Raw genomic sequence first — 72089 nt, forward strand, 5'->3', positions numbered from 1 at the left:
GGCTTCTTGGTGAGGCATTAACACAAACAGTTAGAGAGCATAGAAAATAAAGAACTAAAGCAATTACATGAATAAAGCAAAACAAAAGAAAATGTCTAATCTAGGTAATCAACCAACCGGTAGTTTGTTAATCACAATTAATCCCCGGCAACGGCGCCATAAACTTGATACGCACGGAAACTTGTCTCGAAACAAATTTTCTTTGGCAAGTATACCGAATTCGTCGTCAAGTAAAAACTCACAATAGAGTGAGGTCGAATCCCACAGAGATTGATTGATCAAGCAACTTTAATTAGAGGAATGTTCTAGTTGAGCGAACCAGAATTTGAGTTGAGAATTGCAGAAAATTAAATGGCGGGAAAGTAAATAGCAGAAACAGTAAATACTAAAATTAAAGAGCTGAATGTAAATGGCGGAAAGTAAATTGCAGAATCTTAAATGGGAATGGGGTAATTGCTCATAAAAGTAAATGGCAGAAATTAAAGAGAATGGGTAAGATCAGAAATGGGGAGTTCATTGGGCTCAGGAGATGTTGCATTCTCCGGATCAAGTTCATTTTCATCTCTTCCTCAATCAATGCATTCATTGATCTCCTTGGCAATCTTAAGTGATCGAATTACAATTCCTTGTAATTCAATCTCTCAAATCTTGATCAATATCCAATTTCTTGGTCAATTGCTCATGAGAAGAGATGAAGTATGGTCACTGATTATACCACATGCATTTCCCAAATCAAGTGTTGGAAGGATTATAGTCACATATCCATCCAAATCTAATTTTGTCCAGCATGAGAAAGCATTTCTAGCATGATCCCTTCATTCCTCTTTCAAGGTTCAGAAGAGATCCAAGTATGAATAGCTTCTTTTCCAAGATAACTACCCAATTGAATGAAGATCGAAAGTTTTCTAGTAAAATCAAGAGAAAAGATAGAAGAAGGAGAATGAAAACTAAAATTGATCCATCAAATTACAACAGAGCTCCCTAACCCAATGAAAGGGGTTTAGTTATTCATAGCTCTGGAAAATGAAAACAAAGATGGAGAATACATCATGAAAGTAAAACTAGAAGTGCAGAAAAAGTAAAATACAGAGAGTAGTTCTATGCCCAAAGGCTCCCTAAAGTTTCCAGCTCCCCAACTAATTCAAAGCTACTCCTATATATACTACTCTTTTGATCTTCTAGTTGGCTCTTCAAGTCTTGGGTATGGGCCTTTATATAGGCTCTTCTAAATTACAAAATAAAATGAAAAGCAAATTACAATTAAATGAAAATTCCTATTCTAGATGCTTCTTGTGGCCTTGATTGGTTGACAATTGTGGGCTTGCTTGCTTGAGCTTTGAAGTGGACTTGAGAGAGAAGTGAGTTAAGTTGAGGTCCAGGTGCTAAAGTTAGTGCTAAAGTTAGCCACACTAACGCTACAAGTGTGGCGTTAGTGCTAAAGTTATTGTGGCTAACGTTGCACTTGCTGCCCAGTTGGTGTTTTTGGGACTTAAAAGATGCCTCTTGTTTGTGCTCTAATTTTATTTCCACTATGGAGTATTATATATCGTTGGAAAGCTCTGAATGTCAGCTTTCTAACGCAACTGGAATCACCTCAATTGGATCTCTATAACTCAAGTTATGCTCCTTTGAAGTGGACATGGTCGCTGGCATAGTTGCTAGCGTTAATGGAAAATGTGAGTCCCGATAATGCTAGCGACCAGGGGCTTAATATTTCCAGGTTCTGGAGCTCAAAATCAATTTCCACCCTATACTATTATATATTTCTGGAAAGATTTGGATGTCTACTTTCCAACCCCTTTGGAAGCGCATTATTTGGAGCTCTACAACTCGAGTTACACTTCTTGGAAGGTGAAGAGGTCAGTTGGCCTTACTACAGGCTGATACCATGTTCATCTTTGCACTTTCGGGGCCGGTTTTCTCCCTCCAATTTAGTGTCAATCATGTAGTGCCATATATGCTTGGAAAGCTCTGGAATCCTACTTTCCAATGCCACTGGAATCACCTCATTTGGAGCTTTGTGGCTCAAGTTATGCGTGTTTGAAGAAGGCATGGTCAGGCTGCCAGGTGGGACTTTTGCCCACGTTAACTACCACGTTAATCTAGTTAACGTGGAAGCTAACGTGGGTCTTTTTGTTTTGCAAACGTTAGTGGAGATCACCTTTTCCACTAACGTTGGCATCTCCCTTTCCTTCCACGTTAGTTCCCACGTTAATCTAACTAACATGGAGACTAACGTGGGTCTTCTAGCCTTCGCAAACATTAGTGGCACTCTCTTTTTCCACTAACGTTGGCATATACCCCTTTCGCAAGCGTTATTGGGGCTCACCTTCCCCATTAACGTTGCTTGGTACCTTTTGTCCCTACGTTAGAGTTCACGCTAGTGTAGCTAACGTGACTCTTAACGTGGGTCTTCCTTGCCATCGTTCCATGCTCTCTTTCTTCAAAGTTAATGCCACTAACTTTTCTCACTAACGTTGGGGCTTTCCTTCCTTCCACGTTAGTGCCCACGTTAGTGTAACTAACGTAGCAACTGACGTGGCTCTTCTCTTCTTCTTTTGGCCTAAAATCAATCAAACAAAGTGCATCAAAGTTTTGCTCTTAATCATGGGATCATGCATCATCAAATTTATCATATAATTCATGCAAAATTCTCATGAAATCATGTAAAGTGCACAATGTATGCTTGAATCAAGATGTAAGTGAATATCTACCCAAAACTCGCTTATTTTCTAAGAAAATGCATGAAACTACCTTAAAAACAGTAAAGAAAAGGTCAGTGAAACTGGCCAAAATGCCCTGGCATCAGTGTGGTCTGGGTTGAGGGTGGTGATGCACCAGTATTTTGTGGTACATTTTAGGCTGAATTGAGTGAATTTTATCCATTATTCTCACACTTATGCATATAAATCGCATGTTTTACATTTTTCTTCCTGATTTTGTACTATCATTACAAACATACTTCTTTGGCCTTAAATTTGCTAATTTTTAATCCTCTCTTATTACCATTCGATGCTGTGATATGTGTGTTCAGTTTTTTCAGATTTTATAGGGCATGAATGGCTTAGAGAATGGAAAGGAAGCATGCAATAGTGGAAGGAACACAGAAAATTGATGTTTTGAGAAGCTGGCAGCGATGCGCACACATGGGCGACGCCTACACGCAACCAGTGCAACAGACAACCGACGCGCACGCGTGGATGATGCATACGCATGACTAGGAATTCTTTCATCAACGCGTACACATGGCTAACGCGTACGCGTGACAGAGCGTCACGTGCTGCAATTATCAGAAAATGCTGCGGGTGAATTCTGGGCTGCTTTTGGCCCTGTTTCAAGCCCGAAAGTGAAGATTAGAGGCTGCAGAGTGGAGCTGGATGGGGGGAATCATTCATTCACTTTTCATTCACAATTATTAGGTTTAGATGTAGTTTTCTAGATAGAGAGGTTCTCTCCTCTCTCTAGGTCTTAGGGTTTTTAGGTTTAGCTTTTCTCAAATTTAGATTTCTACCTTGCTTTTATTTAGCTTTCTTCTACTTTTATTTGTTCTAGTACTTTGGTTTGTCTACTTCTATTATTGATTCCTTTATGTTGCCAATTTAGTTTATGAACTCTTCTATTTCCTTTAATCCATATTAATGCAATTTATGTTTTTATGTTTATGATTGCTTCCTTTACTTTGTTGTTATTGTTTCCTCTTGCAATTGTTAGTCTTAGATTTTGCTATGTCTTGTTAGTTTTCTAAGTTTTTATTTTATGCCTTCCAAGTGTTTGATAAAATGCTTGGTTGGATTTCAAATTAGATTTTTATGTTCTTAACTTGGATTGATTAATTAGAGACTCTTGAGTTATCAAAATTCTTTTGTTGATGGTAATTGAGACTTGCTGGTTGGCTTAGGCTTTGCTAAATCTAGTCTTTGATTAGGACTTGTGAACTTAAGTTGATTTTTCTCACTTGACTTTTCTTCATTGTTAGAGGTTAACTAAGTGAAAGCAAAAGACAATTACCATCACAATTGATGATGATAATGAGGATAGGAATTCAAATTCTCTATCCTTGCTAGGACTTTTTCTTAGTTGTTATTTTATTTCCTTGTTATTTACATTACTTGCCTCTTATCACAAAACCCCCAAAAATACTTTTCTATAACCAATTAAAAGTACACTTCCCTGTAATTTCTTGAGAGACGACCCGAGGTTTGAATACTTCGGTTAATTTTATTGGGTTTGTATTCGTGACAAACAATTTAAACATTGATTGAGGTTTAATTGTTGGTTTAGAACTATACTTGCAACGCAATAATTTGTGTGAAAATCTTTACCGACATTTTTCCTCCATCAAGATTTTGGCGCCGTTGCCGGAGAATTGCAAATGTGTGCCTTATTATTAGTTATTGTGAATATTGTGAATATGTTTGCTTTTTGTTTTTTTGTTAGTTTTTGCTAGTTTTAGGAGTTTATTTTCATTAGTTTTTGTTAGTATTTGTTTTTATTTTCTCTCGCTATCATGAATTCTCACCCCTTTGGCTATGAGCTTGATTCAAATTATGTTGTAGGGAATGGAAGCTACAATGAGAAAAAGCATCAAGGATGGAATAACCAAAGGTGGGAGGAGCCTCAAGCTTACGGACAACCATCTTGGCAACAACCTCCCCCGAGGCACTATGAGCAAGAACCACCCTTTGATGCATACCCATCTAATGGCTATGGTGGACCTCTTCGTGACAATCAACAACCACCACCATATACCTATGAACCCCTTCCTCAATATAGCCCTCAACCATACTCACAAGCCCCGTTTTACCAAACACCTTCATATGATCCTAATCCTTACCCACCACACCAACCACCCTATGAGCCTGGTGCACGAAATTGTGATCTCAGGCAACGGTGCCAGAAACTCTGTACGCGCATCTTAATAAATCGTTTTTCATTCACAACTTCGATACAACTAACCAGCAAGTGCACTAGGTCGTCCAAGTAATAAACCTTACGTGAGTAAGGGTCGATCCCACGGAGATTGTTGGTATGAAGCAAGCTATGGTCACCTTGTAAATCTCAGTCAGGCGGATATAAAATAGTTATGGAGTTTTCGAACATAAATAATAAATAGATAGAAAATAAGAATAGAAACACTTATGTATATCATTGGTGAGAATTTCAGATAAGTGTATAGAGATGCTTTCGTTCCTCTGAACCTCTGCTTTCCTACTGTCTTCATCCAATCAGTCTTACTCCTTTCCATGGCTGGCTTTATGTAAGGACATCACCGTTGTCAATGGCTACTTTTTATCCTCTTTGGAAAATGGTCCGATGCGCTGTCACTGCATGGCTAATCGTCTGGAGGCATCACCCTTGTCAATGGCTGCATCCCATCCTCTTGTGAAAATGGTCCAAATGCTCTGTCACAGCACGGCTAATCATCTGAGGTTCTCGATCATACTGGAATAGGATTCACCCTCCTTTTGCGTCTGTCACTACGCCCAGCACTCACGAGTTTGAAGTTCGTCACAGTTATTCAATCCCAGAGTCCTACTCGGAATACCACAGACAAGGTTTAGACTTTCCGGACTCTCATGAATGCCGCCATCAATCTAGCTTATACCACGAAGATTCTGATTAAGAGATCTAAGAGATACTCATTCAATCTAAGGTAGAACGGAAGTGGTTGTCAGGCAAGCATTCATAGGGAATGATGATGATTGTCACGTTCATCACATTCAGGTTGAAGTGTGAATGAATATCTTAGAAGCGGAATAAGTTGAATTGAATAGAAAAATAGTAGTACTTTGCATTAATCCTTGAGAAACAGCAGAGCTCCACACCTTAATCTATGGAGTGCAGAAACTCTACCGTATGAAAATACATAAGTGATAATAGAGGGTAAGCATGGCCGAGTGGCCAGCCTCCCATGGAGGTCTAGAGATCTCAAAATGATCAAAAGATGTTCAAAAGATGTCTAATACAATAGTAAAAAGTCCTATTTATACTAAACTAGTTACTAGGGTTTACAGAAGTAAGTAATTGATGCATAAATCCACTTCCAGGGCCCACTTGGTGTGTGCTTGGGCTGAACTTGAATGTTACATGTGCAGAGGTCATTCTTGGAGTTGAACACCAGTTTGTAACGTATTTCTGGCGTTCAACTCTGGCTTGTGACGTGTTTCTGGCGTTTAACTCCAGACAGCAGCATAGAACTGGCGTTCAACTCCCTTTTACGTCGTCTAAACTCGGCCAAAGTATGGCCTATTATACATTGATGGAAAGCCCTAGATGTCTACTTTCCAACGCAATTAGAAGTGCGCCAATTTGAGTTCTGTAGCTCCAGAAATTCCACTTTGAGTGCAGGGAGGTCAGAATCCAACAGCATCAGTAGTCCTTCTTCAACCTCTGAATCTGATTTTTGCTCAAGTCCCTCAATTTCAGCCAGAAAATACCTGAAATCACAGAAAAACACACAAACTCATAGTAAAGTCCAGAAATGTGAATTTAGCATAAAAACTGATAAAAACATCCCTAAAAGTAACCAGATTCTACTAAAAATATACTAAAAATAGTGCCAAAAAGCGTATAAATTATCCGCTCATCACAACACTAAACTTAAATTGTTGCTTGTCCCCAAGCAACTGAAAATAAAATAGGATAAAAAGAAGAGAATATACTATAAATTCCAAACTATCAATGAAACATAGCTCCAATTAAATGAGCGGGACTTGTAGCTTTTTGCCTCTTGAATAGTTTTGGCATCTCACTTTATCCATTGAGGTTCAGAATGATTGGCATCTATAGGAACTCAGAGTTTAGATAGTGTTATTGATTTTCCTAGTTTAGTATGATGATTCTTGAACACAGCTATTTTATGAGTCTTGGCCGTGGCCCTAAGCACTTTATTTTCCAGTATTACCACCGGATACATAAATGCCACAGACACATAATTGGGTGAACCTTTTCAGATTGTGACTCAGCTTTGCTAAAGTCCCCAATTAGAGGTGTCCAGGGTTCTTAAGCACACTCTGTTTTTGCTTTGGACCTTGACTTTAACCGCTCAGTCTCAAGTTTTCACTTGACACCTTCACGCCACAAGCACATGGTTAGGGACAGCTTGGTTTAGCCGCTTAGGCCAGGATTTTATTCCTTTAGGCCCTCCTATCCACTGATGCTCAAAGCCTTGGGATCCTTTTTATTGCCCTTGCCTTTTGGTTTTAAGGGTTACTGGCTTTTTGCTCTTGCCTCTTGGTTTTAAGAGCTTTGGCTTTTTCTGCTTGCTTTTTCTTTTTTTTCTTTCTATTTTTTTTTCGCTATTTCTCTTTTTTTTTTTCTACAAGCTTTGTTCTTTGCTGCTTTTTCTTGCTTCAAGAATCATTTTTATGATTTTTCAGATTATCAAATAACATGTCTCCTTGTCATCATTCTTTCAAGAGCCAACATATTTAACATTCTTAAGCAACAACTTCAAAAGACATATGCACTGTTCAAGCATACATTCAGAAAACAAGAAGCATTGTCACCACATCAATATAATTAAACTAAGTTCAAGGATAAATTCAAAACTCATGTACTTCTTGTTCTTTTGAATTAAAACATTTTTCATTCAAGAGAGGTGATGGATTCATAGGATATTCATAACTTTAAGACAATGTTACTAAATATTAATGATCATGTAATAAGACACAAACATAGATAAGCACTTGACATAGAGAAAACGAAAAACAGAGAAATTAAGAACAAGGAATGAATCCACCTTAGTGATGGTGGCGTTTCCTTCTTGAGGAACCAATGATGTCCTTGAGCTCTTCTATGTCTCTTCCTTGTCTTTGTTGCTCCTCCCTCATTGCTTTTTGATCTTCTCTAATTTCATGAAGGATGATAGAGTGCTCTTGATGTTCCACCCTTAATTGTCCCATGTTGGAACTTAATTCTCCTAGGGAGGTGTTGATTTGCTCCCAATAGTTTTATGGAAGAAAATGCATTTGAGGCATCTCCAGGATCTCATGGTGATGAGCTTCATGTGTCTCTTGAGATCCATGAATGGGCTCTCTTGCTTGCTCCATCCTTTTCTTAGTGATGGGCTTCTCTTCCTCAATGGGAATGTCTCCTTCTATGAAAGCTCCAACTGAGTAACATAGATGGCAAATAAGATGAGGAAAAGCTAGCCTTGCCCCAGGAGAGGGCTTTTCGGCTATTTTGTAGAATTCAAGGGAGATGACTTCATGAACTTCTACTTCTTCTCCAATCATGATGCTATGGATCATGATGGCCCGATCCACAGTAACTTCAGATCGGTTGCTAGTGGGGATGATGGAGCGTTGGATAAACTCTAACCATCCTCTAGCTACAAGCTTGAGGTCCAGTCTTCTTAGTTGAACCGGCATGCCTTTGGAGTCAATCTTCCATTGAGCTCCTTCTACACATATGTCCATGAGGACTTGGTCCAACCTTTGATTAAAGTTGACCCTTCTAATGTAGGGGCGTGCATCTCCTTGCATCATAGGCAAGTTAAACGCCAACCTTACATTTTCCGGACTAAAATCTAAGTATTTCCCCCGAACCATTGTAATATAATTCTTTGGGTTTGGGTTCTTACTTTGATCATGGTTCCTAGTGATCCATGCATTGGCATAGAACTCTTGAACCATTAGGATGCCGACTTGTTGGATGGGGTTTGTTAGAACTTTCCAACCTCTTCTTTGGATTTCATGTCGGATCTCCGGATACTCATTCTTCTTGAGCTTGAAAGGGACCTCGGGGATCACCTTCTTCTTGGCCACAACATCATAGAAGTGGTCTTGATGAGCTTTGGAGATGAATCTTTCCATCTCCCATGACTCGGAGGTGGAAGCTTTTGTCTTCTCTTTCCCTTTTCTAGAGGATTCCCCAGTCTTGGGTGCCATCAATGGTAATGGAAAAACAAAAAACTTATGCTTTTACCACACCAAACTTAGAATATTTCTCGCCCTCGAGCAAGAGAAGAAAGAAGAGATGAAGAAGAAGAAGAAATGGAGGTGAGGGAGAGAGAGATGTGTTTCGGTCAAGAAGGGGAAGAGAGGGTTGTGTTGTGTGAAAATGAGGAAGAATGGAGGGCTATATATAGGGAAGGGAGGGGGTTAAGGTTCGGCCATATAGGGTGGGTTTCGGTGGGAAATTGATTTTGAATTTTGAAGGTAGGTGGAGTTTATGAGGTAGGTTTATGGGGAAGAGTGGATGGATGTGAGTGGTGAAGTGGTGATAGGGAAGAGAGATTGAGGTGATTGGTGAAGAGTTTTGGGGAAGAGTGTTTATGGGATTGTGTGAAAGAGGGGTGAGAAGAAGTGAGTGGAGGTAGGTAGGGATCCTGTGGGGTCCACAGATCCTGAGGTGTTCAAGGATTTACAACATTGCACCAAATTAGGCATGCAAAATGCCCTTTCACACAACTCTGGGCGTTCAGCGCCAGATTGGTGCTTGTTCTGGGCGTTGAACGCCCATTTGTTGCCCATATCTGGCGTTGAACGCCAGAACCATGCTTGTTCTGGGCGTTCAGCGTCAGCTCTTCTCCAGGGTGCAATTCTGGCGTTCAAACGCCCAGATGCTGCCCATTTTAGGCGTTCAGCGCCAGAACCATGCTCTGTTCTGGCGTTGAACGCCAGCCAGATGCTCCTTACTGGCGTTTAAACGCCAGTGAGATCCTCCTCCAGGGTGTGATTTTTTTTTCTGCTGTTTTTTATTCTGTTTTCAATTTTTATATTTATTTTGTGACTCCACATGATCATGAACCTAATAAAACATGAAAGAACAAGAAAAATAAAATTAGATAAATAAAAATTGGGTTGCCTCCCAACAAGCGCTTCTTTAATATCAATAGCTTGACAGTGGGCTCTCATGGAGCCTCACAGATGTTCAGAGCATTGTTGAGACTTCCCAACACCAAACTTAGAGTTTGGATATGGGAGTTCAACACCAAACTTAGAGTTTGGTTGTGGCCTCCCAACACCAAACTTAGAGTTTGACTGTGGGGGCTCTGGTTGACTCTGTTTTGAGAGAAGCTTTTTATGCTTCCTCTCCATGTTTACAGAAGGATAACCTTGAGTTGTAAACACAAGGTAGTCCCCATTCAATTGAAGGACTAATTCACCTCTGTCAACATCAATTACAGCTCTTGCTGTGGCTAGGAAAGGTCTTCCAAGGATGATGGATTCATCCTCATCCTTCCCAGTATCTAGGACTATGAAATCAGCAGGGATGTAAAGGCCTTCAACCTTTACTAACACATCCTCTACTTGTCCATAAGCCTGTTTTCTTGAATTGTCTGCCATCTCTAATGAGATTTTAGCAGTTTGCACCCCAAAGATTCCCAGTTTCTCTATTACAGAGAGGGGCATGAGGTTTATCCCTGACCCAAGGTCACATAGAGCCTTCTCAAAGGTTATGGTGCCTATGGTACAAGGTATTAAAAACTTTCCAGGATCCTGTTTCTTCTGAGGCAATGTCAGTTGATCCAGATCACTTAGTTCATTGGTGAACAAGGGAGGTTCATCTTCTCAAGTCTCAATACCAAATAATTTGGCATTCAGCTTCATGATTGCACCAAGGTACTGATGCGCATAAACTTGTTATGCTACGATTTAGGAAATTGCACGATCGGCAAAATTCCTTCCGGCAAGTGCACCGGTTATCGTCAAGTAAAAACTCACAATAGAGTGAGGTCGAATCCCACAAGGATTGGTTGAGTGAGCAATTCGGATTAGAAGTGTGTTCTAGTTGAGCGGAATCAAGATTTAGATGAGACTTGCGGAATGTAAAATTGGCGGGAAACGTAAATGACAAGAAATTTAAATGGCGGAATCTTAAATTGCATGAATTAAAGAGCAGAAGCTAAATTGCTGAAATTAAAAGGGAATGGGGGTGATTGCATGAATTGAGTTGCAGAATGTAAAGAGAAAGTGGAAATCAGAAATGGGAATTCATTGGGTTATAGGAGATATTGAGATCTCCGAATCAAAACATGTTTATCTCTTCCTCAACCAATGCGTTCATTGAACTTTGCTTGGCAATCTTATATGATTGGATCCCAATCCCTTGGCTCACCAATTCTCTCTAAAAACAAACAAATTCCCAATCCCTTGGTTTAAATGTTCATAAGAAGAGATGATGCTCGATCACTGATTATACCACACAGTTTCATGAACCACAATTTGGTAGGATTACATGTCACAATATCCATCCAAACCCCAATCCAATTCACTGTGAGAAAGCTTCTCTAGCATGAATCCTCCATTCCTTTCCCAAGGTTCCGAAGGATTCCAATTATGGGTAGTTTCTTTCCCAAGACAACTACCCAATGGAATTAGATCGAGAAGCTTTCTAACAAAATTCAAGAGAAAAGATTGAAGAAGAAGATAAACTATTATTGATTCATTGAATTACAATAGAGCTCCCTAACCCAATGAAAGGGGGTTTAGTGAGTCATAGCTCTGAATTCAATTACAAAGATATGAAAACTAGCTAAATGAAAAGGTAAAAGTCCTTCCTAACTTAAATTCTATCCTATTTATACACTTTCTATATTGAGCTTCTGTTGTGTTTCTTGGGCTTTGAGGCCTCTCCCTGCTTTCCTTTTGCCTTGGGTTTATGATCCATAATCTTGATGAGGCTGTTGATCCAAATTCTGTAACATTCATTGAGCCAACTTAGTGATAATCAAATAATGACACATGACTCAATAAATTGAAATTTCAGACTCATCAATCCTTCAGGCCCAATCCCATAAACCATGATATTCAATTGGGTTTCATACCAGAGTAAGTTTAAGTTAATGTTTGTGCTCAAATACTAACTTAAACCGCAATATTTTTGGCCCAGAAACCTTTTCCAAGAGTGGCGTTTAAGTTGCAGTTTAAGCTTAAACTGCAGCTTAAACGCCAGACACTTCCAGTGATGCCTTTTGTGGTAGCACGTTTAAGCTTCAGTTTAAGGTTAAACTGAAGCTTAAACGTGAAAATGGAAGAAGGCAGCCCTGGAGGGTAACTTAGTCGAACACGTTTAAGCTTCAGTTTAAGGTTAAACTGAAGCTTAAACGTGGAGGTAGAAAAGGCAACCCTGGAGGTCGAACACGTTTAAGCTCCAGTTTAAGGTTAAACTGGAGCTTAAACGTGGAAATAGAGAAAGCCATCCTGGAGGTCGAACACGTTTAAGCTCCAGTTTAAGGTTAAACTGGAGCTTAAACGTGGAAGCTGAGAAAGGTAGCCCTGGAGGTCGAACACGTTTAAGCTCCAGTTTAAGGTTAAACTGGAGCTTAAATGTGGAAGCTTAGAAAGGTAGCCCTGGAGGTGTCGAACACGTTTAAGCTCCAGTTTAAGGTTAAACTGGAGCTTAAACGTGGAAATGGAGAAAGCAACCCTGGAGGAGAAACTTGGTCGAACACGTTTAAGCTCCAGTTTAAGGTCAAACTGGAGCTTAAACGTGGAAATGGCTCCCTGGTGCTTTTCCCCTTTCTGGCGTTTAACCTCCAGTTTAAGGTTAAACTGGAGGTTAAACGTGGAACTGCCCCCCTTGGTGCCCTTCTCACTTCTGGCGTTTAACCTCCAGTTTAAGGTTAAACTGGAGGTTAAACGTGGAAGTGCTTCCTGATTGGAATTCTAATTCTGGCGTTTAACCTCCAGTTTAAGGTTAAACTGGAGGTTAAACTTCAATTCCAGCATTTCTTAGCCTTCATGATTCTGGCGTTTAAGCTCCAGTTTAGGCTTAAACTGGAACTTAAACTCCACATGTGATATTCAAGCTTCCTTTATTGATTTTGTTGCTTCCTTGCTTAGCCTCTTCTTCCCTGAAATCATCCAAACAATTGCATCAAAGTCTTGCAAAATTTCATGAGAAATCTTCCATTCATAGCATTCAAGTAATATAACTAAAAACTCATGGAATTTGCATCAAAATCATACTGTTTGGATGGTTCATTGCTTTGTTATTCATTTAACCATTCTTGGTTACTTTAAGCTCAAGAAAATGCATAAAACAACTAAAACTAACAGAAAAATGCTAGTGAAACTAGCCTAAGATGCCTTGGCATCACAACACCAAACTTAATACTTGCTTGTCCCTAAGCAAGTCCTGAGTTATTTGAGAAGAAAGTATGAAACAGAAAGCAATTACATTGGCTATATTAGCAAGCATTTGAAGTTCATCAGAAGGGTTTTATGCAGAAAGTTGCAGTATCACTTTTTCATTCTTATCAGGTAAGATTATCACTTTTTCCTTGCATCCATCAAACACTGCTATGGCCTCTTGTTATTCTTATGTCTTTGGCACTTCTCTTCTTTGTTTTTCTTTTCTTTTTCTTAGAGCTTCTTTGCTCCTTGTTTGCTTAGTGTCATGTGTTGCACAAACCTTTGGCATTTTCTTTTTCTTATCAGTGCACTACACATATCCACTCCAGGCATTTTAGTTCGCAATTCTTCTTGAGACATTGGTGCCCAGCACCTCTTTGTGTGACTAAATGTTTTGTATTTAGGTTGCTCTTGATAATGGACTTTTGGTTGATAATACATAAACACCACAGGCATTTGTCTCAGAAGTTCAAACCATTGGTGCCTAGCTTATTTGGTTGCCCTTTTTCAGTGGCTTTTTCTTCTTCTTTTTCTTTCTTTTTCATGGCCAAAGACTTTTATTCATCAAGATCCATAGACAGTTTTCAATTTCTACACAAAAAATGATAATTCTACACTCTATTTCTAGTGATCTGACTAAACAATCAAGCATGCATACCACCACTTAATTCTACTTGATTTGTCACTAATTGAGCCAAGTTACTTTTGTTCAAAGCTTTTCTTTTATTTTTGGAAACAGAACAAGCATGGCAAGCATTTGTTTAAGAAGGTGAAGTTATATCCAAACATCTAGGCATTCACTTTATTCAAAGCAATAAACAGACAAATATACTAAAAACTTCACATTCCAGAAAGATTCAACATTTACAGTTTAAACCAGAACAAGCATGCTTTTGTTTGCCCTTTTTAAAGAATTATCAAGGAACAATACCACCTTGTGAAATTCCTTGTTTTCTCTTTGTTGCCAGGAAACAATTTGATTTCTCCTTCTTCTCCTAAATGTTGCTTCATGCTTTAAGATCCTTGTTTCCTTTCCTGCAAAGAGTGATGAAGTTGCTTGCTTCTCAAGCACTTGAGTGGTTAGCTCAACTATGTGTGGGTAAGTATCTGAGTCTTAAGTTGGTGTGTGAACACCAAACTTAGTCTCCCACTTACTTCTCTGTGCTTTGAATCCTTGAGTTCTCTTTGGAATGAAGTTGCTGCTAAGGGTTTTAAGCATTTCTGTGACTGCTTAGAATGGTTGTTCCTTTCATATAATTCAAAGGTTGTTGTGTTCAGTTGATCTTTATGGTGGAACACCAAACTTAGAGTCACACATTCCCCTTTGAATTATTGATCCACGAATTCATTGTTTGGTGTGAAACACCAAACTTAATTCTTTGCAATGCACAGAAACTACTTCACCCTTTTTATTGAAACAAATAAAAGAAACAGCAAAAGGGTATTACCTCAGGTTGGGTTGCCTCCCAACAAGCGCTTCTTTAACGTCATTAGCTTGACGGTCAGCTTCCTCAGTTGAGGTGATATTTAACTTTGTCCTTCTCCTCCACATCTCCCAAGTAATGTTTGAGTCTTTGACCGTTCACAATGAAGGTTCGTTGTGACTTTTCTTCCATGATTTCTACTTGTCCATATTTGGAGACCTTGGTGACAAGGAATGGTCCAGACCACCTTGATTTTAGCTTCCCTGGAAATAGCTTCAGCCTAGAATTGTAGAGCAATACTTTTTGTCCTTCTTCAAATTTCCTTGGGGCTATGTTGTTGTCATGCTTCTTCTTTGCTCTTTCTTTGTAAATTTTGGCATTCTCATAAGCTTCCGCTCTGAATTCTTCCAACTCTTGAATTTGCAACATCCTTCTTTCTCCAGCAGCTTTGTTGTCCAAGTTCAAAAGTTTCAAGGCCCAGTATGCCTTGTGCTCCAACTCCAGTGGCAAATGGCAAGCTTTTCCATATACTAGTTGGTAAGGAGACATTCCAATTGGTGTTTTGAAAGCTGTCCTATATGCCCAAAGAGCATCATCTAGCTTAATCGACCAGTCCTTCCTTGAAGTTCCCACAGTCTTTTCCAGGATCCTTTTGAGTTCTCTATTAGATATTTCGGCTTGCCCACTTGTCTGTGGATGGTATGGTGTGGCTACCTTGTGTTTGACTCCATATTTTAGAAGCAATGCCTCTAATGGTTTGTTGCAGAAGTGGCTTCCTCCATCACTGATGATTGCTCTTGGAACCCCAAAACGGCAAAAAATGTGTTTTCTGAGGAAGTTCATGACTACCTTATTATCATTGGTTGGAGTTGCTATTGCTTCAACCCATTTGGAGACATAGTCTACTGCCACAAGAATGTAATTATTTGAGTATGAGGAGGGAAAGGGTCCCATGAAATCTATCCCCCATACATCAAACAATTCAAGTTCCAGAATGAATTGTTGTGGCATTTCATTTCTTCTTGGCAGGTTCCCCGCTTTCTGGCATTCATGGCAGTGCTTCACTAATTCTTTTGCATCTTTGAAGATAGTGGGCCAATAAAAACCACACTGCAACACCTTAGCTGCTGTTCTTTCTCCTGCAAAATGTCCTCCATAAGTGGAGCCATGGCAGTCCCATAAGACTTCCCTTCCTTCTTCCTCGGATATGCATCTTCTGAGTATGCCATCGGAACATTTTTTGAACAAGTATGGTTCGTCCTAGATGAAGTATTTGGCATCATTTACCAATTTCTTCCTTTGATGTTTGTTAAATTCCAACGGTAAACTCCCAGTGGCCTTGAAGTTTGCTATGTCTGCAAACCAGGGTGCTTTGTGAATTACCATGAGTTGTTCATCAGGAAAGCACTCATTTATATGTGTGCTTTGTGCGCTTCCTTCTTCACATGGTATTCTTGATAAATGGTCTGCCACCTTGTTCTCTACACCCTTCTTGTCTTTGATTTCAATGTCAAATTCCTGCAACAAAAGAACCCATCTAATAAGTCTTGGTTTGGATTCTTGTTTAGCAAGTAAGTATTTTAAAGCTGAATGATCAGTGAAGACAATGACTTTAGATCCAATGAGATAGGATCTAAATTTGTCAAATGCAAAGACTATTGCCAAGAGTTCTTTTTCAGTGGTTGTGTAATTCCTTTGGTTATCATTCAAGACTTTACTGGCATAATAAATCACATGTACCAAATTGTCTTTCCTTTGTCCTAACACTGCCCCAATAGCAAGGTCTGATGCATCACACATCAGTTCAAAAGGTAAGTTCCAATCAGGTGGGGCAATGATAGGTGCAGAGGAAAGTTTTTGCTTCAAAAGTTCATAGGCTAGCATGCAATTTTTATCAAATACAAAGGGTGTATCAGAGACAAGCAAGTTACTCAAGGGTTTGGCTATTTTAGAAAAGTCTCTAATAAACCTTCTGTAAAAACCAGCGTGTCCCAAAAAACTCCTAACTGCCTTGACATTACTTGGTGGAGGTAATTTTTCAATGAGTTCCACCTTAGCTCTGTCCACCTCAATGCCTCTATTAGAGATTTTGTGGCCAAGGACTATTCCTTCTGTGACCATGAAATGACACTTTTCCCAGTTTAATACTAGGTTAGTCTCTTGGCACCTCTTAAGCACCAAGGCAAGGTGGTGTAGGCAGCTAGGAAAAGAATCTCCAAACACAGAAAAATCGTCCATGAAGACCTCAATAAATTTTTCAATCATGTCCGAAAAGATGGACAGCATGCATCTTTGGAAAGTGGCAGGTGCATTGCACAATCCAAAGGGCATGCGTCTATAAGCAAAAACTCCATATGGACAAACAAATGATGTTTTCTCTTGATCTCTAGGATCAACTACTATTTGGTTGTAGCCTGAATATCCATCCAAAAAGCAATAGTAAGCATGTCCGGCAAGCCTTTCAAGCATCTGATCCATGAATGGGAGTGGGAAATGATCCTTTCTGGTGGCTTCATTGAGCTTCCTGTAGTCTATGCACATCCTCCACCCAGTGACGGTTCTTGTGGGTATGAGTTCGTTCTTCTCATTTGGCACCACAGTTATGCCACCTTTCTTGGGAACTACATGGATGGGACTAACCCATGGGCTATCAGAAATGGGGTAGATTACCCCTGCCTGCCATAACTTCATGACTTCCTTTTGTACCACTTCTTTCATGACGGGATTCAATCTTCTCTGAGCTTGAATGGAGGGTCTAGCATCCTCTTCTAACAAGATTTTATGCATGCATATGGATGAACTTATCCCCTTCAAATCGGCTAGGGTCCATCCAATGGCATCTTGATGAGTTTGTAGTACCTTGATCAATTCTTCTTCCTGTTCTTGGCTCAGGGCAGAGCTAATGATAACAGGGTGACTCTCATCACTACCCAAGTATGCATACTTGAGATTAGGGGGCAATGCTTTGAGCTCAGGTTTTGGTGCTTCCTTCTCTTCTTTCACTCTCTCTGGCATGCTTGGCATGGTTGTTTCAGCAGCCTTGATGTCACTAACTTCAATATCCTTGGTGAACTCCTCCTCTGCCACTTCCTTTATTGTTTCCTCAAAAGTTTCTTGTACTGCAATGTCCACTACATCAACCCTCATGCATTCCCTTAGTGATTCTGATGGATAGCTCATTGCCTTGAATACGTTAAACACCAATTTCTCATCATGTAGTCTAAGAGTGAGTTCACCCTTTTGTACATCTATGATGGCTCCAGCAGTAGCTAGGAAGGGTCTTCCCAGAATTATTGAAGCTTTGGCTTCTTCCTCTATATCTAACACCACAAAATCAGCAGGAAATATAAAATCTCCCACTTTCACCAACAAATCCTCAACTATCCCATGAGGGAATTTAAAAGTTCGATCTGCCAATTGGAGGGCCATTCTTGTTGGTTTGGCTTCCTCAATCTTCATTCTTCTCATCATTGTTAGAGACATCAAATTGATGCTGGCCCCTAAGTCACACAAGGCCTTCTCCACCATGACTTCTCCTATGATGCAGGGGATTTGGAAACTGCCTGGGTCCTTCAATTTCTGAGGCAATTTGTGCTGAATGATGGCACTACATTCTTCAGTTAACAACACAGTTTCCTCATTTCTCCAGCTTATCTTCTTGGTCATTAATTCTTTTAAGAATTTTGCATAGAGTGGCATTTGCTCTATTGCCTCAGCAAACGGAATGTTGATTTGGAGCTTCTTGAAAATCTCCAAGAACCTGGAGAATTGACCATCCTTTTCACTTTTCATCAAACGTTGAGGATATGGTGCTTTAGGTGTATAAGGCTTCAGGACCTCTTTTTCTTTTTCTTTTGTTGCGGACGGTGTAAAAGATTGTCCTTGTTCCTTGTCTCTCACATGTTCCCTTGCTTCATCCTCTGTGGTTTCCTTTGAGATCTCCTTTAGATTTTTTCCACTTCTGAGGGTTATGGCCTTACATTCTTCCCTTGCAATAGCCTTGGCAGCATGAGAAACGCTTGTCCCAGGGGTTTGCTTAGACAAATACAAAATTTGATTTTCTAGCTTCTGGATGGCAGCTCCTTGGTTTTGCAGGTTAGAATTTACTTCTTCCTTAAAAGCTTTCAATTCGGTTATGTCTTGACTCATGGTTGCAAGCATTCCTTCTATCCGGTTCAATTGATCTTGAAATTGTTGGTTCGGATTAGGTTGGGTAGGTTGATTATTTTGGCCATGATATGATGGTTGGGAGTAAGTGTTTTGTGTGGCTTGGTATGATCTTTGGTTGGAGTTTTGGTATGTGGAATTGTTATGTTGGTTGTGGTTGTAAGGTTTGTGGTTTTGTGGTTGGGTTTGTTGGTTCCCCCACCCAAAGTTTGGGTGATTTTTCCATCCTGGGTTGTAAGTGTTGGAATGTGGATCATATGATTGCCTTTGTTGGTTTCCCACATAGTTGGCCTCTTCCCAATCACCTCCTTCAATGCTTACTTCCTCTTGATCTTGTGTGTGTATTGCAGCCACTTGCTTTGTTTCTAATTGCCTGGTAAGCTCTGCTAGTTGCTTGGCAAACACCTTGTTTTGGGCTAGAATTGTATCAACATGGTTCAGCTCCATGACTCCCTTAGTGTTGTGCCTCTCTGATGCATAGTAGTACTCATTCTCAGCCACTGTCTCAATCACTTCAATGGCTTCTTCCACAGTCTTTTTCCTGTTCAATGAACCTCCTGATGAATGGTCTACAGCCTTCCTTGATTCATAAGAGAGTCCATCATAGAAAATATGCAATTGCACCCAATCATGGAACATGTCTGGTGGGCATTTCCTTGTCAAATCCTTGAATCTCTCCCATGCCTCGTAGAGAGTTTCACCATCTTGTTGTCTAAAAGTCTGAACCTCAAATCGAAGCCTATTGACCTTTTGTGGGGGGTAGAAACGTGCCAGAAACTTGCTTTCCACCTCATCCCATGTTGTTAGACTCCCCCTTGGGAATGATTCCAGCCACTTAGCTGCTTTGTCCCTAAGTGAAAATGGGAACAAAAGCAGTTTATAGGCATCTTCCTGGACTCCATTGGACTTCACAGTGTCACAAATTCTCAGGAATTTTGTGAGATGTTGGTTGGGATCTTCATTAGCACTCCCACCAAATGAACAATGATTCTCCACAAGTGATATTAGCTGTGGTTTGAGTTCAAAATTGTTGGCCTGAATGGGTGGTTTCTGAATGCTGCTACCACAATTCCCAGAGGTTGGGTTTATGTATGAACTAAGAACCCTCCTCTCAGGAATGGCATTGTTTCCATCAGCTCTCTCATGGTTGTGAACTTCTCTATCCATGTTGAGATCTAGAGCTTCCTCAAAATTGTCCTCAGATTCTCCTTCAGATTCTTCTTCTCCCAGTACTCTCTTCCCTCTTGCTTCCCTTCTAAGTCTATGAAGGGTCCTCTCTGGTTTGGTATATGGAGGAGTTGACGTCTCTCCTCTCCTACCTGTCATACAAGAACATAGCACAGGCAACAAACAAGTGAAATACTCTTGGTTAATGGAAGAGTATGGTTAGAGCAATTGAGGAATTAATTCAAACAGTTAGTGAGTCAGTGAGTTAGTTGCTTGAATTTAAAGGCATAAAGAAAGAAAGCATGTAACAGAGTGCAGAAATTAAAATTCAACAAGTAACTTGTACTGAATTAATCAAAACAAAAAAAAATGCTCAATCTAGTTAACTTCCAATTGGAGAATTGTCAATCGAAAACCAATCCCCGGCAACGGCGCCATAAACTTGATGCGCATAAACTTGTTATGCTACGATTTAGGAAATTGCACGATCGGAAAAATTCCTTCCGGCAAGTGCACCGGTTATCGTCAAGTAAAAACTCACAATAGAGTGAGGTCGAATCCCACAAGGATTGGTTGAGTGAGCAATTCGGATTAGAAGTGTGTTCTAGTTGAGCGGAATCAAGATTTAGATGAGACTTGCGGAATGTAAAATTGGCGGGAAACGTAAATGACAAGAAATTTAAATGGCGGAATCTTAAATTGCATGAATTAAAGAGCAGAAGCTAAATTGCTGAAATTAAAAGGGAATGGGGGTGATTGCATGAATTGAGTTGCAGAATGTAAAGAGAAAGTGGAAATCAGAAATGGGAATTCATTGGGTTATAGGAGATATTGAGATCTCCGAATCAAAACATGTTTATCTCTTCCTCAACCAATGCGTTCATTGAACTTTGCTTGGCAATCTTATATGATTGGATCCCAATCCCTTGGCTCACCAATTCTCTCTAAAAACAAACAAATTCCCAATCCCTTGGTTTAAATGTTCATAAGAAGAGATGATGCTCGATCACTGATTATACCACACAGTTTCATGAACCACAATTTGGTAGGATTACATGTCACAATATCCATCCAAACCCCAATCCAATTCACTGTGAGAAAGCTTCTCTAGCATGAATCCTCCATTCCTTTCCCAAGGTTCCGAAGGATTCCAATTATGGGTAGTTTCTTTCCCAAGATAACTACCCAATGGAATTAGATCGAGAAGCTTTCTAACAAAATTCAAGAGAAAAGATTGAAGAAGAAGATAAACTATTATTGATTCATTGAATTACAATAGAGCTCCCTAACCCAATGAAAGGGGGTTTAGTGAGTCATAGCTCTGAATTCAATTACAAAGATATGAAAACTAGCTAAATGAAAAGGTAAAAGTCCTTCCTAACTTAAATTCTATCCTATTTATACACTTTCTATATTGAGCTTCTGTTGTGTTTCTTGGGCTTTGAGGCCTCTCCCTGCTTTCCTTTTGCCTTGGGTTTATGATCCATAATCTTGATGAGGCTGTTGATCCAAATTCTGTAACATTCATTGAGCCAACTTAGTGATAATCAAATAATGACACATGACTCAATAAATTGAAATTTCAGACTCATCAATCCTTCAGGCCCAATCCCATAAACCATGATATTCAATTGGGTTTCATACCAGAGTAAGTTTAAGTTAATGTTTGTGCTCAAATACTAACTTAAACCGCAATATTTTTGGCCCAGAAACCTTTTCCAAGAGTGGCGTTTAAGTTGCAGTTTAAGCTTAAACTGCAGCTTAAACGCCAGACACTCCCAGTGATGCCTTTTGTGGTAGCACGTTTAAGCTTCAGTTTAAGGTTAAACTGAAGCTTAAACGTGAAAATGGAAGAAGGCAGCCCTGGAGGGTAACTTAGTCGAACACGTTTAAGTTTCAGTTTAAGGTTAAACTGAAGCTTAAACGTGGAGGTAGAAAAGGCAACCCTGGAGGTCGAACACGTTTAAGCTCCAGTTTAAGGTTAAACTGGAGCTTAAACGTGGAAATAGAGAAAGCCATCCTGGAGGTCGAACACGTTTAAGCTCCAGTTTAAGGTTAAACTGGAGCTTAAACGTGGAAGCTGAGAAAGGTAGCCCTGGAGGTCGAACACGTTTAAGCTCCAGTTTAAGGTTAAACTGGAGCTTAAACGTGGAAGCTTAGAAAGGTAGCCCTGGAGGTGTCGAACACGTTTAAGCTCCAGTTTAAGGTTAAACTGGAGCTTAAACGTGGAAATGGAGAAAGCAACCCTGGAGGAGAAACTTGGTCGAACACGTTTAAGCTCCAGTTTAAGGTCAAACTGGAGCTTAAACGTGGAAATGGCTCCCTGGTGCTTTTCCCCTTTCTGGCGTTTAACCTCCAGTTTAAGGTTAAACTGGAGGTTAAACGTGGAACTGCCCCCCTTGGTGCCCTTTTCACTTCTGGCGTTTAACCTCCAGTTTAAGGTTAAACTGGAGGTTAAACGTGGAAGTGCTTCCTGATTGGAATTCTAATTCTGGCGTTTAACCTCCAGTTTAAGGTTAAACTGGAGGTTAAACTTCAATTCCAGCATTTCTTAGCCTTCATGATTCTGGCGTTTAAGCTCCAGTTTAGGCTTAAACTGGAACTTAAACTCCACATGTGATATTCAAGCTTCCTTTATTGATTTTGTTGCTTCCTTGCTTAGCCTCTTCTTCCCTGAAATCATCCAAACAATTGCATCAAAGTCTTGCAAAATTTCATGAGAAATCTTCCATTCATAGCATTCAAGTAATATAACTAAAAACTCATGGAATTTGCATCAAAATCATACTGTTTGGATGGTTCATTGCTTTGTTATTCATTTAACCATTCTTGGTTACTTTAAGCTCAAGAAAATGCATAAAACAACTAAAACTAACAGAAAAATGCTAGTGAAACTAGCCTAAGATGCCTTGGCATCAGGTACTTGGTAACTTGCTCTTCAGTAACATCCTCATTCTCTTCAGAAGAGGAATACTCATCAGAGCTCATGAATGGCATAAGGAGGTTTAATGGAATCTCTATGGTCTCTAGTTGAGCCTCAGATTCCTTTGGTTCCTCAGACGGAATCTCCTTATTGATCACTGGACGTCCCAGGAGGTCTTCCTCCTTGGGATTCACGTCCTCTCCTTCCCTTACAGGTTCGGCCATGGTGATCAATTCAATGGCCTTGCACTCTCCTTTTGGATTTTCTTCTGTATTGCTTGGGAGAGTACTAGGAGGGATTTCAGTGATCCTTTTACTCAGCTGGCCCACTTATGCCTCCAAATTTCTAATTGAGGACCTTGTTTCATTCATGAAACTTACAGTGGCCTTAGATAGATCAGAGACTAAATTTGCTAAGCTACATGGATTCTGCTCAGAATTCTCTGTCTGTTGCTGAGTGGATGATGGAAAAGGTTTATTACTATTAAACCTATTTTTTCACCATTATTAAAGCCTTGTTGAGGCTTTTGTTGATCCTTCCATGAGAGATTTGGGTGATTTCTCCATGATGGGTTATAGGTGTTTCCATAAGGTTCACCCATATAATTTACCTCTGCTATTGCAGGGTTCTCAGGATCATAAGCTTCTTCTTCAGAAGGCGCCTCTTGAGTACTGTTGGATGCAGCTTGCATTCCATTCAGGCTCTAAGAAATCATATTGACTTGATGAGTCAATATTTTGTTCTGAACAAATATGGCATTCAGAGTATCAATTTCAAGAACTCCCTTCTTCATAGGCGTCCCATTATTCACAAGATTCCTTTCAGAAGTGTACATGAACTGGTTATTAGCAACCATGTCAATGAGTTCTTGAGCTTCTGCAAGCATTTTCTTTAGGTGAATGGATTCACCTGCAAAAGTATCCAATGACATCTTAGCTAATTCAGACAGACCATCATAGAATATATCCAGGATGGTCCATTCTGAAAGCATGTCAGAAGGATACTTTTTGGTCAGTCCTTTGTATCTCTCCCAAGCTTCAAAGAGGGATTCACCTTCTTTCTGTCTGAAGGTCTGAACATCCACTCTAAGCTTACTCAGCTTTTGAGGAGGAAAGAACTTGGCTAAGAAAGCCTTGACCAGCTTATCCCAAGAGTTCAGGCTATCCTTAGGTTGAGAGTCCAACCATATTCTAGCTTTATCTCTCACAGCAAAAGGGAAAAGCATGAGCCTGTACACTTCAGGATCTACTCCATTAGTCTTAACAGTATCACAGATCTGCAAGAATTCAGTTAAGAACTGAAAAGGATCTTCAGATGGAAGTCCATGAAACTTGCAGTTTTGCTGCATCAGAGAAACTAGCTGAGGTTTCAGCTCAAAATTGTTTGCTCCAATGGCAGGAATGGAGATGCTTCTTCCATGTAGATTGGAATTAGGTGCAGTAAAGTCACCAAGCATCCTCCTTGCATTATTATTATTTTTGGCTGCCATCTCCTCTTCCTGTTCGAAAATTTCTGACAGGTGCTTGCTGGCTTGTTGTAATCTAGCTTCTTTTAGTTTCCTCTTCAGAGTCCTTTCAGGTTCTGGATCTGCTTCAACAAGAATGTTCTTGTCCTTGCTCCTGCTCATATGAAAAAGAGGGACAGAAAAATAATAATAATAGGGATCCTTTTTACCACAGTATAGAGGTCCCTGTGTGAGTAGATGAATAAATAAATAGAAGGAGATGAGAGAGAGAGAGAGAATTTTTGAAAATAATTTTTGAAAATAATTTTTGAAAAAGAGTTAGTGATTTTCGAAAATATTTTTTGAAAAAGGTTAGTAATTTTTGAAAATTAGGAATAAAATAAAAATAATTAGTTAATTAAAAAGAAATTTTGAAAAAGAGGGAAGATATTTTCGAAAATTAGAGAGAGAGAGTTAGTTAGGTAGTTTTGAAAAAGATAAGAAACAAAGAAAAAGTTAGTTAGTTAGCTGAAACAAATTTGAAAATCAATTTTGAAGAGATAAGAGGATAAGAAGTTAGAAAAGATATTTTAAAATCAAATTTTGAAAAAGATAAGATAAAGAGATATTTTTGAAAAGATATGATTGCAATTAGTTTTGAAAAATATTTGATTTTTAAAATCACAATTAATGACTTGATTCACAAGAAATCACAAGATATGATTCTAGAACTCAAAGTTTGAATCTTTCTTATCAAGCAAGTAACAAACTTGAAATTTTTTGAATCAAAACTTTAATTGATGATGTTATTTTCGAAAATTAGGAGATAAAGATAAGAAAAATATTTTTGAAAAATATTTTAAAATTTTCGAAAATAAATAAGAGAATTGAAAAAGATTTTATTTTTGAAAAAGATTTTGAAAAAGATAAGATTTTTAAATTGAAAATTTGATTTGACTCATAAAAACAACTAGATTTTAAAAAGTTTTGAAAAAGTAAACTCAAATCTTCGAAATTTATGAGTGAAAAAGGGAAGATATTTTTTTTTATTTTTTGAATTTTTAATTATGAGAGGGAAAAACATGAAAAAGACTCAATGCATGAAAATTTTGGATCAAAGTATGTGATGAATGCAAGAACACTATGAATGTCAAGATAAACACCAAGAACACTTTGAATGTCAAGATGAACATCAAGAACATATTTTTGAAAAATTTTTTTAATGCAAAGAAAATATGCAAGACACGAAACTTAAAAATTTTTTCATGTATAGACACTATGAATGCAAGAATGCCTATGTAAAACAAGAAAAGACACAAAACAAGAAAACATCAAGATCAAACAAGAAGACTTACCAAGAACAACTTGAAGATCATGAAGAACACTATGAATGCATGAGTTTTTCGAAAATTTTATGCAAATTTTAAAACATGTAATTGACACCAAACTTATAACATGACACATGACTCAAACAAGAAACACAAAAATATTTTTTTGATTTTTATGATTTTATTAATTTTTTTGTATTTTCTTTTAATTTTTTCAAAAATCATTTTGAGAAAGAAAAATAAGGATTCCAAAATTTTTAATATGAATTCCAGGAATCTTATGCTCTTTAGTCTAAAGCTCTAATCAAAGGGTCAGGCATGGCTTAATAGCCAGCCAAGCTTTAGTATGTAACTCAGACATGACACGCCTGACATTCCCTATCCAGAAGAATTAGACATGGCTTTACAGCCAGCCAGGCTTCAACATGCTTCATGAAACACTAGAATTCATTCTTAAAAATTCTGAAGAAAAATATATTTTTGAAAACATTTTTATTTTAAAATTTTTTTCGAAAACAAAGGAGAAATTTTTGAAAGACTTTTTTTTTTTGAAAAATTTTTGAAAATAAAACAAAAAGAAAATTACCTAATCTGAGCAACAAGATGAACCGTCAGTTGTCCAAACTCGAACAATCCCCGGCAACGGCGCCAAAAAATTGGTGCACGAAATTGTGATCTCAGGCAACGGCGCCAGAAACTCTGTACGCACGTCTTAATAAATCGTTTTTCATTCACAACTTCAATACAACTAACCAGCAAGTGCACTGGGTCGTCCAAGTAATAAACCTTACGTGAGTAAGGGTCGATCCCACGGAGATTGTTGGTATGAAGCAAGCTATGGTCACCTTGTAAATCTCAGTCAGGCGGATATAAAATAGTTATGGAGTTTTCGAACATAAATAATAAATAGATAGAAAATAAGGATAGAAACACTTATGTATATCATTGGTGAGAATTTTAGATAAGTGTATAGAGATGCTTTCGTTCCTCTGAACCTCTGCTTTTCTGCTGTCTTCATCCAATCAGTCTTTCTCCTTTCCATGGCTGGCTTTATGTAAGGACATCACCGTTGTCAATGGCTACTTTTTATCCTCTCTGGAAAATGGTCCGATGCATTGTCACTGCATGGCTAATCGTCTGAAGGCATCACCTTTGTCAATGGCTGCATCCCATCCTCTTGTGAAAATGGTCCAAATGCTCTGTCACAGCACGGCTAATCACCTGAGGTTCTCGATCATACTGGAATAGGATTCACCCTCCTTTTGCGTCTGTTACTACACCCAGCACACGCGAGTTTGAAGTTCGTCACAGTTATTCAATCCCAGAGTCCTACTCGGAATACCACAGACAAGGTTTAGACTTTCCGGACTCTCATGAATGCCGCCATCAATCTAGCTTATACCACGAAGATTCTGATTAAGAGATTTAAGAGATACTCATTCAATCTAAGGTAGAACGGAAGTGGTTGTCAGGCACGCGTTCATAGGGAATGATGATGATTGTCACGTTCATCACATTCAGGTTGAAGTGCGAATGAATATCTTAGAAGCGGAATAAGTTGAATTGAATAGAAAAACAGTAGTACTTTGCATTAATCTTTGAGGAACAGCAAAGCTCCACACTTTAATCTATGGAGTGCAGAAACTCTACCGTATGAAAATACATAAGTGATAATAGAGGGTAAGCATGGCCGAGTGGCCAGCCTCCCATGGAGGTCTAGAGATCTCAAAATGATCAAAAGATGTTCAAAATATGTCTAATACAATAGTAAAAAGTCCTATTTATACTAAACTAGTTATTAGGGTTTACAAAAGTAAGTAATTGATGCATAAATCCACTTCCGGGGCCCACTTGGTGTGTGCTTGGGCTGAACTTGAATGTTACACGTGTAGAGGTCATTCTTGGAGTTGAACGCCAATTTGTAACGTATTTCTGGCATTCAACTCTGGCTTGTGACGTGTTTCTGGCGTTTAACTCCAGACAGCAGCGTAGAACTGGCGTTCAACGCCCTTTTACGTCGTCTAAACTCGGCCAAAATATGGACTATTATACATTGATGGAAAGTCCTGGATGTCTACTTTCCAACGCAATTGGAAGCGCACCATTTTGAGTTCTGTAGCTCCAGAAAATCTACTTTGAGTGCAGGGAGGTCAGAATCCAACAGCATCAGCAGTCCTTCTTCAACCTCTGAATCTGATTTTTGCTCAAGTCCCTCAATTTCAGCCAGAAAATACCTGAAATCACAAAAAAATACACAAACTCATAGTAAAGTCCAGAAATGTGAATTTAGCATAAAAACTAATAAAAATATCCTTAAAAGTAACCAGATTCTACTAAAAACATACTAAAAATAGTGCCAAAAAGCGTATAAATTATCCGCTCATCAGAGCCCTATGAATCATACATAGAGCCACCCCAATTCCAACACAATTACTCCCAAGAACCACCACCTTAATATACACCACCTCCAACGTACGAAAATTTTCAACCACAATATGAATTTTCTTTTCCACCACAACCCTCCATAGGAGAATGTCAATATCCATCAATCCAAGAGCACTATGATCCTATTTATGATAGCCAAGTGGAACAAGAGCCAATGGATCGTCTTAAGGAAGCAATGGATCAACTTCAAGCAACCATCCGTCAAAAGTTCGACCCATGGAACTCATGCAACAAACAAAGCATTTCCACGGATGAATGTGTTGTACAACAAGTGGAAAAGATGGAGAGTGTTGAACCGCCATATCCTTATCATGATGAACCACCCTCATATCGTGAACCTTTCCTCCCAAGCAATGAACCCTCATATCCACTCCAATCTCCAATGGATGACACTCTTAGTGTTCTTCTTCAGGAGCAAAGAGAGATGTAGCGGACGACACTAGAATTCATAGCTACCTTGACCGAGGTAGTAGATAATTTAGCTTAACTGCACGTCAACACTCAAGGCACTCCCATGGCTACATGTGGAGAATCTAATGAAGAATGTAGCATGAAGGAGAGACTAGGAACGTCGGTGGAAAGTGAGGAATGTGACTTTGTATTGGAACAATTGGGGGAAGCCGTAATAGTTGAAAAGGAAGAAGTGGTTGAAGACTTAGGAGATGCTGAACCTCCATGGGAATTTAGAGTTGTAGAGTATTCCTCCAAGAAGCTTGAAATTAATGTTGAGGAGGCTAGTGCACAACCTCCAAGGCATATTCCTTATGAAGAATTGGACGGAATAGATCAAGAGGCGATTTCCCTTGGTGATGATGATCATGAATCAAGCCATCCTAGTAATGAATTTGCACCCACAAGTGAAATCCTTAAGTTAGAAGAGCCTTCTCCCGATGAAATTAAAAGCAACATTGAGGTAGATTTCTCTCAACCTCATAGTTATGATGTGAGTAACGGAAAAGAGTTGGATGAACTCGGTGTTAAAAAGCTTGAAAGTGAAGAATCTTTTCAAAAGGTAGAAGTCTTTTGGCAAGGTTGGACGGGAGTTGAATATGCTTTGTCAAGATCGTTGGAGACTTCTCTAGGTAGGTTGCCGTCTACTCCTTCATTTGAGTGGGTAAAACTTATCTCTACCCGCTTTACTGTCCCACTTGAGTATGGTATTCTTGAAACAGATGCCCAACTTAGGAGGCTTTGTGGAATGAAGCATAAGAGAAGGATGTTTCGTGGTTGGAGTTGCAAATCAAGGCTCATCGAGGTTGAGATTTCAAGAGCTAGATGCAAGGGTTAGACTAGTGATCAATTGGTTGGATCTAAGAGAAGAGTTTGGTACTTCATTGAGAATTCGGATTGCTTGCTACCCAGTTGGAACAATGATGATCCACTTAAAGACGGATGTAGAAACAAGATTTGGGATCCAAGCATATAAGAGGATCAACTTTGGGAGCTCAAAGCTTGTGAAGCACTTCATCAAGGCTTGGTGAATTCACTTGGAAATGTTGGAGCTTATTGGAAGTTCAAGCATTGGTGGAAGTTTCAAGATGAGTTCAAGCACAAGCTACCATGACAAGGAGCTCACCAAATGTTCAACTTAAGGACTTTAACTAAAAGTGTTAGGTGGGAGACACCCCCACCATGGTAAATTCTTCCTATTTTCTCTTTTATTTATATTGGTAATAATTTGAATTTTTATTTTTAGTTTGGATTATTGAGTTTAAGCTGTGGTTTTACTTATTTAATAAAGTTTGGCTTTACTCTGGTAGCTTGTTAGTTTATAAAAAAAATTGTGGCTGACGCGTAAGCGTCGATGACGTGCACGCGTCATATGTAGGTTCTCTCTCTAGTATAATGAACAGAGAGTTACCCTGGTACTGTGCAAAAGGGGTGCCAGGCACACAACCCACCCCACGCGTACGCGTGCTCTACGCGTACGCGTGGAATGAACATCAGCGTAATTTGGTACATTGAATAGAGAGTTGTGCGGGTATGAAGCTGGAATCGTACGTCTGGCACAACGAGTGGTCACGCGTCACTTTTCATTTTGGGCCATCCACGCGTACGCGTGGAGGATGCTCACGTGTCGCGTGCCTGTTTCTGTTTTCACGCACACTGGGTGTAAGCGCTATGAGCAGAAGGTGTGTCGAAGGTTGTGCGTGCACACAACGCTATTCGCACGCACAGAGGTTTTTTTTTACAAAAAGGGCTTATTTGTGCGCTCGCACACGTGTTTACGGCCGCACAGAAGGGGAAAAGACATAGGGTGCACACGCAAAGGTGGTGCAGTACTACGAGCAGAAGGTGTGTTGAGGGTTGTGCGTGCGCACAATCTTGTATGAGCGCACAGATGGCGAAAAATAAGGGAAGTGTGTGCACGCACAGATTCGTGCGTACGCACAGAGCTCTGTTTCTACAGAAATTTTCATGCCTTTAAGGCACTAAACATGACATCCAAAACAGGTTTTGAAGCTCCAAAAACATATTATTCCACTAAAAGTATGTAGCCAACACCAAAATTCAACTAAACTAACTAAGCAATGCAACCAATTATTCAAGAAAGAAAAGCTAAAAGAGAGAAGAGTTAGAAGGATATTACCATGGTGGGGTGTCTCCCACCTAGGACTTTGGTTTAAAATCCTCAAGTTGGACTTTTTGAGGAGATTCTTGTTAGGACGGCTTATGTTTCCGCTCCTCCTTGTATCTCCACCCAAGTTTGCTCTTGATTAGACCTTCGGGGTCCCAAATGAAATGCATCAAACTTTTGAGAAATTCCAAGCTAGCAACTAGGATCCATAAGTGTTGAGTGTTGAACCTAATGCCTGGATCCCATACTCTAGTTTCTTGTTCACCTTCTTGTTGATCTTCACTTTTGCACTTGGATAAACGACCTCTTGAATCACCATTGACACACTTGTACCCCCCGGAATCCACTCAATTGACTATTATTGCACCATAGTTGAACTCCAAATATTGAATTGGCTTCCTTGATGAACTTTCTATTTCCTTCCCAATTAACATTCTTCTCTCCACTATCTACTACTCCAAGAAGGGTTTGAAGTTGATGATCCGTCTCCAAGATAGCATATTGATGTAGGCCTAAGAAGCTTGTTAGTAAAATTTTTACCCACTCAATTTGCTCTTGTACGATTTGCCTTCACTTCTTGGTAGCTAAAATCTTCCTCAACCTCCTTTAAATCTTCCTCATCATAACTCAAGTAAAAAATGGGAGGTTGTGTAAAGTCCACATCAACATCTCTTTCAAATTCAATCAAGGGAGGCTCATGAGGGTCCTTGAAAGGATTGACCACGTTGGACAAAAAATCATGAATGATGGAGTCCACTTGATCAATTTCCATCAACTCTTCATTCATCTCCTCTTGTGCTTCATGCTGTGACTTGGAATCTTCTACTTGATTTTGCAATCTTTCCTTCATTCCACACTCTTCACTTGATTCCACACATTCATCCACGAGAATTTCTTGGTTGTGGCATGAACGCAATAAAGCTAACCGATCCAAGGTTTCCGCTAAGATAGACATGACTTGCTCTTGCTTCTTCCGGAACTCCGTTTGTTCTTGAATAAGCACTTGGAGTGCTTCTTGTGTGGATTGATCCATATATGAAGATGAAATTTGAGGTGATGAAGCTTGACAATCAAACTCATGAGAGTAAGAATTTTGGTTTTGTATGTAGTGAGGTGATGGTGTATAGAATTGGTGACTAGAAAGGTAAGTGTTTGGGTTCCATAGGGGTGAATTGTGGTAATGGTGTGGATGAGTCAAAAAGAAAATATAAACAAAACCTACTAACAAAAGCATACAAAAAACCAAAAAGTGCTATTTACACTATTAACATATTCACAACAACCAAAAATATAACACCAATTGCATGTCCCCGGCAAAACTAAAAATAATACCGAGAGTAATTAAACCTCGGGTCGTTCTCCCTAAGAATGCAATTGAAATGTCACACTTTCGGTTGTGAGAAAAAGGGGTTTTGAAATCAAAGAACGAAAGATTAAAGGAACTAAGAGATAAAAGAACTAAGAGATTATCAAAATTGGAATTAATGCAATTTAAAAGAAACAAGGTCAAAACTAGTGAAAATGCTATAAATGCATAAAAGAGCCTTGACTAGGAAATGAGAATTAAGGAATCCTATCATCGTTATAATCACAACTATGGCAACTATGATGAGTCAATCTCGCTTCGTCTACCCTAACATCGAGGAGTAAGTCAAGCAAGCATAATTGGCCTTAATCCATAAGTCCTAGCTAACTCACCAATTAACTTGGTGAAAAGCTAGCGTCAATGGAAATAGGAGTCAACTAACTACCCAAGAATTACCACTAAATGTCGGACATTATGACTCTAGTATCCTAGGAACTCAAATCCCAAGCTAAGGTGTGAAAATCTACTCAAAATCTAAAGTTGGCATTTTCACAAACACCTTGTGGGCATAAAAGTAAAACATGGAAAATTGCAAGGAAAAATAGAAAACTATAACTAACTATTCACAATATCAACAATAAACATGCAATCAAGCATAAAGAAAGCATAAAACATTAAATTTATCAATCAAAACTTCAAAAAACCAAGATTGCATATATAAATAAAGTAACTTGAACCAAAAGAAAATGAGAGTAAATGTGATGTAATTAAAGAGAAATTAAAAAGTACTTACAAAAGAGTTGATCAACCAAGATGAAAACTTGAAACTGTAAAATGCTACAATGAAAACTACATAAACCCTAAGAGAGCATTCTAACTATCCTACTCCTACTCCTAAAATTATGTTCTAAAACTATCCATGTCCTAATGATTTGATATGTGGTCATTTCCCCTTCATATAGCACTTCAATTCAGCATCAGCACATCCAAAACTGGACCAAGAGGAAAATCGCGATCCACGTGCCTCACTAATGAAGTCACGCGTTGGTACCTGTGCGTACACACATGCTGATTTTTCTTATTGTGCATACGTACACTTGCTGATTTTGCTCTTATGCGTATGCACAGGATGTTGTGCATACGCACACATGGCTGTGTGATTCTCCTTTGTTTTCTTCATGTGTTTTCCCTTTTTTGCATGCTTCCTTCCACTTTTGCTTATCCATTCTTGCCTCTAGGACCTGAAATCACTCAACAAACACATCACGGCATTGAATGGAATAAAAGTGAAATTAAATTGCTCAATTTAGGCACAAAAATTTATGTTTTCACATTTAAGCTCAATTCAGAAACAAAACACAAAAGTATGCTATTTTAGTGAATAAGTGTAGGTTTATTTGATGAAATCCATCTAATCCAAGCAAAAAATTGTCATCAAATATGAACTCATCAATGTTGCTTCCATGAATTCCTACTAAACGAAATTTCTCTAATTCAGATAGTAGTGAATCAATCTCCACCTTCAAATTAGATCTGTTTTCTTGCTGCCATATGACAAGCTTATTCCGACAACGCTTTATTTTTTGAGCTAGCATATACATGGCTGAACCATCAATCTGTTCGTGTCAGACTGATAAACCACTATTTTATGGTTTATATTGTGCTAAATTGAGTGGTTTTTCATCCATTATTCTCACGCTTATTCATAGAAATCGCATGTTTTACGTTTTCCTTCCTGATTTTGTGCTATGATTGAAAACATGCTTCTTTGGCCTTTAAATTGCTAATTATTAATCCTCTCTTATTACCATTCGATGCCTTGATATGTGTGTTAAGTGTTTTCAGAGTTTATAGGGTAGGAATGGCTCAGAAGATGGAAAGGAAGCATACAAAAGTGGAAGGAATACAAGAAGTTGAAGGAACTGCAAAGATGTCAGCCTTACCCTCTCGCACTAAAACTGTCATAACTTGAGCTATAGAGATCCAAACGACGCGGTTTCATTTGCGTTGGAAAGCTAACGTCCGGGGCTTCGACTTGATATATAATATACCATAGTTGCCCTGACGCTAGGCAACGCGAACGCGTGCTCCACGCGGACGCGTCGCAGTAACGAAAATCAACGTGGCAGATTTCTTCTCCAGCGATTTCTGGGCTGTTTTTGACCCAGTTTGCGGCCTAGAAAACACATATTAGAGGCTATAAAGTGGGAGAATCCATTCATTCATGAACAAGCCTTCCAATTATTCACTTTTCATAATTTAGATGTAGTTTTTAGAGAGAGAGGTTCTCTCCTCTCTCTTAGGTTTTAGGATTAGGATTCCTCTTAAAGGATTTAGGATTTCAACTCTCTATCAGGTTCAATATTCCTTTTACTTTATATTTCTCTTTTACTTTCAGATACTTCAATGCTTTTCTTTAATTACTTATGTTGCCAAATTGGCTTATGAACTCTTTATGTTTAGATTGATTTTCTCTTATTAATGCAATTGAGGTATTTCAGATTTATGATTCTTATTTAGCCTTTTTATATTCTTGGCTTTAATTGATTAACTGGAGGCTCTTGAGTTATCAAACTTATCGTGATTGATTGTTATGTCTGCTAATTGACTTGAATTCTACTAACTCTAGTCTTTCCTTAGGAGTTGGCTAGGACTTGGGAAATCTAACTAATTAGTTCACTTGACTTTCCCTTGCTTTCGTAAAGGTTAACTAAGTGGGATTAACTTCAATTCTCATAAGAATAACTAGGATAGGACTTCCGAATTTTCATAGATTGCCAAGAATTTTATTAGACATTAATTTATTAATTTCTGCAATTTATTTTCCTTGTTCAAACCTTTCAAAACCCAAAACATTGTTTTCCATAACTAATAATAAGAACACCTCCCTGCAATTCCTTGAGAAGACGACCTGAGGTTTGAATACTTCGGTTTATAAATTTTATTGGATTTGTTACTTGTGACAACCAAAACATTTGTAAGAAAGGATGATTGCTTGGTTTAGAAACTATATTTGCAACGGGAATTTATTCTGAATTCTAAACTGTCAATCTTCCGTTCTTCAAAATGGCGCCGTTCTTCAAAATTTTTATTTTAAAATTTTTATCTTATCTTATCTTAGTTTTAAATTTCAAAATTCAAATCCTTTTCAAAAATTATATCTTTTTTTTAAATCTTATCTTATCTTATTTCAAATTTCAAAATTTCAAAATTTAATTTTCAAATTCAAAATTTATATTTCAATAACCTTTTTAATTTAAATTTGTTTTTATTTTCGTTTTTAATTTTTATTTGCTATTATGAGTTCTCACCCCCATCGCTTTAAGTTTGGTTCCAATGTTGTTGTAAGGAATGGAAACTATAATGAAAATAGGCATCAAGGTTGGAAGAATCAAAGATGGGAGGAGCCACAAGGATTTGATCAACCCTCTTGGCAACAACCCCCTCCATTTCACTATAACCAACAACCATTCTGTGATGTATACCAAAATGATGACTATGGTGGACCCCTTGTAGTTACCAACAAGCCCCGCCATATGCTTATGAACCATCTCCTCAACACAACTTTGAACCACCATACTCACAAGCCCCTTACCACCATTCACCTCCATATGACCCTAACCCGTATCCACCATACCAACCACCTTATGAGCCAAATGAACCATACACAGAACCACCCCCATTCCAACACAACTACTCTCATGGACCACCACCTCAATATACACCATCTCCTTATCGTTATCAAGATGAACCACCTTCCTACCATGAACCCTTTCTCCCAACAAATGAACCCTCCTATCCACCCCAAACCTCCATGGAGAAAGCACTTACCGATCTAAACTCTACTATACAAGCTCTCATCGCCCAAATCGGACCACCAAATACCTTCAACAATCAACCCTCAAGCTCTAGTGCACTTCCTTTTCAACCACAAAATGATCTCTCCATCCCATCACCACCATCCACAGAAGAGCACCCACATCCATCAATCCAAGAGCAACATGATCCTAATGATGCTATTGACATGGAACAAGAGAGAAGGGATCATCTTCGCGAATCCATACTTCATAAGGAGCTAGATGAGGCCCTAAAGGTGAAGGTAGTAAAGACCCTTGAAGTCGAAGGAGTGGTTGAAGAATTAGTGAAGGAAGACATCAAGGAGGAGTCTGATTTTGTCTTAGAGCAAAAAGAGGCCCAAAATGTGGAGATAGGAGAGACCCTTGAAGATGAAAGAATAGTTGAAAGGAGTTGTCATGGAAGAAAAATCATCAAAGATGAGTACGATTTTATATTAAAACTACTGGACAAAGCAGTAATTATTGAAGAGGAAGAAGTGGTTGCAGACTTAGGAGATGCTAAACCTCCATGGAAAAGTCAGGTTATAGAGCCTCCTTCCAAGGCGATTGAAATTGATGCTGAGGAGGGTGTACAACCTCCAAGGCATATCATAGTTGAAGACTTGGAAGAGGTTGGTCAAGAGATGGAGATTAAAGAAAAAGAAGCACAGCCTCCCATGCCCTTGGTAAGCAATGAAGAAGAGATTGAATTGGAAGAAAGCTACCAGGAAGAAGAGGTTGATATTGAAGAAACTTGCAAAGAGGTGGAAGTTGTCAGAGAAGATCACAAGGGAGTGGAGCTTGCAAATTCGTTAGAAATACCTCTCCCAAGGCCATTACCGTCCAACACAACATTCAAGTGGGTAAAATTCTTATCCTTGACCTTTACTTTCCCACTTGAATATGGGCTACTAGAGACAGATGGTCAGCTTAGAGCTCTTTGTGGCATTAAGAGTAAGAGGAAGATGGTCAGTGGTAAGAATTGTCCTGCAAGGTTCATTATGGTTGGAAGCTTTAAGTTTAAACACAAAGGTTGGTGTAGAGCTCAATTGAATGGGTCTGAGAAGTTGTTTGGACGCTTCAGTGAGAATTCTAAAACTGAATCACCCGAATGGAATCATGATAATCAACTTGAAGACGGGTGTAGAAACAAGATTTGGGATCCAGGAATATATGAGGATCAACTTTGGGAGCTCAAAGCTTGTGAAGAACCCCATCAAAGCTTGAGGAATTTACTTAGTATTGATAGAGCTTATTGGAAGTCCAAGCATTGGTGGAAATTTCAAGACGAGTTCAAGCACAAGCCGCCATGACAAGGAGCTCACCAAATGTCCAACTTAAGGACTTTAACTAAAAGTGCTAGGTGGGAGACAACCCACCATGGTATGATCGTTCCTTTTCAATTTTAGTTTTATTTCGTTTTGTTTGTTTTTAAGTTTTATTTTATTCCATTTTATTGAACCTGGAATTATTCATAACATCCATATCAGTACTGCATTTGCATCTACATATTGCATAAAAAAACAAAAAAAAAAGCACGCACACGATGCGGTGCATTAGGAAGAAAAGAAAAGTAAACAGAGAGTCACGCGAGAGCGTGGCTAGAGGCATGCCTTTGGCACAAATTGATCCACACGACCGCGTCATATGGAAAATGCCTCCCATGCGTCCGCGTCACCCACGCGAACGCGTGGCCCTGTAAAATCGACGTAAACGGGTGTTTGGCAGCAAGTTAAGCTGGAATGGGACTGGAACGGTGCTAGAAGCGCAAGCCTTACCACGCGAACGCGTGCCCCACGCATCCGCGTCGTTTTGCAAATATGGCCATCCACGCGATCGCGTCACCCACGCGAACGCGTCACCCAGATTTTTGACAAAATGCATTTAAAACAGAGAGTTGCGCGAACGCGAGGCTGCACTCGCGCCAATCGCACAAATCAGGCCACGCGACGCGTCTGCGTCGCCTGCGTCGCACAACTTATCCAAATCAGCGCCAAAAATCTTATCTTTTCTTCCCCAATCCTAATTTTTCCTCCCTCCTTTCTTACTTCTTCTTCCCTTCTTTTCCTTCTCATTCTTCTTATCTTTCATTTTATTTTACTTAATTTATTTGCATATTTCATTCATTGCATCTTAATTTTGTGCATATTTTTTTTTCTAAATTAATTATTTTTCCTTTGGTGTTAAAATTTTCTTTTTTAACTGTTGCATCTTCTCTTGAATTATTTTGGGTGCTTAGTGAGTTATGTTATTCTGGTTAGGTAATATTATTTAAATCAATGCCAATCTTTTATACATGTATTACTTTTGCATTGACATGAAATTATATTATCTTTCCTTACCCACTCTCTTCTCCATTGTTGCAAATTTTTGCACTCTTGATTTGCCATGTACTTCTACTATTTTTTCACTTGCATGTTGTAGCTACCATGTAATTGAGACCCTTATTATCTGGCATTAACACTCATATTTCATTTATTTTCTTATCTTTATTTCTGGGTTACTTTTCTTCCCTTTTCCTTTCAAGATGGCCACCCGGAAGGGAACCGAAAGACGTTTACATGGGAGACAGGCAAGTCAATCTGCACAATCTATAGAGAATGGCATCAGTTGGAGCAGCCTGTCCACTTGTACATCTTAGCATGCACCGAGGACGGTGCAACCTTTAAGTGTGGGGAGGTCGATACCGATCTCCATGGGTTAGTTATTCTCTTCTCAACACCAATGTCTTATTTTCTTCATTAGTTCATTGTTGCATTGCATAATAGATTGCATGTGTAGTTGATTGTTTGCATTTAAGTACTACTTGGTTGAAAAATAATAAGTTTCTTTTTAAGACCCTATTTTTGAAAAATTTTACTAATTTAAATTAAAAAAATTAAAATTTTCTATTTGTTAAATTTGTTTGAAGTTGTATTTGGAACATGGTTTTTGAGCCAAAGAACACACAACCTGTGAGATTTTGAGCTTATTTATATTGTTACATTATTTAACCATAAATTTTTAATTCTTGTGTGTTTTCTTCTCTATAACTGCAATCTATATTTTGTTTCATTCTATATGTTCACTATTTAGTGTATTTACATGCTTGCATATGATTGAGGCCATTACTTGTTTTTGCTCACTTATCCCAAATAAGCCTACCCTTTTATGTCACCCTTGTTAGCCACTTTGAACTTTTTAACCCCCTTCTATTTCATAACCATATTACTAGCCTTAAGCAGAAAAACAAAATAAAAATCCCAAGTTGAATCATTGGTTAGCTTAAGATAGATATTGTGTAAAATTTAAGAATGGAGAATTTTATGGGAACATAGGATGATAGAAAAAAAAAAGGGGGAATTAAATTGAATAAGTTATTTGAAAATTTGGGAAGCATGCTCATGTGAAATCAAATAATTAAATTACCATGTGCATTGAAAAAAAAAAATATTAAGTAATTAAATAAGGGGATACAAAAAAAGAAAAAAAAAAAAAAAAATATATATATATATATATATATATATATATATATATATATATATATATATATATATATATATATATATTACCCCAAATTCAAAATAAAAAGAATCAATGCACATGGGACAAAATTCAAAAATAAGTTTGATACATGAGCATGTAATACAAAAGTGGAAAAAATTTGGATAGTTAGATAAAGCATTTTAAATTATATAAAGTATGTATATGTTAGGTGAGATCTTAGACTAATCAAGGATTCACTTTGTTAGCTCACTTAGTATATATATATATATATATATATATATATATATATATATATATATATATATATATATATATATATATATATATATATATATATATATATATATATTTATAAACCTGAAAAGACCTCATGATGTTTGCATTGGTATACTAAATATTTGTTGATTGGTTAGATGAAGAACAAGGTTGGGAAAGCATGACTAGGGAAGAGTAGAGTGATTGACCCTAGACACTTGAGAGATTAGAGTGATATACACTACCAGTGAGGGTTCAATGCTTGATTCTATGTTCCCTGCTTTCATGAGCTATCTTCTTACAAGTTTACTTGTCTTTTATTGTATAATTTGAAAAATTTGTTTACTTTTAACCAAGTAGGAAAAAAGTGTAACAACCCTAGTTTTTGAAAATCAAATGATTAGTATTTGTGATTTATTTTAAGAAAATTATTTCACTAATGATAATTAAATAGAGTTTCATGATAATTGGAGTTTAAATTAATTAGAATTTTTATATAATCTTTATTAGATATTTGATATAATTGAAATTATAATGTTAGTAATTGAAAAATAAGAAAGAATTGTATAATTTAATTTAAATAAATTCTATTTTGAATGAATTACGTTATTAATTTGAACTCATAGGAATTAATTTACTAGAAATGATTAGATTGATATTTATAAATATTTTAAGTTTAAGTCAATTAATATTTATGTACAATTTTATTGTAATTAATTATTTTATAAATTAAAATTAAAGTTTCGGAGATAGAAAAATAATAGAGATTTATATGATTTAACCTAGAAAATTGATATTTGAATTTAAATTGTACTTTACAAAATATAATTAACTTGTTCATTTTATAATTTAAATAAGAAATAATTAATTGAACTTAGCAATATGATGATAAATAATGTTCCTAAATATTTTTAATAGAGTATATTTGATTTTAAAATTACTCTACCCTCTAATTTTATCAAAATATCTATTCATAACTATCCATTATTCTTTTATAAAATCCTAATTTTTAACCCTAATTCCCAAATCAAACTCAGAAACCTAATTTCCCAAATTGAAAACCCTAACCCTAACTCCCTCACCACACTCAGCCGCACCCCCATTTCTCCCCTTCCTTTCCTATACATAAAAAAAAATCACACACACAGAGAGGAGACCGGAGGAAGAGATAGCGCCGGCAGAAGGGAAGAAGAGCGTCGCCGGCCTGGTACCACCGTCGCCGTCGAGCTGCTGCGCAGCGTCGTCGCGTCTGCTGCAAGCTCGCCTTGCCATCGCCGCCGCTGGAGCAAGGTCACGTCGCCGTTAGTTCTGAAGTCGCTGAGGAGCCGAACGCCGTCGAAGTTGCACCATCGCGTCACCGTCGCTGTGACTCCGCCAAATTCGTCACACCCAGCTATGTTTTGCTTGCCGTCGTGCCATCCACGCGCGTCGAGAAGGAAGAGAGAAACAGAGGAGAGTGGCGTCGCGCCTTGCTGCCATCCCGTCGCCTGAGAAGAACCACGAAGAGGAGAGAGAGCGCGCGCGAAGGGAAACGCCACCACGAAGCCATCGCCGCTGTTGTCATGCTCCACCGCTGCTATGTCTCACCAAGCCGTCACTGTTGTGCTTCCTGGTCACCGTCGAAGGAAGCCGCCGCCGCCATCGATTTGGAGTTGCTGCAATTGGAGCCACTAGCGGAGGTGAGTTGCTACTGCCCTGTTGCCATTCTAATCATATTTAACGTCCACTGTCTTGAGCTGTTTCTGCCTTGAGTTCATCGAATCCGGATTTCCTTGTACTACTGCAACTGTCACTACTGCTGTGGGAACCAACTTTGCTGTTTGGCCGCTGCCGAGGCTTTCCACCATCACTGGAGCTGCTCAAAACCACCATGGTTGCTACCCAGGAAACAAAGTGGGTGCTGGAAATTGTTACTGAAGCTGCCCAAGAACACTGTGTTTGCTGCCAAGGGGACAAAACGGATGCCAGAGCCTGATAGAGTGCCGCTACCGTTGATCGGAGATGCTAAAATTGCCGCTGCTGCTGGTGGTTTCGAAATACTTGTTGTGGCATTTAGACTCTGCAATTTCGACTTTGAGGTAGGGGATTTTATTTGAAATTAACAGTTTTTAACTTATGAATGCCAATGAGGTTTAGTGAGTAATTGCAAATAATTCATAAACATGATTAATTGATAGGAATAAGCTTAATTTGAGGTTGTGAAATTCGGATTAAGTTTGGTATTGAGATGATTTTCTAGTATTATAATTAATTTATTCATTTTAGAATTGTGGCTGTGAATGTCAGTAGGTGTTCTTGTTGGAGTGATTATTCTGATTTATTATTAGAATTGAATGTGGCTGTGATTACGCTGAATTGTAATTGGAATTAGATGCGGTTGTGAGATGTGACTGAGTTATTGATTCTGCGATGAATTGGTTGAGATTCTGATTTTGAGTGAATTATTGTCTTGTTTGATGTTGAATTGGATATTTGATGTATGGGAATGGCTGTGAAGTTTACTTGTGACTAGTGGAGTTTAGTTTTGGTGGTTACTGAAGGATTGGAACTTAAGGGATTAAACTGTTTTGAGAACCTGTGATTTTCTAAAATGATAAAGTAAACTTTAAGAGTATATAAATAATTCTGTGATGGCTGGACTAATTTTCTGTGTCATGATTTATTGATCCTGGCTATGGTTGTGAATTGTGACTGCTTTTGAGGTTGTTATGACAATGATCAGTGTTTTGATTACTTTACTAAATTCTGATTAGTTGGGCTAGCTGGGCTAGCTATGAGTACATTATGTTTGTGCTTTGATTATAGTAATATGTGAATTGAGGATTGCTTGGTGAATGCTTGCTGGAGATTCTGATCTTGCTTGTAAGCAATACATTGGGTGTTGAAGTAATTTTTGATAAAATAGGTTTGAAGTTGTAGTTTGTAAAGAGATTGTAAATCGATTGTTAAATTAATTTCTTAAAATCTAAATTATAAACTGATGCAGTTGTTATTAAAAGTATAAAGATAATTTGTAATAATTGAAAACTATATGAAGTTGACTTTTAGGGTGAACATAATAGTTGATTATAGGAGAACCAAGATTTTGTGAATAATACATATTTTTGTATTTTGGTGTCAATGTTACTAAAATTCTGGTTAAGTGGGGCGATAATGTGTTTGGATATTTGGGAATGAGGAACTATTAGTCTTTTGGTTAACTTAATTTATGAATTGATGAGTTTGAAGTTGGATTGATGGATTATATGAGAATAGCGAATTATGGATTTACTGATTGATTGAGAACCTTTATTGGATACCTGTTGAGAAAGGTTGATGAGATGTTGAGAAAGAGGGAACCCGTAAAGGTGGCTAAGTCCGAATTTTAGGGGAGGTGCTGCCGAAATTTTGAAAAATTTGAAGATTTATTTGAGAGGTTATTTTAGAAGATTTAGATTTGGAAAATGATATTATTCAAGTTTTATTCAGTGAAGAAAAGAATTGTTCTATTTTAATTTCGATTTACTAAAGAAAGGTTTATGTTTCAAAATTAAATTATTTAGGAAAGAAACTATATTTCAAGATTGATTTAATATGAAAAGAAGTTATGTTTTGAGATTTATTCAATATGAGAAAAGTTATGCTTGGGGTTTGAAATAAAGGATTACTTTTTAGAAGTTTAATGAATATATAATATTTGAACTAAAGAGAGATGGTTTTTGAGTCTTTAGGAAGTTAGTAAACTTGAAAAAGAGTTTTATTTGGTTACTTTTAGTAAGAGGGTGATGTTTTGAAAAGTATTTAGCGAATTTAAAATAAATGATTTTCTCGAGTCTTTTGAAAGAAAATTAAACTAGAAAATAGTTTTAAAATTGGTTCGAGTTAAGAGGTTGCAAAAGAGGAAGTCGTGAAGTTTGTATAACATGATTGAATAAAGAAAGAGAGAGATATTGTACAAGAATATGTAACTAGAAACGAATAATGAGAATAATAACTTATGATGATAATTACACTGATTCTTTTGAGGAAAGGTATTCAGTTTATGAAATTGTTGGCAAGGATGTGGGTTTTGTCTCGCTTGCGTATTTATGATTATAAAAGAGAATAAAAAGCAGAGGACCTGTTGAAAGGTCATTTGTTGCTTGAGGCAACCCAAGAGATGTGTTTATTCATTTGTTGCGTTAAGGCAACTCCAGATATACTTGTATGATCATCTGCTGCAGTGAGGCAGTCAGATAGATAATGGTGTGATCACTGAGAACGCTTTCCTACGGTACAAATCCATATTTTATTTCTGTAAGGCAGAGGGGTTATTTCCTGCTACAGAAGTACCGTGACCACCTGTTCCATTTCTGTAGTGGCAGAGGGGTTATTTCCTGTATACAGAAGGTGTGTCGACATACATCCCTGCAGTGGCAGATGTGTTATTTCCTGCATGCAGTGGACCCTGTGGTGGCAGAGGGGTTATTTCCTGTACACAGGGGTATAGCCAATAGGAAAGCCTTATCCAAACAGAGGTTGCCGGATAACGTCGGGAGCGGGTTAGTAACCGACATATGAGCTCATTACCTGCACTAGGGCTAGACATGCATCATCTTTATTTGCGCATCTGCATTTGATTGTGTTTGCTTGTTTTATTTCTTTGTAATTTGTGTTGCTTGTTTTGTTTCTTGTGATTATGCTGTTTGTCTTAGTTACTTGCTTGTGTGTTTGATTAGATATTTTTGTTGATGCTGTGAACTTAGTAAAGTATTGAGGAATGGTATTTGTGAAATGAGGTTTGGGTATATTATTTATGTTGCTGATTTACTTAGTTACTGTGATGATTGAGGAATGCTATTTGTAGCTGATGAATTGCTAATGCGGTTGAGACTTTATGTAAGTAATATGATTTAAAGAAAGGAATTTAAACTGTTTCAAGTAAGTCTTAAGAAATTTTTGAAAAGGTTTGATAAAGAAAACTACATTGGAAACTTGAGTTAATTATTTGCATGTAAATCATTATTTTTACGACATTCCCATTCCCTACTGAGAACGTGTGGTTTGTTCTCACCCCAAAATCTTCCCCCTTTCAGTGACACAGGTACGAAGATTCAGTTTGAAGCTGCGGGCGATTCTAGAATTTATTTATGAGTTAAGTTTATGACTTGAGATTCTTTCATAGAATTCCCTCGCCCTTACTGCTTAAGGTTTTTATTTTATGCAGAGGGATAGGAGTTGTACCTGAATTTTATTTAAATTCTCTTGTATAATGTTTATTATTACTAATAAGTATCTGATTATTATTGCTTGTTGATTCTTTGACATGATTTTAATAAACAAAAACAAAAATTTTTGGTATTTTTACTAAAATTGAATCGCGATATCGAACTAAAGGCTTAATAGTAAATAGTTAATAAGGAAAACAGGTCAGTAACGCCTTACTTTTGGTACGATCATGACGTATTGGAAGTTGGGTCGTTACAAAAAGTATTTTGCATGTAGTTACATTCATATAGATAGGTTGCATTTCATACATTCTATCATTCCTCTTCGTCTTTATAGCTTATCTTGAGCTTAGTATGAGGACATGCTAATGTTTAAGTGTGGGGAGGTTGATAAACCACTATTTTATGATTTATATTGTGCTAAATTGAGGGGTTTTTCATCCATTATTCTCACGTTTATTCATAGAAATCGCATGTTTTACGTTTCCCTTTCTGATTTTGTGCTATGATTGAAAACATGCTTCTTTGGCCTTTAAATTGCTAATTATTAATCCTCTCTTATTATCATTCGATGCCTTGATATGTGTGTTAAGTGTTTTCAGAGTTTATAGGGTAGGAATGGCTCAGAAGATGGAAAGGAAATATACAAAAGTGGAAGGAATACAAGAAGTTGAAGGAACTGCAAAGATGTCAGCCTTACCCTCTCGCACTAAAACTGTCATAACTTGAGCTATAGAGATCCAAACGACGCGGTTTCATTTGCGTTGGAAAGCTAACGTCCGGGTCTTCGACTTGATATATAATATACCATAGTTGCCTTGAGGCTAGGCAACGCGAACGCGTGCTCTACGCGGCCGCGTCGCAGTAACGAAAATCAACGCGGCAGATTTCTTCTCCAGCGATTTCTGGGCTGTTTTTGACCCAGTTTGCGGCCTAGAAAACACATATTAGAGGCTATAAAGTGGGAGAATCCATTCATTCATGAACAAGCCTTCCAATTATTCACTTTTCATAATTTAGATGTAGTTTTTAGAGAGAGAGGTTCTCTCCTCTCTCTTAGGTTTTAGGATTAGGATTCCTCTTAAAAGATTTAGGATTTCAACTCTCTATCAGGTTCAATATTCCTTTTACTTTATATTTCTCTTTTACTTTCAGATACTTCAATGCTCTTTAATTACTTATGTTGCCAAATTGGCTTATGAACTCTTTATGTTTAGATTGATTTTCTCTTATTAATGCAATTGAGGTATTTCAGATTTATGATTCTTATTTAGCCTTTTTATATTCTTGGCTTTAATTGATTAACTGGAGGCTCTTGAGTTATCAAACTTATCGTGATTGATTGTTATGTCTGCTAATTAACTTGAATTCCACTAACTCTAGTCTTTCCTTAGGAGTTGGCTAGGACTTGGAAAATCTAACTAATTAGTTCACTTGGCTTTCCCTTACTTTCGTAAAGGTTAACTAAGTGGGATTAACTTCAATTCTCATAAGAATAACTAGGATAGGACTTCCGAATTTTCATATCTTGCCAAGAATTTTATTAGCCATTAATTTATTAATTCCTGCAATTTATTTTCCTTATTCAAACCTTTCAAAACCCAAAACACTGTTTTCCATAACTAATAATAAGAACACCTCCCTGCAATTCCTTGAAAAGACGACCCGAAGTTTGAATACTTCGGTTTATAAATTTTATTGGGTTTGTTACTTATGACAACCAAAACGATTGTAAGAAAGGATGATTGCTTGGTTTAGAAACTATACTTGCAACAGGAATTTATTCTTAATTCTAAACCGTCAATCTTCCGTTCTTCACAGACCTCTCTAACAATCTTCCTTATTTTATCATTGGAACACCATCTTTCTTGGAATTTAAATCACCGTTTAGATCTCTCAGTTCTCGGATTAGAGTCTAAGAGAAAGAGGGAAATGATCCGACCCTGATTCTCTGTCTAAGAACTGATGCATTAAGATAGAGTTGCTGCCAATCAACTCCTACCAGAAATCGGTCCAGTCTCTCCTGTATCAACTCATCACCATACCGCCTATTCGACCAAGTGACTGGTCTTCCGACCATACCAATATCAATCAGGAAATTATCATCAATAAAAATACTAAAAGTTTCAATAGAAGAAGGAGATTTAACACCCCCACCTGCTTTCTCCAATTGATTAGAAATGGCATTAAAATCACTCATTAACACAACCTTACCATGGAACTATTGGGTGACTGAAGTTAATTCAGCAAACTGAGCCATTCTGTGTTGATCATTTGAACTGAGAATAACACCTAGAACACCATAGGGATCATTAGAATCAGTTGTCAAAACTGATGCCGCAATGAAGAATCTACCATGATGTAAAATCTGGACAGTGCAACCATCCCTCCATGCCATTGCCAAACCCCCAGATAATCCATCCGGATCCACAATAAACCATTCCTTGAAACCACAAGATCTTAGTTTTTCTTCAACTTGTCGAGACAGATTTTTTGTTTCACAGATAAAACCAACCTCGGGAGAGTAAGATTTACAAATCCCTTTAAGATTGTGGATTGTCAGGGGTCTCCCCAAACCCTGACAATTCCACGAGAGCAGTTTCATATTCCATTGGGTGCCACTTGAAGGCTGGCACCCTCTACCGTCATAGCATCAGAGATAATATCATTGAGACAAATTTTCTTTGAAATATCTTCCGTAACATGACCTCCACTCCTCCATTTGAAACCTATCACGGACTTTCTGGCAAGTTGTTTCAGGTTTGGTTTTTTATTCTCCTTTCTAAACTTGGACATGACACTATTATTGTGTTAGGCATTATTTAGGGGATAGGATATCTCCAATAAAGAATTAGAAGAAGAATTAGTATCAGTAGTTGTACCAGTGTTATCTGATTCACCCTCTTTTTTAGCTCTAGAACCCGAATTGGCAACAATTTTTTTATTATTCTGTTTTTTCAGATCATCTTGTACACTCAATTTTGAGAAACTATCAAAAAGCCATGTAGGTGGAGATTTTTTCTTTGGTTGAGCTGGAACAAAACCTTCCCGAGGTTGATTAAGATTAAAGGAAGCTCTCTTTTTAGTTAAACACCTTCCGACCTAATCTACCTTAAGCCATTCATGAACTCTATCTTCCTTGATATTGTTTTGGGTAGAATCATCAATAAAAGATTGGCAGTTCTTAGGTTCATGCCCCAATTTCACACAATAAGTACAGAACACTCCTATACATTCATAGCAAACTCGAATTTCCAGCATTTTCTTATTAGGATCAAGCAATTTCAGTGTATCCCTCACTCTTTTTTTCACCATTCAGTTCCACTTTATCCTTCACTATGCGTGTATCTTTGCCTCTAACTTCAAACAGGGCAACATCTTTAATTTGTCTAAGTCTCCCACTTGGCCAACCTCAAGCATTTTTTGTATTGTTCGGGCGATCCCCAAAATTGTGCCCATACAAGAAAAGAAGATATGTGATTATCCTCCATGTTTACTGATTGCTTCCATCTACGAACGTGAAGGACAAAACTCTTGAATAACAAAGGGAAACCCCTCTCAATTCGAGTCACATCAGAGTCATTCTCAAAGAAAAATTAAAATTGGTTCCTAAATTTTTCTACTACTCTGAATCCTTCTGGTTTATTCCATATTGCATAGAGAGTTCCTTCCATGGTACCTATTGATCCGATCTGAGAAAATTATTCCAGACAGACTCCGTGTACATACTTGAATTCCTTCAGAAACACCTTCATTAGCTAAAACGATCAAATCATCCTCCTGATCACTGTCAATTATATGGGAGTTTTGAGTCTCTAATTTGTTGCTCATGGCGTAGAGAAAATTATAAGGCAGAGTGGATAATTGATGATAGAGTGGAAAAAGAGATATATGAGATGAGTGAATTAGAAAATAGAGTGAATTAGAAGAGAAATCAGCGTAGGAATGAATTAGAAGGGGAAACAAAAATTAGAAAACTAAGTGGGAGTGAATTAGAAACAGAAAAGAAATTAGGAGAAGAAAGTAGAAGAAGATGGAAAAGAAATTAACGAAGAAAGGCTGAAAAAAAAATGAAACCATGGAGACGGCGTAGTGAAATCCTAGCAGAGCGTGGAAAAAACCCAAAGGGGCGCTACGCGTTTGACCACAGCATGTTTAGTTGTTAAAGCTTGATTATTCTTAAAGTAGTAGTGAAGATATATATTTCAGATTTTAATTTTAAATTTTTAATTATTCTATATTTTATTTACGTAGAACCGAATCAACCAATTCAATTAATAACCCATTAGTTGAACTAATAAATCAATAAATCGGTAACTTAATCAATTTGATCACCAATTTAGTTCTGACAACTATGATCAAAACAAATCTTTCATAAATAAACCAATTTATTTTATTTTATTTTGAATAAATTTATCTATATTTTAAATATTCATGAATAAAAAAAATTTATGAATAGAAATGATAATTTACTCAATTTCAATATGAAAGTTTAATTTCTAAATCAAATTAATTTTAATTCCAAGATATTCAAAACGTATTCTTGCAGTAAAAATGATCAAAATCATATCCTTAAAAAGATTAGAAACATCACTAGAAAATGGGTAAAAACCCAAACTAAGCTTAACCGTTGATAAAAAAGAAAAAATAAAATAAAAAAGGCATATTTATCCTTTTTTTTTAACATACATGAAATTCAGGTTTCAAAAAGATCGATAACTGAACAAATTAAAAACCGAAAAAACCAAAAAATGATTTTTTGCAGTTTTCTTTCGGTTTGGTTCAGTTTTCAATTCTGATAGAGAAAATTTTAGCCGAACCGAACCGCACCTATGTTATTAAAAACCCTAATATAAAAGTAGCCTCCCTCCACAATTCCTCCTAAACCAGTCACAGCCACCCACTACCAGGAATCCTAATTCCCTCTAGCCCTTTCTCAGTCTCTCTAACACCGAATCTCAGCTCCGAACCTCCTCCTTTTTCTCCGCCATCGACACTATCGGACAGCACCATTGCGGCGGGGCGACCCTTTCCTCTCTCTCTCTCTCCCTTCCTCGTAGGCTCGTAGCGCTTCTCTCTCTCCCTCATCCTCAACGGCTCCACACACCACCTCTCCAACAGCACGTCGTCTCCTCCACGAACCAACAGCTGCCGTCGTCCTCGACGAACCGCAGCAGCATGCGCCAGACGCAGTCGAAGCCGACGTCTTTCGTCGCCCGTCTCTCGTTTGTCCTTGAAGCCATGTCGCCTGTCCTGTCTCTTCTTCTCCATCATTGAAGCAGTGTTGTCCTTCCATCTGTGGTTTTTGGTTCGTCGCCGCCGTCGTCTTACCATCCTGCACCTCCGTCGTCCTCTGTAATGGAGCCTAAGTCTCAGGTTTGTTTTTTTTTTTTATTATTCTATTTCTTTTTTATTTCTGGTTTAGTCTTCTTATTGATTCTAATTTGTAATGAACACTTTGTTGGCTTGTTCTTGATTCTATGGTTAAATTGTTGATTCTGATTTTATTTTTTAATTCTGAACTTTTTGTTCTGTTTTGATTTAGGATAATTCTAGTTTAGGGTTGATTTTGAACTTTTTATTTATTCAATGTTAATGCAAGAAAGGAAAAAGTGAAAGAGAAAGAGAAAGAATTTGTAAAATTAGTACACCACATGAAAATTTTTAGAATTAATTTGGTTGTATTTCTGATTCAGTTTGAAATTAGTGCACCATTTTTGTAAAATTTTTGAAACTAGTTTTCTTTATTTTCTCAATTCAGTTCATGTCTGATTCTATTGTTTTTGCAAAATTGTTAATGATTTTAATTTGTTGTGCTTCTACTAATAATTTCTGAGTCAAATTAATCATTGTTCCATCTGCTTTGCTTCTGCTATTTTTGCAAAATTGTTAATTATTTTAATTTGTTGTACTACTGCTAATTTGTTAGTAATTTCTGAGTTAGGTTGATTATTGTTGGTGACTTCGTAAAATAGTATGAATGGTTTTTGTTTGAATTAATTAAATAAACAAAACAAACCCAACCAAACCAATTTCGATAAATTTGGTTTGGTTCATATGATCTCGATAAAAAACGAACCAAACCAAACCGCAATTTTAATAATCGATTGAATCGGATAACTTTTTTTTCTAAATAATCGAACCAAACTACACTGCGAACACCCTATCCACAAGGCGCCCAAGTCCCCACAAGCTGCTTTATGACATTTTTAGGTTTAAAACGTCTTTATAAGTCACAATAATGTTAATAACTAGTTAAATTTGGTTCATCCATCATCAAAACATTAAGCACTTATATATCAAGTGATATTAACGTGCAGAATTTCTTTTTCTTTCCTTTTTTTAAAGTCTGGTGCAAACTTACAATTTGAACAGGATGATAGTTGCATCTCATCCTTAAAAAATGGCATTATATATCTTACATATATATTCTTGTCTGTTACCCTATTTATCCTGCAATAAATTTGTGGAAAAGGAATAGAGATTAATAAATACAATTTTAATTATAACAAAAGAAAAAAAAAACAATTTTAAGAAGATTAAAGCAAAGTAGTGAAGGCACTTAACTCAAAGTAGCAAACTACATACCAATACAAATAACCATCTAGTGACAGGAGGTCAACAAAAATTTCTCCTTCATGCGCGAGATGAGCTTGAACTTCTCTTCTGCCTCGACCTGCTCACGAACATCAGTTTTTGATGCCCGATCTGGATGGAACTTAAACAAGGCCCGTTTATATGCTGCCTGCACCTGACATGATCGTCAACCAAGAGGGGTGGGTGAAATATGAAGCACACAGTGGCCACCAGTTGACAAACCCATTATGATAAATAATATGCACTAAACTCATCATTGAGGAGAGGGAACAACATAGAATGTTAACAGATCTAAAGGCATCTCAGACCTCAGATTAATTGCTTGGGAGTAAATGGGGAAATGAAGCCTAAGATACATATACAAATCCAAGTCACTAGCTCCTTACCCGAATGTCCATTCATCTTTCTCATAGTTTTATGCGGAGCTGTCAGTAACTCGATATGAATCAGGTTTACTATATTAGCGTTTACCATATTAGTGTTCATAGGCATAGTTTTATGATTTAACGAATCGGACGGAGTCTTTTAAACCATGTAGTCAATTCCATTTACTAAGAGGAGGCCGAAATGCTGCATTTTATTTTATTTTTTAAATACCAGGCCAAAGAACTGCTAACGGTTTTGTTTTAATAGGATGGAAAGAAACAGAAAACTGTATGCCCAAAAATTAGAGCTTCCTTACAAGCCAAAATATGACTGATTAAGAAATGCAATAATGGAACTGACCAAAAGGTTAAAATCAAGTTTCATTTAAGAGTTATAGGTGAGCGGATGAAATGGAGAGACTTGGAAGTACTTTGTACCATTCACGCTAATACGAAACCTTTACTGCACAAATTTACGATTTAAGAATGGCAAAAATGAGACTAAATATTGGGTATTGACAATGTTCCAGTTAAATGATGGAGAAAAAAAGGTCAGAGATATAAGGTGTTAATTGGATGTGCAAATACACTACACAATTCAAGATTCAGATCGCATTAGCGTGAAAGTTGAAGTAACACCAACTATGTGGAAATTGACTTGGGTATTTAGTTTCATTGAAATCTGTTGTTGACTTTGTATATCACTCCACTTTAAATATATGATTTTATCCTATGGATTTATTGTGGTATTGAAAACTATAAACAATGTTAACAGAAACATTAGTTGCTATCTTAATATCTGATTTTCTAGTTTTACTGGGCAGGCAACCCTCCCAACTTCTAAAAGATCCATTCAGTAAACATTAACATATAGGTTTTAATAAGACCTTATAGATGATTTCAAATATAATATGAATAAAAAAAATTACCAAGATGATCAAGTACATTAATCTTGAAGAATGTATACCAGCAAAATATAACTTGAGCAATTAAAAGAATTGTAGCATAGAATTCAAGCAAGCTGCAGAACCAAAAGCATAAAGTGATAAAGAGAATGATGTATTATTGAAAAGATAAACATACCTCAGTAGGCTTTGGGAAAAAACCAACTCCAACAGCTATTCCTAAGCCACGAAGCAATGATGTCATGTCACTGCATTGCTTCTCCAATTTATTAAGCCTATTCCGTATTTCTACCCGCAGCTGCTCTTTCTTGTTCATAAATTCTTCATCCTGAATTTAGCATTATTGCAGATTGACAGAGAATTAATCAGTTACTGAAAAAGTTCCATGACTAAATCATGCCAATGCTAAGCAAAATACCAATGGTGAAACATTAAAAAATAATTGGTGTAGGAAACACAATAATAAATGTTTAAAACAAAAATCCAACCTTCTTTTGCGTCTCTCTCACTTCTTCAACACGTTCCTTCTGCCTTCTTTGCATGTCCAATATACGCTTAGTTTCAGCCTTCTTTCGCTTGCGCAATCTCTGTGCTTCCTCAGCCTGAGTTTAGGGAATAAATTTAAGTATTCAATTTTATAATTACATTAAGTTGCCCCAGGAATAATGCAATCAGATGATGCATGCAGCATCAGCATAAAAAGCATCTCTAGGGCTGATAATGACAAAATACAAGAAACCATAATACTGATTATAGCTAACAACAGAAGGAAAAGAGAAACATTAACAACATAGTGATACTTTAACAAAAGGATTTACCGTCCACAAATTTTGGTTCCAATTATTACTAGGCTGCACATGATGTGTCCAAAGATATAGGGTCACATGACAAGTGGGCAATGTTTGATAATCCAAAATGCATTGAACAGTAATTTTTCAAATGTGCAGGCATTGTGTTCAGATAGGAATGCCAATCTCATTTACAAAAGCCAATGTAATCATGCTTGCAAACATCCATCCTTAAATGAATCTTATGAGAGCTACTAAAGACCTAACAGCCACTAACAGTGCATTAAAAAGCATCAGCAACACAGCTTCAGGAAAATGCACATGAATCCCTAAGTCCTAAAGCATAGAGCATCGCAATGTTCTAACAGAACAAGTTATAGCTGCACGAAGCATCGTTTTTGGCAAGGGTGAAACATGACAACTCTTCACAAATGCAACCATGGCAAATGGCTATTAAATAAAAAATATCTATAGTCAACATGTGATCTAAGCTATAATAACGACATGAGTTAAGACCATAGCAACAATCTTCTATTCAGAAGCTCAAAAGAACATAAGGAAGGCAATATAAATAATAAGAGAACTATAAAAAATACACTAGTCACTTAAATCTCATAATCTGCGGTATATAAAGATACAGCAGCACATAGTTAGAAAAGGTTACACAACAGTCAACCTCAAGGAGCAAGGAGGTAAAATAAAATAGATAAAAAATCTCTTTTTTGTGTTGAAAGAGAGAGAGAGAAGGGGGGGGGGGTTGTAAGGTTGGATTAACCTTATTAAAAAATCTTGAAACCACTAGAGTACCCAGTAACTAACCAGACACCACAAGGGCATAAAATAAAATTAAAATAACAGCGTTAAACAGTAAACAATAAGGGAAACAATTGACAACTATATCAGAATTGCAATTTAAACACCAATTGACCAGCCCTTACCATAAACCGGTTAAGAGGCCAAGACAGGTAAAGCTGTAAAGTGATCATGAAAGAAAATAGTTACATGATGCCATATGTTTATCACCTGGATTTGCAATTGTCGCTGCCTGGATGCCCATTCCTCTTCAATAGCTTGTTTATACTCATCAGTCTCTTTAAGCTTTTCTCTTTCATTAATTATATCTATCTCATCTGAAGCAGTATGACCATCACATTGAACTTGTAACATAATCTCATCACGGTTATCAGATCTTCCCTCAAAAGAAGTACACTTCAATTTCTCTTCCGATAAATTCTCAGTGTTACTCCTTGATGCAGATCCATTGTTAACTTGAATTTCACATGCTCCTTGGCTAGAGCTCATAAAATTAGACTCTTTACCACCTGATTCTTTCTCAAACATTGAAGCACAAGAAAAATCACCATAGAAATTATCTTCACTTCTGCTCCTTTCTGCATGCTCAGTAGAACTATGAGACAAAGACTGCACTTCCTTGAGAGATTCAAACTTAAAAGATTTAAAACAGTCCTGGGCAACTTGCTGATCAGAACCCTTGAATGGACTTTCTGTCCCAACACTAAAAGGATTGATCCCATCAACTTGACTATCATCCTTATATGAGACAGTAGATTGATTCTCTTTCACATTGTTTTCATTGCTGGGAGCAGAATATTCGGGACTCACTTTGTGTTGTTCATCACTTTTTTCCATTTCAACATTAACATAGAAATTCCTATGGAAGCCAGAAGAACTGGGATGCTCACCATAATATGATTGGTCATTAGAGACATGACGCTTTCTCTTAATCGAAGCCCTTTCCCACTGTTCACAAGCTTCCAAAACTTCACAATCAGAACAATCACTATCAGATGACTCAGTTTCCAACCCATCCAAACCATAACGATTTCTGCCTGGGTTTTCAGACCTATCCAAACCATTATGACTTCTCCCAGTGGCCTTTGCAGAGCATGTTTCCCTACTTCTTTGGGTGCTAGATACAAAGCCATTTTTATATACTTGACTATCATTAATGTTTATGTGTACAGATTTTTGCATAAAGCTTGGCCCAGAAGAACATCGTTTACTTGACGAAGCATCACTATCCAATTCCCCAACACCTTCAACAAATTCATCATCACTTTCATCATCGTCATCAACACTTATAACGCTCTGATGTGTATATGATCTGACTCTACTTGGCGCACTGCCACCGGCACCATGCGATTCTTTATAAACACACTCATCACAGTCATCAATGATTATCACATCATCACCTCGATCACTGTCGGCATCAATGATAACAACGTTTTCTGAACTCCCTTTACCCTGACCAGTTTTGGGTGCTCTCTTCCCAGAGCATGACTGCGGTTGAAAGTTCTCTCGGAAGAATCCTTTTCCTATCATCTATACTTCATAAGCAGGAATCACAAAGAATGATTCAGAAACCAAACAAAAATAAAAGAGCAGGAAATCTATTATCTGCCATACTAAAATCTACATAACAACAACTAACATATATCATGGAAAAAAGATAATAAAAATTCTAGCATGCTGATATTCCACAAAAACCCATCATTTTAGGCGAGCTTATTTAAACTCAACTTGCAGCAATCACAAGCATATTCTTAAAAAAATTCACCATATACATACATTATTTGATTTAACGCGTATTTGAAATACTCTTATCGTCATACCCTACATACAAATCCGTGCCACACGTTTCCAACAAAGAAACGTGTTGATAGCAGAACAACAAAACAAATTCCGGAGTAAATGGGTTCTTAGCACTTCGATTCATAACACAATCAAACGCAAAGTAATGCAAGTTAATAAACATGGAAATTGATTAAGTGAACCATGCAAAATAAATAAATAAACAAATAAATAAGCAAGACCAAACCCTAAGACACGGCGATCAAACCCTAATTTAGCACCAAGAAGCAGAAGAAGCTGAACTTAAAAGCGAAACGCGTTGAAATAAATTGAATCGAAGAAAAAATATAGGATTATGACAAATCACAATTAAAAGGGAAATTTCTTGAGAGAGAACCATACCTCCCATACAAAAGAAGCGACCAGAGGGATCGATAGAGTGAGGATCGGAACCGAATAAGTAGAAGTACGAAGAGCAAAGAGCAAAGAGCAAAGAGCAAAGAGCAAAGATAACCGCGAAAGGGAAAAATAAAAGAAGGGATTCCCAAAACTGAAATTGAAATCGAAAGTTGGTGAAGAATAGTACCCTAGAATTTCAATTTGGGCGGAGAATAAAAAGGAGTGTGTCCAAGGGAGAGAGCAGTTTGGTTGTGTTTTCAAATTGGTCTCTCCGTATTAAAAGTTTTTCTATAGTTCTTTTCTCTGCGCATTTTTTATTTATTTATGATTTTATTCGTATTATATTCTTATTACATAAAGTCATATAAAGTCAATATTGTAAATCATCTATCCCTTGACGTGGGGTGCACGGAGAAATATTTGTCATACGAATTAGAGTTTAATTTTATACATTGATAATATAAGTTATATAACACGTTTTATATAATGTTACAATTATATCTATTTTTTAAATAATTATTTATATAATTAATAAAAAATAATTATTTTTATTAATATAATATTACATAATAAAATATATATAAAATTATTTTACAATCACAATATATTAAAATTAAATTTTAAAATTAAAAAATTTTTATTTTAAGAATCTGTCAAAGTAAATCTAAAAAATATTTTCTGTAGAGAAACAAATTCATTTTGTTATTATTTTACTCAATTTTTTGTATTTTCGATAAGGTGTCGAATCGATCTTGATCTCTGTTCGGAGAGTAGACACGACTCCTCTAAAAAAGAGTGAACTCGACTCAAAAATTATTTAACAATAATGTCGAAGCAAATTACGTCGAAACACTAGTGGCAAATTTATGACAAACAAAGGAAGATGAATAAATAAATGAGTAAAACAAAGCTTTGAATAAATGGAAGTGTAAAACTAGAGTTTCAAGGAGAATAAAATAACGACACAACACATAAAAGAAATGAAAGAAAATGGATTAAAGCTAAAACAAAAAGAAAATAAATTAGAAGATGACTTCTAATACTCACATACACTTGTATTCCATGATCTTCTGCTACGTCACTAAGACTAAACTTTTATGAGTTTGTATGATGATCTAGTATTGTTGATTGAAGTCCCTTTTTCTCTTCTGAATTTCTTTTATTTATAGACTTCAAAGGTGGACTTGCTCCTAAAGAATTGTGACCACTACCTTGGTTTCTCCTTTTTCTCAGACCATGATTGTACTTTGACCCTAAAGAATCTTCATATGATACCCCCCACGTTCTATCTTGTCTTGTCCTTCAAATTCCACGTTCTTGCATCGTGTCTGTATTTAATTACGTGGTGTCGACTCTGACGTTCGACTTACTTTAGACCAACAATCCCTCGACCTCGATCGTCATTCATTTTCGTTTATAATTGAAAAAGGATCTTATAACTGAGTGAATCATTTTAATTGTATTTTGACTTTCTATGAATCGAATTTTTATGGGTCAAAATTTATACCAACAAATTGTAAAACCCTGGAAATTAATAAATAAATAGTCAATAAATAAATAATTATTTAAAGAAATTAAAAAATTAAATTTTATAGTTTAATGAGGTAAAAATAATTAAAATACGAATTTAAATGGGTTAATACTCAAAATGGTCCCTGAAATTTGACTTCCGATGTAATTTAGCCCTTAAACTTTCAATTGACTCAAATTGTACCCTGAAATTTTGACACATGCCTCAATTTGGCCCTTTCGACGTTTTCCGTTACCGGAAAGCAGACATGACAATTTTAAATGACACGTGGCACTGTACGGTTAGATGATGTGGCCAAAATTTTCAAGGCATCAATTTAACCCCTCACAATTTGAATATAAAACCTAACGCAACCCCAATTCCCCCAAATCGTAGTAGTCTCTCCAAGAGTTGGGGAGTAGTAGACAAGGCTTAGGTAGTTCTAGCAGAGCTCGTTCGCATGGTGGCATGGGTGAAGAAAAAGATTTGTATAGAGAATTATATTCATTGATTTTGTTCTCCGTATATGCTTATTGATGAATTATATTCATTGTGGTACTTGCTGTTTTAGATAATGGGAAGAAAAGCTAATCCTGATGCTACTTTTCTTGATATTGATATCGTATTATAAGAAGGAAAAATACGTTGAGATGGAGGAAGTTCCATTTGAAGTTCTAAGAAAAGGAAGCCATTGAGTGAATTGGATGGTTTGGGTTTGGTAAGGCCTATTCTAGCTAAAGGGACAACCTTCCAATCCAGTGATAACAAAGTTCCATTGGAGGTTAAGAAACTGAGCCAACAAGAGAGTAATGCAAATAATGTCAATAAAAGTATTCTGAAAAAGCCAACAGAGGTAAAGTGGACTTGTCTGTGTAAGTTGCACAGCAGGAAAAGCCGCAAAGGTATGTGAAATTACCATTATAATTGTATATTTTTGACAATCTTATTTCGGGTGTGTTTGGATTTGCGTTGGAGAAGAGAGAAGTGCGTTTGAGTTCTTTGAATACTTCATTTTTATGTTTGGCAATATTTTTATCCTCTAAACGCAGAAGTGATTTCTATCTTCAACCCACGTTTACCAAAAGTTACAAATTCTAGCTTTTCCATTCACCTTTTGATCAAAATCAATTTTACAAAATCAATTTTATAAAAACTTCCGTTTACAAACGGTAATCCAAACACACACTTTATTGTCTTATTAGAGCAACGAGAAACGGAAGTACCTTGTTTAACCTTTTCCTTTTTGGTGTGTGTACGCATGCGTGTAGCTTGAAGGGGAGTTTGTACTAATTCATCAATCAGAATTATCATCGGATGCCACTTTGGACCCAACATCATACTTCAAGATTGGAGAAACTACTACGATTTGAGAGAATTGGGGCTACGGTAGGTTTTATGTTCAAATTGTGAGGGGTTAAATTGATGCCTTGAAAATTTTGGCCACATCATCTAACCGTATAGTGCCACGTGTCATTTAAAATTGCCATGTCAGCTTTCCGGTAACGGAAAATGTCGAAAGGGCCAAATTGAGGCACAGGTCAAAATTTCAGGGTACAATTTGAGTCAATTGAAAGTTTAAGGGCTAAATTGCGTCGGAGGTCAAATTTCAGGGGTCATTTTGAGTATTAACTCGAATTTAAACACTAATTTTAAAGAATTTGGCTCAAGATTGAACCGTCGGGTCAAACCGATTGAATCGGATCCAAACCGGACCCAAAGCCCACATACATAAACCAAAGCTCAGCCACCTCTTCCCTTTCATTCACCAAATTCACGCTGAAGAGGAGGGCAAGGAGAGCAAACAAGAACAAAAACCTTGCTCCAAAAATTCAATTCCACGTAACTTTCAATCTAGAGCTCCGATTGACGAGCTGCTAGCGGCCACGCGTTCGTCTCGAAGTTCTCTACAAAATTTACTGAGCAATTTAGTAAGAGAATCACCTTTTCTCACCTAGATCTCCCCTTTTCTGTTTCAAAAATCTTAGGTTTTGACATTGAGAAATTGAATGACTTTGATGGTTTAGGTGAACTCTAGAGGCGGGTAATCGCTGGGTTTTGCCCGTTTGACTCGTGGATAAGGTAAGAACTTGTTAAACCCTAGTGAATCATTGAATTAGTGAGCCCTATAATGATTATAATGATGTTGTGTGAAGTAGATTGTATTCTTGATGATTTGGAGTTCAAGTTGACGGTTTGGAACGAAATTTAGGTGTTTGGGCTTGCGGAATTGGAAATTGGAGCTTTGAAGCTTGTGGAACGGAGGAATTTTGAGGTGTCTGAGAATTAGGGAGAAATCGGGCAAGGTATGATTTTTGTTTCCCGTAGGTAATGTGTAATGTAATGTGAAAACGTAGACTAGTTGATGATAGGTTAAGTTGAACTATGAGGACTTATTAAAGTTTAGTGATTTTGATGAGAATGTTAAAATTGATTATGAGCATGTGTTGAACAATGATGATTGTGATGTTTGATGACAACAATGAGTTGATGACTAATGAATTTGATGATTGATAATGATATTGAATTAAGATGTTGGTAGCTTGATGAATAATGAGTTATGTCATTTTGAATTTGGATTCTTTAAAGTGAAAATGAATATATTGAGTAAATGGTATAATGTGAAAGAGGTGAATGGATATAGACTTGTTTTGTACACAATGAGAGTTGTTTTGAGGTGTAGTACATTGGTCTTAAAATGAAAATTTGGTAAGAATAGAAGTTTGGCATTTTTTCGTAAAACTTAATTTTTGACCAAACTTCGGTGGGCCATAACTTGGCTTCCGGATCCTTAAATTTTGTCAAACTTGTTTCAAATGAAAACTGGGTCGGTAAATCTTATGCCATTTGAAGAGTGGACTAAAAATAATTTTTTTTTACAAAAAAGTTATGCGCGTTGGAAGTTTAGTGTGCAAAAGGAATTTATGTAGAACTTAACAACTTTTTACTACTTTTGTGAGGCATGTGTACACGAACATACACGCGACACGGACCCTGAGCTCTGTCCAGATCTCCCGCATATGCGGGTGTGTACACGAAATGGGAAGATTTACAAGCTCACGTATGCAGGCAGTACCACGCGACGCGGGAAGGCTTTCGTATCCAAGGGGCTTGCGTGCGCGGACAAGAGTTGCGTACACGAGATGGGCAAATTTACATTCCCACGTACGCGAAACATGGCATGCATACGCGAAACCCCTATTTTGGCCAAAAGTGATATTTTTTAATGTTTAACCAAACCTCTAGCTTTCCAAACCACTTTTGCACTTGTTTATGATCGGTTAGTGAGCCTTTAAGTATTAGAATAAGGATGAATCGGTTAAATAAATTGAGGAGATATTTGGAAAGGTTTTGTAAAATGTTAACTGAATTAATGAAGTGTGGATGATGTTAAATAAGAAGTGGTTGATAAATATGATGATGGTAATAATGAATTACAAATTGAATGAGAGACGGATTGATGATGATTGAACTTGAGTAAAGGATGATGAGGATTGATATTAAAGTTTGATATTTGAATGAATTAAATGATTGTGAGATATTTGTGACCTAGTAAGAGGCAGTGGCGTTGTCCACTCGCTCTGGGTATAAATTGAGACTTCAGGTAAGATGCAGTGGTGTTATCCACTTGCTCCGGGTTAGAGTCGAGACTTTGGATAAGATGCAGTGGTGTTATCCACTTGCTCCGGGTAAGAGTTCGAGACTCTGGGTAAGAGGCAAGGGCTGAATTCTGTCACCACTTGCTCCGGATCGAGAACTGTAATACTGCCTGGATAAGAGGCAAGGGTGAGGTTGTCTCCTGCTCTGGGTACACAGGTAAGATGCAAGGGTTGCAGATTGGTCCCATTTGCTCTGTGTTTGGTGTTCTGTCCAGGGTTAACTACCAGACATCTCGGGTTTGGCTTTATAACTGACAAATGAGACTCATCAGCCAAAGGGCAGACATGCATCATATGCATTTGTGTGATTTGTTTGAGTATGCTTTGTTTTGGTTTGCCTAGATCCTTATATATATGCTTAATTGCTATTTGCTCTCTAACTGTCGTATCGGTACCTGATGAGCAGATATTTTATACGCTTTTTGATGTTATTTTCTTAGTGTTTTTAGTAGGTTTTGTTAAGTTTTATTATGTTTTAGTAGGCTTTAAAGAAAAATTTACTTTTTAGATGCTGCTTTGAGCTTTTATGTTTTTCTTATGATTTTAGGTGAAATTTGGGTGAATTTGGCAAGTTTTGGCAAAGTCTCATTCAGAGGCAAGGAAAGCGTAGCAAATGCTGTCAGATTTTGACCTCCGAGCCTTTCTGGAGTTACAGAGGTCCAAATAATGCTTTCTTAACGGTGTTGGGAAGCTAACCTTTAGGGCTTTCCAGCAATATATAATGGTTTATACTTTTCTTCAGATTGGACTGCCCAAAACGGGCGTTGAATGCCCAAACTACCGCTAGTGGGCTTTCAACGGTCCAAAAGGACCAAGGCTAGTGTTCAACATCCAAACCTGGCATTCAACGCCACAAGGGGAGCAAGGAAGCAGCATGGACACTCCCTAGTGGGCGCTCAACACCCACTCCTTCAAGTTAGAAGCCAAGCTCAGTCCAAATACTCACCAAGTGGGCCCAGAAGTGAATTTTTGCACCATTCTACTTAGTTTACTTCATTTTTGTAATTTTTAATTATTAGATTAGTATATATAGAAGTAAGATCACTCTTGTTAAGAGAGCTTTTGGAATCTTTGGACTTACTTTTGTACAGTATGAGCAACTAAACCTCCTATGTTAAGGTTAGGAGCTCTGCTGATTCCTATGGATTAATATAATTACTTTTCTACTTCAATTTGTGTTTGATTCTATTCTATGATCCATTGTCGTTCTTCATCCTTATGAATCTCAATTCTACATGAGTTCCTTATGAGTCCTGACCTGGATAGTATTGAGCTACAACTTAAGGATGCATCACGGGTTCCAACAAGTTATCTGGGCTAATTGGGGTATGTGACATAAAACCTCGTTAGTCAAGGGTAATTGAGGTTCCTATGGCTCTAAGGGCTAGAACCATAAGAGAATCAGTCTTTGATCTGGAAGATCCGACCTTGTTTGTGGTGTTTTGAGTAGGATCAGCAAAGAGATTGAATTGCACGCACTTCACCCTCTCCTAGATTGATCTAGTCCATTCGGATGTTTGGTTTGGACCTGAGGAGATTAATGACCATGACCAATGGCTTAATCACTTATAGCCTTGCCATTAAAGGAATCATTCATCTTTGAAGTAGTTGGTATGTGATGCCAGGGCATTTTGGCCAGTTTCACTGACCTTTTCTTTACTGTTTTTAGGGTAGTTTCATGCATTTCCTTAGGAAATAAGCTAGTTTTGGGTAGATATTCACTTACATCTTGATTCAAGCATACATTGTGCACTTTACATGATTTCATGAGGATTTTGCATGAATTTAAGGACAAATTGGATGTTGCATTTTCCATGACTTGGACTAGAACTTTGATGCACTTTATTGCTTGATTTCAGGACAAAGGAAGCAAAGAAGAACCACATTAGTGGTTACGTTAGTTACACTAACGTTAACACTAACGTGGAATGGGAGTAACTTGCAAAGTTAATAAGAAAAGTGATTGCCAATAACGCTCTCGAAGCCATCATTGCCCACGTTAAGAGTCACGTTAATTAAGTTAACGTGAACTCTAACGTGGAAGAAAGGAAATGGAACCAACGTTAGTGACACTTAACATTATCACTAACGTTGGACCAAGCTCATAAGTGGCCACGTTAGTCACCACATTAACTTAGTTAACGTGGCCTCTAACGTTAAGAAGAAAGGGGGGAAGCCAACGTTAGTGACATTCAACATTATCACTAACGTTGGCCAAGTCACACTAGGCCACGTTAACTCCCACGTTAACCAAGTTAACGTGGAAGTTAACGTGAAGAAGGGAGGTGACGCCAACGTTAGTGACACCCAACATTGTCACTAACGTTGGAAGGAGCCCACACATGCCACCATGAGCCACGTTAACTCCCACGTTAACTTAGTTAACGTGGAAGCTAACGTGGATAAGGGAATGTTGAGCCAACGTTAGTGACACTCAACTTTGTCACTAACGTTGGAGATGGCTAGCATGGCCACGTTAGAAGCCACGTTAACTTAGTTAACGTGGACTCTAACGTGGGAGCTAAGGGGCACAATGGAACGTTAGTGACAATATTAAGTGTCACTAACGTTCTCGAAGGTTGGCAAGCCTACGTTAAAAGAGCCACGTTAACTAAGTTAACGTGGACTCTAACGTAGGGAAGGGAGAGGCTTCTCAATGTTATTGGGAAAGTTGAGTATCAATAACGTGCGCGAAGGACAAAGAGGCAATGTTAGTGGCAACGTTTGTGCCACTAACGTTGAGGTTAACGTGGCTCTTACTTGGATAAGGAACGTTAGTGAAAAAGTTGAATGTCACTAACGTTCTCGAACCCATATTTTCACTGAACGTTAACACCACTAACGTCCTGAGCAAAAGTCTCTACCCATTTCACACTTTCTCTCTGCAAGTAAAGTCAAGCCCAATGAAGAAGATAACTGCTTCAAACTCAAGATCCAAAGGCCCAGACCCAAGACTTGAAGAACTAACTAGAAGAGTAGAAGAGTAGTATATATAGGAGTAGCTTTGAATTAATTAGGGAGTTTTGGAAATTATAGGGAGCCTCTAGGCATAGAACTACTCTTTGTATTTACTTTCTCTGCGCTTCTAGTTTTCATCATGTATTCTCCATCTTGGTTTTCATTTTCCAGAGCTATGAACAACTAAACCCCTTTCATTGGGTTAGGGAGCTCTGTTGTAATTTGATGGATCAATACTAGTTTTCATTATTCTTCTTCTATCTTTTCTCTTGATTTTACTTGAAAGCTTTCGATCTTCATCCAATTGGGTAGTTATCTTGGAAAAGAAGCTATTCATACTTGGATCTCTTCTGAACCTTGAAAGAGGAATGAAGAGATCATGCTAGAAATGCTTTCTCATGCTGGACCAAATTGGGTTTGGATGGATATGTGACTATAATCCTCTCAACACTTGATTTGGGAAATGCATATGGTATAATCAGTGACCATACTTCATCTCTTCTCATGAGCAATTGACCAAGGAATTGGCTATTGATCAAGATTTAAGAGATTGAATTACAAGAAATTGTAATTCAATCACTTAAGATTGCCAAGGAGATTAATGAGTGCATTGATTAAGGAAGAGATGAAAATGAAATTGATCCGGAGAATGCAACATCTCCTGAGCCCAATGAACCCCCATTTCTAATCTTACCCATTCTCTTTAATTTCTGTTATTTACTTTTATGAGCAATTCCCCCATTCCCATTTACAATTCTGCAATTTACTTTCAGTCATTTACTTTTAGTTCTTTAATTCTAGCAATTACTTTTTCTACCATTTACTTTCCCGCCATTTTATTTTTTGCAATTCTCAACTCAAATTCTGATTCGCTCAACTAGAACATTCCTTTAATTAAAGTTGCTTGATCAATCAATCCTTGTGGGATTCGACCTCACTCTATTGTGAGTTTTTACTTGACGACAAATTCGGTACACTTGCCGAAGGAAATTTGTTATGAGACAAGTTTTCCGTGTATCAAGTTTTTGGCGCCGTTGCCGGGGATTGATTGTGCATCAACAATGATTAGATTGGAGGATAACTAGATTGAGCATTTTATTTTTGTTTGATTTAATTTTCTGTTTGAGTCATTTACTTCCTGTTTTAGTTAATTTCTTCCCTTCCCCCTACTTTTTCTTTGTTATTTACCATTCATCTCACTAACCCACTAACTGTTTGATATATTGTATCACTCACACTAACAGTAATTCTGACAGAAATACTTTCTGCACCTATTCTCTTTGCTTGTACTTGTTGGTTGTATGACAGGGAGAAGAAGCGGGGCTTCAACTTCCTTTGATTCTGAACCTGAGAGAACCTTCCTTAGACTAAGGAGGGAGGCAAGAGAAAAACGTGTAGTTGGTGCTGAAGAAGAGGAGGAACACTTTGAGGAATACTTTGAACCAAACATGGAAGAAAACATGGAAAACCATCACGAAGAAGAGGCTCACAACCATGGCGGAAGAGGACGAGCAAATCATGCTGGGGAGGATAGAAGAGTTTTAGAATCTTACATCAATCCAAACCCAGGAAACTGTGGAAGTAGCATTCAAAAGCCAACCATCCATGCCAAAAATTTTGAACTAAAACCACAGCTCATCACCCTTGTTCAGAACAACTGTTCGTTCGGAGGAAGTGTCCAAGAGGACCCCAATCAACATCTAACCACCTTCCTGAGAATATGTGACACAGTGAAGTCTAATGGTGTTCATCCTGACGCCTATAGACTGCTCTTATTTCCATTCTCACTCAAGGATAAGGCAGCCAAGTGGCTGGAGTCTTTCCCAAGGGAGAGCTTGACAACTTGGGAAGATGTGGTGCACAAATTCTTAGCAAGATTTTACCCTCCTCAACGAATCAATAGGCTGAGAGCTGAGGTCCAAACTTTCAGGCAACAAGATGGTGAGACTCTATATGAAGCATGGGAGAGGTTTAAAGACCTAACAAGGAGGTGCCCACCCGATATGTTCAATGAATGGGTGCAGCTGTACATTTTCTATGAAGGGCTCTCTTATGAGTCAAAGAAGGCCGTAGACCATTCATCTGGAGGATCTTTGAACAAGAAGAAGACCATTGAGGAGGCCATAGATGTCATTGAAACAGTAGCAGAGAACGACTATTTCTATGCTTCCGAAAGAGGGAACATGACGAATGGATTATTGACGGTTTAGAATTTCACAAATGAAATCTCGTCGAAGTATAGTCTCTAAACCAACAATAATCCTTTCATGCAAAAATTTGTTTGTCACAAGTACAAACCCCTAAAATCTATAAACCGAAGTATTTAAACCTCGGGTCGTCTCTCAAAGGACTTGCAGGGTAGTGTTCTTGTTATTGGTTATGGACTTGTTTATTTTGGGGTTTTGGATGAGGAATGTGAATAGTAAATGGTAGGAAAACTTTATTCACAAAATGGTCTTGGCAAGGTTTGGTTGTCAAGGGTCTTCATCATTATCACTAGCCACAAGTATGGTAGTTGCAAGGATTAATCCCACTTAGTCATCCTTAAATCGATTAACAAAGGAAAGTCAAGTGAGTTATATCAATCATAGTCCATAAGTCCTAGCTTTCCACTAATTGGATTAATGAAGGCTAGAGTTAATGGCTATCAACTATCAATCAATTGGACACTAGTGACTCAATAAATCCTAAGTTACCTTCTCAAGCCAAGAACATAAAATCCTAGTCTAAAATTCTTCCAAGCATTTAATCAAACACTTGGAAGGCGCAAAAGAAAAGTATAGTCAATCACAACAAGAATGAATTCTAACTACAATTGAATGTAAAGAATTAACAACAACAATCAAGGAAATCACAATTATCATGAATTACCTCAAATTGCATTATTGAAGGAAAATAAAGAGAACAAGAGTATCTCTTTACAAAACCTAGAAACAAAATAAGAGAAATTACAACAAGAGAATAGGGATAGAGAGAAGAACCAAAGTGTATCAATCATCAATTGAAGGTAGAAGTAGAAGAAGACTTGAATTAAACCTAGAACTATGAGATCCTAATCTAACCCTAATTCCTAATCCTAATTCTAGAGAGAAGAGAGAGCTTCTCTCTCTAAAATTCTAAAACTAAAAGTGATTATTGGTTGGAAGGTGATGATAATGATGATGATAATGCCTTCCCCTTAATCCTTCATCCTTTTATTCCTTTCCCTTAGCAATTTGGTGCCAAAAATGGGTTCAGAAACCCTCTCAAATCGCCAGGCACGTGTTGCATTAGTGAGGTCATGTGCCCTTATCGACGCGTGCGCGCACGGTACGCGTGCGCGTCCCTGGCTAATTCTGCGATGTGCGCGCGAGCGCCTTGTGCGCGTGCGCGTGCATGGCTGACTTTGCTTCTTTGCCTTTTTATGCTTCTCTCCACTTGTATGCTTCCTTCCTTGCTTCCTTTGATCCATGCCTAGCCTATTTCAATCCTGGAATTACTAGCAAACACATCAAGGCATCTTATAGAATCAAAGAAGAACTAGAATTCATCAAAATAAGGCTTAAAAAAGCATGTTTTTACACTTAAGCACAAATATGGGAGAGATAACAAAATCATGCTAATTCCTAGGCTAAATGTGACAAAAGGTTATCAAAATACTCTAAATTCAATGCAAAACAAACCGTCAAATTGGGGTTTGTCAACCTCCCCACACTTAAGCCTTAGCATGTCCTCATGCTAAAATAAGAAGGAACTAAGGGTTATGACATTTATTGAATGCAACTAAACTATATGAGTCCTATCTAAATGCAATTATCTAAAGCAATTGGAAATGCTTAGTTCAAACAAATCAATTCTCAAGAGAGCATGTGTAAGCACAAGAGCTAGGCAATAAGGACTAAGTCCAAACCACAATTGTATTGAATTGTCAAAAAGAGCTCAAACTTGCAAGAATATAGATAAATTGGGTGAATACATGTGATTGAACTTTTGAACCCTCACCGGATGTGTATCCGCTCTATTCACTCAAGTGTTTAAGGGTTAATTCACTCAATTCTCTTCTAATCATGTTTTCCAAAATTTGATTTTCTTCTAACAATCAACACTTATTCAATGCATGCATACATTCATCATGAGGTCTTTCATTTAGGTTGTAATGGGGTTAGGGTCAAGGTAGGATCATTTATGGTCAAGTGGACTAGGATTTGAATCTTTGATTAGCATAGACTTTCCCACCTAACCTATTTAATGACCTATACAAATGCAAGCTATTCTAACTACCCATTGTTCACTTTTTTTTTTCTTACATACTCATGCATTCCTATTTGATTCATAATACTTATGCATTGATCCCCTTTTTATTGACTTCACTTTGGGGCATTTTGTCCCTTCTCTATTGTATTTTTTTTCTTTTTCATCATCATCATTTTTTTCATTTTTTCTTTTCTTTTCATCATTTTTTTTCTTCATATATATATTTTTTTCTTTTTCTTCTTTCAAACTAAATACAAGAACATCAATGCATAAGGTCTCTACATTTAATCAATACATGAATATGTGCCCAATTCCTAAACATAAAAGTGTACTGCCCCTTTTTATCCCATCCAATGTTCCCAAGCCTCACCAACTTTGAATAGTAAAACACTCTCACTAGCCTAGGTCAATCAAAGATCCAAACAAGGACTTTTCATTGGTTTTCCGCCTTAGGCTTGTAATGTGCTAAAATAAGAATAAGTTGGTTAAGCATAGGCTCAAAATTGGCTAACAATGGAGAGTAAAAGGTTGGCTATTTGGGTAAGTGGCTAATGAAAGAATGGCCTCAATCATATAAATGCACAAACACAAGAAATAAACGGGTATATAGAATCAAGCAAATCAAGGATCACAATCATGGAAAGAGAACAATTTCACACAAGAATGGAAAATAAGTGGTTATAAAATGTAACCACATCAATAGGCTCAAGTCTCACAAGCTTGTGTTCTCAATTCAATACATGCTTCACAAGGTATGAAATTCAAGCAAGTTTCAAAAATTCTCTTTCAATCAATTGGGTTAATGCCCTATATTTAAACTTCTTGAAAAATCTCAATGTTTGACTAAGCATTGTTGTGATTGAAAAGTTCAAAAATTTTCTTAGTTCACCCTTTCCTTTTTCACTTAGAACCAATATATTATGCAAGAAGGGTGACTAGATATTTGCAATCCAAAGTATGATTTCTAATCACAACTACAAACTAAAAACAAAGATAAACAAAATGTATAAAGAAGAATCCAACCAAAAGTATGGAATCTATCATCCAAAATATCTAAAAAATATCCAAAAGCATCAAAATATCTAAAATCCAAAATAAGCAATAAAAGTATCCAAAGCAAACTAGAAATGCATCAAAATATATACAAAGATGTGCAAAATGAGATAACTAGGCCGAAAAGTTCACCGGTTCCCAAATAATGCTACCGGTGCCCTCCCCACATTTAAAACCAAGCATCGTCCTCGATGCTAAACCGGAGGATCAGTGGGAGGTACAACGATAGGCTCAGGCTCTGACTGTGGCTGTGGCTGTGGGACCGGCTCCTCCTGAGTCCGTGGCGGCTCTGTAGTGTCAGGGCCATCCTGCTGAACCGGTGCCTCCGCATCCTCCTCCTGATGATCCGGCTCATCGGAGGTCGGAGAGTCTGGGAGCGGAGGTAACTCAGCGCCAAGGGAGATGAGTGCCTGATCCATCCGATCCAGTCGGCGTCTGACATGAAGCCTCTCGCGCTCCAAGAACCAAAACAGACGCTGAACCAGTAGGTAAGTGGGCTCGGGTGCTGAAGGGGGTGGGGCTGCTGGCAAAGAAGATGGAGAGGGGTTGCCGGTGACTGTCGCCGGCGGTGATGGGCGGTATCGGCGGTGAGCACAGAGGCGGAGAGGAACGGAGACAGAGAGGAGTAAGAGAAGTAAGAGAGAAGGGGGAAAGAAGAGGGGAAGGGCGAGGCTATGGCAGTGGCGGCGACGGAGACGGAGCACTCGCCGGAGGACGGCCGGTCAGGAGAAGAAGAAGGTGAAGAATGGTGGGGAAAATGGAACGTTAGAGGAAGAGAGAGTTGGGGTGCGCGAATGCGTTAGGGCTCGCGTCTCTGGGGTAAGTGAAAATTCGAATCCGCGCGTGCGCGCCGCGCGCGTTCGCGTCCATTGAGAGAACGTGGGTCCTATGCGTGCGCGCACAACGCGCTTAAGCGGGGGTGAGCAAAATAGGAAGGAACGCGTGCGCGTACCGTGCGCGCACGCGTGCATGGAGTTGGGCTAGGGGCTTAGAGTTGGCCCAACTCAGGCCTAACTCTCTGGAGACTGGCCTGGATTGGTGGCAACACGCAAGGACGCGCGCGCGGTAAATGCGCGTCCGCGTACATTGACGAATTGTGAAATGGCGCGCTGGCGCAATGCATGCGCTCGCGCAGATTGGGTTGGGCCCGGGGCCTAAAGCGAGCCCAGAAATGGCTTAACTCTCTGGGGTTTGGCCCAATCATTTGCAGCAGCAAATCAGCGCGGACGCGGCAGGTGCGCGTCCGCGTGAACTTCCATGTTCTAATAGGTGGCGCGCCCGCATGTAGTGCGCGTCCGCGTGGGTCAGGTTGGGCTCAAGGCATAATGTTTGCCCAAGAGAGGCCCAACTCTCGGGAGTGTGGCTCGTGGTGCATCCGCACTGGGACGCGTACGCGTACGTTGTGCGCGCGCGTCCACGCCCTTTCTTCCTCTTCTTTTTTTTTTTTTTTTTTCAGAAAAAAAAGGAAACTTGCTGGTTGCTCCCCTTAGTGTTCACAACTCTTATTCACTCAACCATCATACAATCCCCAAAAATGTAACTTTTGATATTATTCATCTACTACTAAACACAACATGCATGTGACTAAGCTAACAATTAAGTTGTACAAACAAATTTGTATGAAACATCTACCTACAATGGTAACTCAAATCACTTATTATACAAAACCAAAAGAGAATGGAAAGAGGTTACCATGGTGGGGTGTCTCCCACCTAGCACTTTTAGTTTAAGTCCTTAAGTTGGACATTTGAGGGGCTCATTGTCATGGTGGCTTATGTTTGTGCTCATCCTTGAATCTCCAAGGATCTTTGCCTCTCAATTAGTTGACAGAATATCCAACCGTCTTCACCAAGCTTGGGCAAAGTTCAACCCAAGATATGAGTCCCCATAGTTTGTCTTTATATAGCGAACCGGGATCCCATATCTTATCTTCACACCCATCTTCGATTTGATCTTCATACTTTTCCTTTCCGGGTGGTTGACATATAGAATTCTCTTTAACATACCAAACCTTCTGTTGAGACCCATGCAATGTGATATTCTTCCAATCATCGTTCCTATGCCTTGAGACTTTGACCTTAATGAGCCTAATTCCTAACTTGCAACCACTACACAACTTATTCTTGCTTTTAATTCCACAAAGAGCTCTAAGTTGTCCATCCGTTTCAATCAAACCATATTCAAGCGAGAAAGTGAAGCTTATGGATAAGAATTTTACCCACTTGAATGTTGTGTTGGATGGTGACTCGGGAAGGGAGACCTCCCCACACTTAGACAATGCAAGGTCTACTTCCTTGTGCTCTTCTTTGTGTATTTCCATCTCTTTGCGAGCTTCCTTGATTTCAACCTTTCCCCTTTTATCACATAGCTTGGTGTTGTCTTCAAGAACTTTGATTTCTTGCCTAA

General features: G+C 37.8%; 1 protein-coding gene, 1 long non-coding RNA gene and 3 other non-coding genes across 7 annotated transcripts; 3 read left to right on the forward strand and 2 right to left on the reverse strand.

Annotated features, from left to right (window-relative positions):
- The first annotated feature begins 19310 nt into the window (after positions 1-19310).
- On the forward strand, positions 19311-19414 carry LOC148565013 (small nucleolar RNA R71). The gene has a single exon (XR_015883882.1). It is a non-coding gene; the product is annotated as a small nucleolar RNA R71 (small nucleolar RNA).
- Positions 19415-23748: 4334 nt separating this feature from the next.
- Positions 23749-23856, forward strand: LOC148565014 (small nucleolar RNA R71). The gene has a single exon (XR_015884118.1). It is a non-coding gene; the product is annotated as a small nucleolar RNA R71 (small nucleolar RNA).
- Positions 23857-40465: 16609 nt separating this feature from the next.
- Positions 40466-45885, forward strand: LOC107643686 (uncharacterized). Its single transcript, XR_001621004.3, has 2 exons — positions 40466-41519; positions 44496-45885. It is a non-coding gene; the product is annotated as an uncharacterized LOC107643686 (long non-coding RNA).
- A 5002-nt stretch (positions 45886-50887) lies between these two features.
- LOC107643685 (Chaperone DnaJ-domain superfamily protein) lies at positions 50888-56604 on the reverse strand. 3 transcript variants are annotated; one of them, XM_016347404.3, is made up of 6 exons: positions 56277-56604; positions 54306-55625; positions 52983-53096; positions 52673-52822; positions 51216-51378; positions 50888-51080 (listed from the first exon to the last, which is right to left on the reverse strand). In XM_016347404.3, the coding sequence occupies exons 2-5, from the start codon at positions 55623-55625 to the stop codon at positions 51232-51234; spliced, it is 1731 nt and encodes a 576-aa protein (XP_016202890.1). In that variant the 5' UTR covers positions 56277-56604; the 3' UTR covers positions 50888-51080; positions 51216-51231. The 3 variants fall into 3 exon arrangements, with proteins under 3 accessions (XP_016202890.1, XP_088344037.1, XP_088344038.1); XM_088487911.1 differs by having other exon boundaries at positions 51195-51378; XM_088487912.1 differs by having other exon boundaries at positions 54306-55630.
- Positions 56605-66298: 9694 nt separating this feature from the next.
- On the reverse strand, positions 66299-66405 carry LOC148565015 (small nucleolar RNA R71). Its single transcript, XR_015884717.1, has one exon. It is a non-coding gene; the product is annotated as a small nucleolar RNA R71 (small nucleolar RNA).
- Positions 66406-72089: the final 5684 nt, after the last annotated feature.

This window comes from Arachis ipaensis, chromosome B5 (assembly GCF_059453495.1).
Source record: "Arachis ipaensis isolate K30076 ecotype BB chromosome B5, ASM5945349v1, whole genome shotgun sequence".
NCBI classification, from domain to species: domain Eukaryota; kingdom Viridiplantae; phylum Streptophyta; class Magnoliopsida; order Fabales; family Fabaceae; genus Arachis; species Arachis ipaensis.

Coding starts and splice junctions, on each gene's coding strand:
- LOC107643685 (XM_016347404.3), bottom strand. CDS start 55,625: ATGATAGGAAAAGGATTCTTCCGAGAGAACTTTCAACCGCAGTCATGC. Junction 52,823..52,982: donor TGAGAGAGACGCAAAAGAAG/GTTGGATTTTTG, acceptor TGCTAAATTCAG/GATGAAGAATTTATGAACAA. Junction 51,379..52,672: donor TTTTCCCAAAGCCTACTGAG/GTATGTTTATCT, acceptor CGATCATGTCAG/GTGCAGGCAGCATATAAACG.